At 44.0% G+C, this 72089-nt stretch overlaps 1 long non-coding RNA gene across 1 annotated transcript; it reads right to left on the bottom strand.

Annotated features, from left to right (window-relative positions):
• Positions 1-15119: 15119 nt before the first annotated feature.
• LOC136624656 (uncharacterized) lies at positions 15120-47368 on the bottom strand. The gene is made up of 3 exons (XR_010792371.1): positions 47271-47368; positions 24902-25031; positions 15120-15252 (listed from the first exon to the last, which is right to left on the bottom strand). It is a non-coding gene; the product is annotated as an uncharacterized lncRNA (long non-coding RNA).
• Between the last annotated feature and the right edge of the window lie 24721 nt (positions 47369-72089).

Raw genomic sequence — 72089 nt, 5'->3', positions numbered from 1 at the left:
CTCCACAGGCGTAAGGACGGACACAGGCTGGACAAATAGATTTGTTTTCAGTTTTTTCCCACCAACAGGCAGCACTGCGTATATTCAATGAACCTGAGAAGTTTAATAACTGTGCTGTGTCCCTGCTTATGTGTCACAGAACGTGAGGGTAGCAGAGTTATTATAACTCTTGGAGAGCAGGTATTTTTTTTCCCAATTAAGGAAAGCAAATGGCGAACCCAGCAGTAAAGCGTAGCTGGGTGCGTATGATTTAGCAATGTTTTTCACGCAGCTCACACGTCTCCACAGGCGTAAGGACGGACACAGGCTGGACAAATAGATTTGTTTTCAGTTTTTTCCCACCAACAGGCAGCACTGCGTATATTCAATGAACCTGAGAAGTTTAATAACTGTGCTGTGTCCCTGCTTATGTGTCACAGAACGTGAGGGTAGCAGAGTTATTATAACTCTTGGAGAGCAGGTATTTTTTTTCCCAATTAAGGAAAGCAAATGGCGAACCCAGCAGTAAAGCGTAGCTGGCTGCGTATGATTTAGCAATGTTTTTCACGCAGCTCACACGTCTCCACAGGCGTAAGGACGGACACAGGCTGGACAAATAGATTTCTTTTCAGTTTTTTCCCACCAACAGGCAGCACTGCGTATATTCAATGAACCTGAGAAGTTTAATAACTGTGCTGTGTCCCTGCTTATGTGTCACAGAACGTGAGGGTAGCAGAGTTATTAACTGTGGCAGAGCAGGTATTTTTTTTCCCAATTAAGGAAAGCAAATGGCGAACCCAGCAGTAAAGCGTAGCTGGCTGCGTATGATTTAGCAATGTTTTTCACGCAGCTCACACGTGTCCACCGCCCGTAAGGACGGACAGAGGCTGGACAAATAGATTTGTTTTCAGTTTTTTCCCACCAACAGGCAGCACTGCGTATATTCTATGAATAATAACTGTGTTGTGGCCCTGCCTATACAATTCTTTCCCTGCAGTATCAATGGAGGGTGGAATGCTCTGCAGAGGCGATTTTGAGAAGCCCAAAAAAAATGCAGCACAGCCAACAGCAGCCTGGACAGTACTGCACACGGATAAATATGGCCCTAGAAAGGACCGTTGAGGTTCTTGAAGGCTACACTCACTCCTAACACTCTCCCTGCCTATGCAGCACTTCTGTCCCTAATGCCAGGTGCAACGGTCTGCAGAGGCGATTTTGAGAAAAAAAAAATCCCACTGCTAACAGCAGCCAACACACAGCTATCAGTGGCCCTAATAAGGACCTTTGGGGGGTCTTGAAGCCTACACTAACTACCAATTCTTTCCCTACAGCAGCTCCGGTATAAACAGCACTGTCCCTCATCTAACTCACACCGCATCTGAGGCGAGCCGCGGGAGGGGCCGACTTTTATATTAGGCGAACACCTGATCTCGCCAGCCACTCACAGCAGGGGGGTGGTATAGGGCTTAAACGTTGCAGGGGGAAGTTGTAATGCCTTCCCTGTCTTTCAATTGGCCAGAAAAGCGCGCTAACGTCTCAGGGAAGGAAGTGAAAGTAACCAGAACACCGCATGGTGTTCGTCACGAATAACGAACATCCCGAACACCCTAATATTCGCACGAATATCAAGCTCGGACGAACGCGTTCGCTCATCTCTAGTCACAAACATTTAGAAAGTATCTATTAGTAGCTTTAAGCTTTTGGGTTCGTGACCAGAAAAACAATTTATTTGAAAAATTCCTACTACCCAATAAAACCTGTGATTTTTTTCCTTATTCTGGTTAGCATAATTCAAATTAAGTCACATTAACAAATACTATTGATGACCTATCCTCCTGGCCGATCAGCTGAGTGGACACATGCTGCCATGCTACACATAGGGGTTGGAGCCAAAGGTGTAACTTGTTGCTCCTGGGCTCCAATGCAAAACCTGTAACAGGGCCCCCAACTATAATGCTTTATTTACAGTACTGGGCTCCCTATATGGAGAAGAGAGGCATTATAGGCCCCCTAAGGCTCTTGGGCCCGGGTGCAACTGCATCCCCTGTAGTTACGCCAGTGGTCGGAGTGGAAGAAGCTGGTCCAATCCCTGTTGTGTAGTGGCCGGCGCTTGTAATTGCAAGCACAGCTCCCGTTGATTGAAATGAGAGCTGTGTCTGGGGTTACAAGTGCTTCCACTCCAACCCCTCTGTGGAGCGGCACTGACAGCATACGCCCGCCCAGCTGATCAGCCGGGTTCCTGAGCAGTGGAATCCAGCCATTCCACTATTGAAAATCTAACTTAAGGATAGGTTATCAGTAGTATTTGTCTCTAGAAAACCCCTTTAATGCTAGTTTTGTGTTGCCTAGGCTACATGGAAAGGCTCTTTTACACGCCACGATTATTGCTCAAAATTCGTTCAAATGTTTGAAAGTGAGAAATAATCATTACATGTAAATGCAGGCAGTTGTTTATTCAACTGTCATTTGGGCTGGTTTGTTTGCCTTGCATACATAATGCATACACTGTTTACTCATTATGTACTCTGCCAGGAGGAGACAATGAAATCCTGCTGGACAGATAACCATCACATAGACACACGCCCAGCTGAGCAAACAACTCGTGGTGAAAATGTAGATGATTAAGAGCCATTAACTGAACGTGTAATTTTATTGTTTAAGTGATAACCTTTGCATAAGTAAGGACCTTAACTGATAGTATGCTTTTATCGAATCCTAACTTTGGTGTTGTACCAAGTCAGCATGTATTTTAGTTGGCCCTAAATTGTAAAACCCAATTGTGGCACATTGTAAACAAACATATCCCTGTGCACAATATATGCATCGGTTTGTTTTGTATATACTTGCAGCCTCTGGAGGCCATCATTACAGACTTTACTGATCTGTTTACACCTTGCAGAATCACTACCCAACTATTCCTACCATAGGTAAAGGATTTACTTCTGGATATACATCTGTCTAAGTCCTGGTAAGATCTATCTTTGTTTGTGATCTCAAAAGGAGTGTGTCTTATTATGGTTTGTGTCTGATTTTAAGGCATTTTTTATGACTATTTATTAAAGGTTACATTTTATATTTCTATATATCCCTCTTTGGCTGTTTTCTCTGGATCCTGAGAGATTTAATTTTGGTGATCACTTTGTTTGCTGAATTTGTCTCTTGAGGCTGCAGGAAAACCAATGCAGATACTTTGTCTGATTGTCTCCTACAAACAACAGAAACTATACTCCAGATTTCCAGGCAGCTCCAGACTTGCCAAAGCAAACAGATACACGTGCCATGTGCAATGACATGTTTGTTTACCATCTACCATGATTGGGTGTAATGGGTACAGTGATATGCTGTATAATATATACGGCCAGCTAAAATACCTGCTTAGTTGGTACAAAACTAAAGTTATGACTCAATTAAAGAACATTACCAGTTACATGTGACCTTGGCAATACAATAAAAGCATTAAATTCCCAGAAAGAAAAACATTTTTCTTCTATTACCTAGTGTTATCAAAATACATTGTTTTATCGTTTATCCAAATTGATAAATATGAAATTTTATTGTTTATTTCCATATTTCAAAGATGTGTCACATTTTAACTTGACTCTTAATGCATTAAGTTATCTTTCTGTGCCACTTTATTTGCCTTTTTGCCTGCTTATCAATGGCTTTTAAGATGACAAATTGTTATATTTATGTACCGCCGGTGGCTTCCTGGCACCCACCCATGCTGTCGGTCCACAGGGACTTCACAATAGGGAGTTGTACCTGCCTGTGTCTATGAATTAAAAAGCCCGGTCAGGTTGGGGCATGCAGTGTGGGCCGAAGCCCACCTGCATTTAATCTGACGTTAGCTCTGCTGTCCAGGGCACTGCAATGGGATACATTTATGTACAGCCGGTGGGTTCCAGGGAGCCACCCATGCTGTGGGTGCACACGGAATTCCCATTGCGGAGTTGTACCTGCCTGTGACTATTTATAAAAAACCGCGGTCTGACTGGGGCATGCAGACACCTTGACAGAATGAATAGTGTGTGGCACATAGGTTCCCCATTGCTATGCCCACGTGTGCAGCTCCTGATGGAGGTGGCACAGGATTGGATTTCTCATTGCTTCTGTACAGCATTGTGGACTATCGCCCCGCCCCTTTTAAAGAGGGTCGCTGCCTAGCCGTGCCAACCCTCTGCAGTGTGTGCCTGCGGTTCCTCCTCATGGCAGACGCACTTATAAATAGACATGAGTGTGGCGTGGCATGAGGGCAGCTGAAGGCTGGGCAGGGACAGTTTGGTGTGCGCTGTGGACACTGGGTCGTGAGGGGGGGGTTGGGCAGCATGTTACCAAGGAGAAGTGGCAGCGGAGTGTCATGCAGGCAGTGATTGTGCTTTGTTGGAGGTAGTGTGGTGCTTAGCTAAGGTATGCATTGCTAATGAGGGCTTTTCAGAAGTAAAAGTTGTTGGGAGGGGGGGGGGGTCCACTCTTGCCGCTATTGTGGCTTAATAGTGGGACCTGGGAACTTGAGATGCAGCCCAACATGTAGCCCCTCGCCTGCCCTATCTGTTGCTGTGTCATTGCCATCACTTTCTTGAATTGCCCAGATTTTCACAAACGAAAACCTTAGCGAGCATCGGCGATATACAAAAATGCTTGGGTCGCCCATTGACTTCAATGGGGTTCATTACTCGAAACGAACCCTCGAGCATCGCAAAAAGTTCGTCTCGAGTAACGAGCACCCGAGCATTTTGGTGCTCGCTCATCTCTAATGACAATGGCTTTTCAAAACTTAAGATAACTTGATGCAGAAAGTTATCACAATCATATTAAACTTTGCCACATCTGTACAACATCCCATCCCCCAAATCTATCTCCATTTTCCTGAAATGAACTCAATGGACTGTCTGGTACACTAAATAAATATAGGCAGCACAAGGACAAAAACTGACTGTTAATCACCTTAGTGTCTATTAACACTACCATGTTTCGACTTTTGGCTAAAGTTTTTGTATTTTTGAGAGCGAGAACAGTGCAATATTGTTGTTAAAAATACCAAAACCCTGACAGATCCCTCTGATGTATGATAGAATCCATTATAACTGTGATGGCTCCTTTGTGAATAGAAGTCGTAAGAGAAGCGTGAATATATTTAGACAGTAGATTTGTTGGCTATTAGGGCTGTCGCACACAGGCACATTTGCGTGCCGAATGTGCAGCGCATAGAAGCCATTGATTTAAATGGGCTCCCTCACAACATGTTTTTATCTGTGTGCATTTTGAGCATGCAGAAAAAAATGTGTCATGCTCTATTTTGGTGCACACTTATGCACCAAAGGCCCTGTCTTCATGACCTCACGCGCTGAAATGCGTGACTTTGCACAGAAAATCGAAAACACCTGGGACTTAGCAGGCTGGCCTGCTTACCGATTTGGCTGGCCCGCCTACTCAAACATGCAGTCCTGGCAGTGCTATGATTGAGTAGGTGTGTCAGCTGAAACGGTAAGCAGGCCAGCCGACTCAAACATAGCACTCCCAGGACCACACCAATGTGAGCGGTGCCAGCAGTGCAAAAAAGTGAAGTGAAAAGTGCTGCTACAGGTGCAATTGCACACGGGCACATGCTTTGCATAGCACATATACATAACGGTATCTTGACATGATGAGACAAAAACCTAAAAATTTGTTTTTAGAACATTCATCTCATATATTTTCATAATGTGGGAAGTAAATTACACAATAAATTTTTTTATTATTTTAAGATTTCGATGTGAATTTGCCATCGATTTTGGCTCCTCATTTAAAGGAGTAAAATCCACAGTGAAAATCCATAGCATAAATTGATATGCTACATGTAAGATCCACATAGCAAGTCAACTTACACTGCAGATTGTTTCCTCACTGCCTGGATGAGATTTCGGCAGGAAATTCCGCTACAGAAAATCCTCAGCATTTACATGGGGATATGTAATGGGGCACTTCCCTATTACCATTGTTTGTTGGCTCAGTTGTTCCAGGGGTATCGAGGGCATTTTCCGTTATGCTTTGTTAAACTGCATTAATGGTCATTTTCCCTTTAAAGGCATGGTGGGAAGCGGAGACGTGATGACCAGTCAGCCTGGTAATCTCACAAGAGTAGATAGAAGGAGCCTTAATGGAGATATGTTTGTAGGCTAAGCTGATGATGTAGTAGAGCGTGACACAGTATGGTACAGTCTGGGATGCTTGCTACTTCATGCTGAGGAAGGAACTCTAAAGAGCCTGTAGGCAAAGGCTACATCATCAAGAGAGTGCAGTCTGAATATGTGCTAGTCAGCTTCACTGAGAAACACAATAGGAGCTGCTTAAAACGGTTGCCAGGTGCACACAACTCTACTGCCCTACCACAATAAAACATGTTTCTTGACATTGGTCCATTGATTAAAGTGGTCTTGTCCTGTACAGCCCATCACCTCCCTTTTGCATGTCGCGTACATTGAGTGGACCTGTAACAGAGAATTCGCCAGGGACCATCCCTGGAGGTACCCTTGCCACTTGGACTGCAGCCCCATTACATCCCCTTCCAGTTGGCCTATACCAAGCATCTACTTCAGATGTTCCCTAAATCATCCAAAATGGCATCCTGATGGACATAATTGCTTATCACTATCATTTCGTTTTGAAGATGTGTTGAGAAGAATATTAAGCAAGAAAGTTGATTAGTTCTAGAAAAACTGATTGATTTGCTCATTTGCACAGAAATCATTGTAATGGCACTTGTTTTGAAACCAATATCTGTAGTATGCTAACAACTGAACTACAAGCCCCCTTTCTACTCAGTTTAGAAGTGTGAATATCTATCATCTTACCAGGAATCCATATAATACAATTTCTTTTTTCTCTTAAGCGCCTCTTCATTATACAGTCTTTTAGTCTCCTAACATTACAAATTCTGTATGTGTCAGGAAGGGTATAGCTAAACCAACAATATCTATTATAATGTTTAATACAGGATTCTAATGAACCTTTATGGTATCAGTGATAGGGTGATATTTATACATTTGTACACTTATTTTTATATGCTTTTATATATGGATGTGTGTATATTAAATAGGTGTATATTGTTCTACATTAAACATTTACAGGGATTTATAACTGCCATGTAGCAAAATTATGTCTAAAAGAAAGTCGCCACCTTTGCTACAGATGGTTTACTTCTGTCTGTGAGGTGAGCAGACTTCAGGTGTGAACAAGGACTTGTTAAGTGTATGTCTGAAGGTGTGGACTATACTTGGTGTGAATTGTGTCTTGTTCTGTATGTGTTACGGCACTCTGCCCCCCGAGCGCCAGGTGGGGTGCCCTGAACTTCCCGCACCCCACTGTCCCTGCCTACTTGCCTCGGCCCTGGCTAACCCCAGGCGGACAACTGGGCGGCGGTCCCTGCACTGGCTAGGGACCTGGCGACTACCTAGGTGGAACTAACTAACGGGGGACAGAGTGCCGACAGAAAAGGCAGGTGGAACAGACCAACAAAACTTACAAGGCAGAGCAAGGCTGGAGATGGAGCTCACAGGCAAACTGGAAGGACACTGACTAGCAACTAGAACAGACTGAGTGTTACCATACAGTGCGGCATGGGGTCCCGCGGTCGGCGCGCGTCGCTCCGGCGTCGGCTCCAGCAGCCTGGAGCCCTGTGTCGAGGTCATCCCAGCAGCTTGGGTTGGCCAGTGGGCGGCGGCGTGGGCGTGCCCGCCCGTAGGGTGCCGCCCGCACTCCTCTGTGCTTCTTATACAGCAGTGGGTGGAGTTGCCTCCTCCCACTCTCCGCCCCTGGGCGGAACCTTGTGGTTAAAAGACTGGCAGTGAACTGAGCTCATTGCCAGTTATTGGTTCTGCATGCACCTAGCCAGTCCGTCTGCGGTTCACCTCAGCCAGTCCGTCTGCGGTTCACCTCAGCCAGTCCCTAGTTGTCGGTCAGCTCCCTCTGGTCCCCTATTACTCTGTCTGTTTGTGTTGGTTCTGTTTGTCTCTAATCTAGTCTGGCCCAGCCAGCACTAGTTGCTATCCAGCACCCTGCCAGTTTGCCTGTGAGTCCCATCTCCAGCCTTGCAAGTTTTGTTGGTCTGATTCATCTGCCTCCTCTGTCGGCACTCTGTTTCCCCCATTAGGTAGTTTCCTGCTTGTCAGTCGCCAGGTCCCTAGCCAGGGCAGGGACCGCCGTCCAGTTGTCCGCCTGGGGTTAGCCAGGGCCGAGGCAAGTAGGCAGGGACAGTGGGGGTGTGGGAGATCAGGGCACCCCAACTGGTGCTCGGGGGGCAGAGTGCCGTAACATAATAACTGGCCCTTAAAATACTGTTTTTCTTTTCATGGCGGCGATCAGCGCCCTTGCAAACCAGCTGCAAGACCTGGTGCCGGTGATCCAGGATTTGTCAGCTCGCATGGTGGCCCAGGAGCAGTGGGTGTTGTCGCAGGGGCAGAACGCCTCTACCTGTCCCGAACCCAAGTGCCCTCTTCCTGAGGTGTTCTCTGGGGAGAGGAACAAGTTTTTCATTTTTCAACAGGCGTGTCGCCTGTTTTTTCGGATGCGTCCCCGCTCTTCCGGCTCGGAGGTCCAGAGGGTCGGGCTCATAATGTCCCTGCTGCGGGGCTCTGCCCAGACTTGGGCCTTTTCCATTCCCGAGGGTTCCCCCTCCCTGCATTCGGTGGACTCCTTTTTTCAGGAACTCGGGGGCATCTTCGATGAACCGGATAGAGTGGGGTTGGCGGTTTCACGGTTGCTGGCGCTGCATCAGGGGTCGCTTTGTGTGGAGGATTATTGCTCCAGTTTCAGACGCTATGCGGGTGATACTGCATGGAACGATAGCGCCCTGAAAGACGTTTTTATGCAAGGTCTCTCGGACGCGGTCAAAGAACTGTTGATCTCCCATCCTGTCCCCGGGTCCTTAAAGGAGGCTATGGAGTTAGCAGTGAAGGCAGATAGGAGGCTCAGGGCTGGGAAGCAAGATAGACCGACCCATAGAGTCAGGGAGGTCATTTGTCCTGTTCCCTCCCCGTCCGTACCAGTCTCTGTTCCCGAACCTATGGAACTGGACCCGCTGGACCCCAAGGAGCGACGCCGGATTCGGTTATTACATAATCTCTGTCTCTACTGCGGGAAAGCTGGACATCGGGTGATAACTTGCCCCTGGAGGCCTCAGCGTCCACAGTCTGAATCGGCAGAAAGACTTCCAGTCCTAGGCGACTGCAGGAAGGGTCGCCTAGGACCTCAGGTACGTCCTAGACTTCTGATACCCTGCCAGGTTAGATTCCGGAACTTCTCCCGCCTAGGGCAGGCGTTTATTGATTCCGGAGCAGCTGCTAACCTGATAAGCATGCGTCTCGTTGAGCCCCTGAGGGCTGAATTTGTGGCGCTGAAGACGCCAATTCGTTTTGCTAGCATTGATGCTACTCCTCTTGCTTCGGGCTTGGTTCGATGGAGGACCCCAGTGTTACAACTCATGGTGGGGGGTCGCCATTCGGAAGGTCTATCATTCCTGGTGATGGAGAAAATGTCGGTAGACATGGTACTGGGGATGCCGTGGCTGGCGTTGCACAACCCCCAATTCGATTGGGCCACTGGGGAGCTAACCCAGTGGGGGCCGTCCTGCCATAGCCATCGTGCTCCCCCTCCCCCCTGCTCAGTCGAACAGAAGGGGTACCGGTCCTCTGGAAATCGCAAAAGGAGGGGTCGCACGGGGTGCCATAAGTCTTTGTCGAAACCTGTTGTCTCTTCGGTGATGCCCACCTCCGGTCCCCCGCCGCCCACCCTGGTCTGTGATGAAGTTGAACACAAGGCCCAGGAGGTCCTGGATTCTTGCCGGGGTCCAGGAACCGTACAATATTTGGGGGCCCGGAAGAGTTTTTTGGAGTATGATAGCTCAGATGACAGTGATTGTAAAGTTAGAGATGCCTCAGATTTTGAAGGCAGCGTCATTGGTAGCGAGGATGGGTCAAAAGACAGTGGCGAATGGTTGGACATTGACTCGGAAGACGACCTGAAACATGACGATATGTCAACGGTTGGCCCTGAAGGAAATGGGGCAGCCACAGACTACCGAAGTCATGGACCTGAGGATCAGTCCATGGTGTCCGCTCAGGAGGGTCACATTCTCGGGTTGGTACAGCGTTTTCACAGCCTTTGCCTGGATAAGCCTGGTCGAGTTTCCGGGGGCCCGGAGGTCCCCCGTCAGAGGGGGGGTAATGTTACCATACAGTGCGGCATGGGGTCCCGCGGTCGGCGCGCGTCGCTCCGGCGTCGGCTCCAGCAGCCTGGAGCCCTGTGTCGAGGTCATCCCAGCAGCTTGGGTTGGCCAGTGGGCGGTGGCGTGGGCGTGCCCGCCCGTAGGGTGCCGCCCGCACTCCTCTGTGCTTCTTATACAGCAGTGGGTGGAGTTGCCTCCTCCCACTCTCCGCCCCTGGGCGGAACCTTGTGGTTAAAAGACTGGCAGTGAACTGAGCTCATTGCCAGTTATTGGTTCTGCATGCACCTAGCCAGTCTGTCTGCGGTTCACCTCAGCCAGTCCCTAGTTGTCGGTCAGCTCCCTCTGGTCCCCTATTACTCTGTCTGTTTGTGTTGGTTCTGTTTGCCTCTAATCTAGTCTGGCCCAGCCAGCACTAGTTGCTATCCAGCACCCTGCCAGTTTGCCTGTGAGTCCCATCTCCAGCCTTGCAAGTTTTGTTGGTCTGATTCATCTGCCTCCTCTGTCGGCACTCTGTTTCCCCCATTAGGTAGTTTCCTGCTTGTCAGTCGCCAGGTCCCTAGCCAGGGCAGGGACCGCCGTCCAGTTGTCCGCCTGGGGTTAGCCAGGGCTGAGGCAAGTAGGCAGGGACAGTGGGGGTGTGGGAGATCAGGGCACCCCAACTGGTGCTCGGGGGGCAGAGTGTCGTAACACTGAGACAGACCTGACTAGAGGCTAACAAAACCAATAACTGGCAGTGAGCTCAGGTCACTGCCAGCCTTTTAACTTCAAGCCTCCGCCCAGGGGCGGAGAGTGGGAGGAGCCGACTCCCCCACTGTTGCATATGGAAGGTGGGGGAGAGCGGGCGGCACCCTACGGGTGGACACGCCCACACCGCCGCACGCTGGCTGCCCCACTCCGCCGGGAGAGCCCCGACTGCCGAGCTCCGAGACGCCGGAGCCGACATTGGAGCGGCGCGCGCCGGCTGTGGGACCCATCGCCACCCTGCATGGTAACAGTATGGTAATCCCTTTATGTTGCAGTCACTTGGTGTGAACAGGGTTGTGTTTTGTTTATGTCTGCAGGTGTTGACTACACTAGGTGTGAACTGTCCAGTTTCAGTGTATATGTTGTATTTCCCTTGTTTGTTGTTCCTGCCTGTTACCATCTAGGGTGAGCCAGGCCCCTAGGTTCCAGGGTGGGGCTGGCCTTACTATGACGATCACCTGACTTGTAGGCAGTGGTTTGAGCTGTCTTGTTAGAGTAGGGACTCACAAGACAATGAGGACCCTTGACGTGAGCTTGTGAGCTTATGTCTTCTGGCCAAAATACAAACCAATACCTTGTACGTACTTATTCATATTTCCATATGTTTGAGTTGCAGTACATTTGGTAAATATTTTGGTATCTGTTGTCCTTGTGGTTGTTTGTATGTACCTTGTGGTTCGGTTTATGTTTGATGTTGATGTCCGGTCATTTATGCCCATCACAACTGCCCTCTCTCCTCTTCAGCCTTTATTTGGGTTGCGTTCATGTAAGTTGTTGTTCAGACGGCCTATACGGACGTAACAATTTGTATTTCTGGTCCATAGATTGGCCAAAGATATGCCAAATTTATTAGGAAATATGTGTATGTTAATAAATCTGGCATATCTTATTCCACTATACTAAAGACTGATGTAAGATCAGCAGTTTTTAGTAAATTTTCCCAAGACTAATGTTTTTTTCAAAATGAGACCATATCTACCTTTGTTTTGGTTTCCTTGCTCTTGGTAACCGGCTTAGTAGATGTGAATGGCAGAGCTCTATATCAGAGAAACCTGGCAGTTCTACTGATATTTTCTTTAAAGGAAACCTGTCATGTTAAATAACCAGTCCAATTTGCAGGAATTACATTACAGATCAGGAGCTGAGCATATTGATTTGCAGTATTGCGAGAAACGATTCAGTGTATGACACCATCACGGAGTGCCAATGGTTGTTATGGCAGAGAGAGGACTAGTAAAGGCCTGCCATCATATTACACTATCTACACACTCCCTGTGGTCCAATGCAATCACCATGGCTTACATTTATGTGAGAACTACACAGTTCCCATGGCTAGAATGGTAACTTCTTTATTGCATGACTGTGGTGAAGAGAACTGTAAATGGTGCAGTAGTTTAGCATACACTGTCGCTCTACTCATTATCCATGGGATTGTTGGAAACGGCCAAGCATTGTAGTCAGCTGTCTCCATCAGTCCCAAACACTTGGTATGGAGAGCAAGTGCAACCATGCAGTGAGGAAGAATCAATAATTTCTTTATTCTTTTGATATTGGACAGACTTTCAATTAGTTTTCCAAGATGTTTCAAGTGGGGAAGCATTTTAAAGCGAGGGCTAAAACAGATAAACTAAGAGCGGTTTCAGGCAAATGTATTTGTGGAGCCATTTCTGTGCGTTAAAAAATCTCACCTGTGTAATGCGACAAAGCGAAGCCTTTGATTGCAAAAGATTCTTTCAGACGAACGTGTTTCTGCCGTGCAAAATCTTCATACAAAAAAAGATAGGAGCTGCTTTATTTTTGTCTGTGTTAGAAGTCTATGGCAGCTTAAAAAATGGACGGGGTGGGAGTTACCCTGCATAAAACGGAGGGAAAGGAAGACAGCTGGCCCTAATTTGGCATTTAATTGCCATTCTATTCCACAGGAAGGGTCTAACACGCAACCGTTTGAACTGGCATTTCAAACGCAAGATAACCAAACTATCTGCTCGCAGCCTGTTTCTTGCCATCTCCCAACCTCGTGCAGGTGCAAATATGTTCCATACCAGCGAACGTATTTGCGCATATGTTTGTCCGAAACCGCCCTAAAGGCTTATTAAGATAACCGTGGTTTTGTCCCCTTATGTGACAATAACAGGACAAAATGAAACCACTGATTTCAAGAGGATTTTATTTTCACTAGCAGAAAAATTCTCATTGGATTCCACTGTGTGATCATTCCCTAAGGGCTGCTGCAGACGGCCGTAGGCGCAACTACATTCGCTGCTACGCAGTGTACTTGCGTCTGAACAAGGTTTTTCTTCGGCCGCTCAAACTCCGTGCCATAGCACTGGAGTTTAATTAAAAAAACACAGGAAGATAGGGGCTGCCTGAACCACAGATAATATTCACTACATGCGAGGAATATAGGGCAGGTCCCATCTTTTCTCAGCCAATCAATTAACGGCCGAGAAAAGAGCTAGTGAAAACTAAACAACTGAAATTAATTGAAATCAGTGGTTTCGTTTCATCCTCTTATACGGCCGTGATTATCATGGCACATAATGGGAGAAAACCACGTTCGTCTGAAACCACGCTAAAGAGACGGGCGCATGCACAAATCGCTCACCGCTACAGAGCGTATTAGCGCATGAACCAGTCAAATGTATTTTATTTAATCGGTCAAATTCGGCACTATTTTGGCCTATTGCGTGTGGGTAAAAAAGAAAAGCAGGAATATAGGTCATGCCCTATCTTTTCTCACACCTAGTATTAATGCGCGAGAACGCCGCTAGTCAAAATGAAACTATTGAAATCAATGGTTTCCTTTCATCATGTTTTGCAACCGTAATTTTCACAACTACAAAACATGAAGAAATAACGTTTGCCTGTTTAAGCCCTCAGTGCGGCTTCAGATAAGCGTATGGTCACACATCCATAATACAGAGCAATAGTACGAATATGGTATGGATAACACAGCAACCGTGTGTAATCAGTCTTTGATCTATATTTGCTAAAATTACGCCAGTGAGGCTGGCTTCAGACAACCCTATGCGCAGTTGCGTGCTCTTTGGCACGATTGCGCACGCTTTATTACAACGTTTTTGTGCAGTGAACAAGGTTTGATGAGGTGGTGGTTTAAAAGGCTATTTAGTTTAATGAGGTCCAGATGTGTTCTTTTGCACAGTGTTGGGGGGGGTAACATCTTTCCTTATGGAGAGCACCAAAAAGGTGAGTGAGGAGACTTATAAAGTCATGCATGTTCCGCTGGGAAGTATGCAAATAAGGGAGATGGAACAATACCTCTGCAGTGCCATCTTTTGGATGGCAGCATTCCTGCAAACCAATGCTTGACCCTTTATACAGCAATGATTGGGAATTAAAAACGAAGCCAGAATCCATACACAGACAGCTGTTGCATCTTCCTTATGTGCACAGTGTTTCACGCATCCCCTTGTGTATTTGTGCCACTCCCATAGACTTCAAATGCGCACAAAAATGGAAAAACACGGCCGCATAACGTGGGCAAAACCATTGAATTCAATGGTTTTGTTTCCACCATCAGGTTACTACTTGCCCTATCATTCTCGTACATAGTCTTCCTGTGTTCAAGAAAGTTAGGGCAAGACCTATCGCCCCACTTTTTTTTCAAGGAGTTTGAATAGTTAAAAAAAAAACGGTTCATGCGCTAATACACTCTGTAGAAGCGAGAGTATTAGCGCATACGCCCATCTGTTTAAGCCCTAACAATGAAACAACACATAAGGCTTTATTGCATACACATGACCCGTTGTTTATTGCGCTACTTGTGTAAAGTCTCAACGGTCGCTGACACATTGAGAACTTAGAATGCCTATTGTCCGATTCCTGTATGGAAGGCCTATTTCAGTTCTTTCCAAAAATTGTAGGACAAGTTCAAGACGTCCCACAGAGCGGAGAGCACCATCTGCGCAAATATTAAAAACCGCTCTCTGTGCAATTTAGGATAAGAATTGTCAAACTGTTTCTTGAGGATAAAAATGCGTAAAATAAATAAATAAATAAAAGCGGTATGAGACATCTCCAACAGGTCTAATGTGAGTGCAGCAATAGCTATTTAAATTGTTTTAAATTATGCACATGGTAATTCGAAGCTAATCACCCAGAGCCCATTTCAGCATTTATTCTTTATTATGTCTCCACTTTGGGAATGCAAAGAGCTGCAGATCAGTTGCTGTGTCCATAGAAACTAGTACACTGATTTTAACTCCAAGGACTAAGTCAGCATCTGCCTGCTGTTGTCTGCAAGAACAGGGGGTGCGAGCCTCTGCAGGGTGTGGATGGAGCTGCCTGTTTGTCATGCCTAGGAGTTCCTAATACAGAACACACACAAGAAAAAAAGAATTAACTCGTTGCTACATTCGGGTTCTAGAACAGATCAAGACATTGCAAATGTAATTAATAACAGTGGCGTCCATATGATGATGTTTTTCACAAGTGGTCTTTAGACTCGCAAGGATACCGCACAATTTTCTTTGTAGAAGAAGATCAAATAACATTATGAGATTAGAGTAACAGCATGAAATGGTCACACAGCTGGCTCGCCAAGCTGGTAGGAAGACATTACCATCCGGGTACAAAGTAGCCTGCTGAATTGTATCCATTTTTCAATGCTATATCAGAACTGCTATGACTGAAGGGGAAAAATAAGACTTGACCGATAGCTACCTGTGAATTAACCTACAGGATACCGACCTAGGAGCACCGGCTCTACCTTATGACCTGAAATAGGTATGTTGCTACAAATAGCTCCTGGATGCTATAATGATGAGAACAATCAAAGATGACATCAGATGATACACAGCTCTAGTCTGCCGCTGACAGATGTGATCACGCATGGAAGTCAAATAGATGTGTTCACAAAAGAAACAGATGCTGGGCCTTGTCGGACACTCAACCACCGAAGTAGCAACAGAGATCTATTAGTCCTCTCCCTATGAGAACAATGCATATAATTGTAATACAAAGTTTCCCGGGCGCTGCCATCTTGCTCGTAACGTTTGATTGAGAACAGATGATTTTTTTCATCTACCATCCATTGTTCATCTCCGAAAAACTTAATAAAGTAGAGACGGTAGTATGTTGCATCCGTAGGCGTGGGAAGATGAAGCAGGCTTGTTATTGACTAAAGTGTATTTAATCAAGTCACCTTGATGAAATCTGTGAAGATGCAGACATTTTTTGTAGTAACATGCTCAACATCATGCAGTTGTAAGACAGGTCAGCTCCTCCGCAAACAAGCAACGCCCCATCGGGAGTTATGCGAAGCACAGCAGTTCGAGTACTAAGCAGTAAGCTCTACTCGTATGATGCGGGTGGTGATGTGAATAGCGCATGACCAGATCAAGGGAAATGATAGTGGGTAGCATAGACCACCATTCACAAGCACTTCCATTGATTGCTATTAGAATACGTGCACAACGTCGGCCAGTGGTCCGGCTGCATGGTCCACACTGACTTTGTCAGTACACCACTAATGCTGTCTCTCCGAGAAGAGCCAAGCAGAACCGAAGTGGTACGGCCCTCATCTTTCTTCCCCCTTTCATTTCAATGAATGGTGATGGTCACGGGACATAGACCCCCACCAATCAAAACTGGCCCCGGTGGCCTGATGAAGTTATGTAAGACATCGAAAAAGATTGTTTATTGATTTATGCTTAAAAATGTTAATTATGATAGTGGCATGTGTTAGTATGGGTGAATCAAAAGAAGTGATGTAGTCAGAGAAGAAGTACACCTGAAACCGCCTGAGTTTGCAGATTGACTTACCACCAACCGGTGGATGGGGGCCAGCTATAATGGAAAGGACCATTACAGCAACTGGGACAGTCTCATCTCTCGGTATGACATAGAGCAGACCTGGGCAAAGCACGGCCCGCGGGCCACATCCGGCCCGCTGAATAGCTCGGACCGGCCCGCAAAGAGTGTCCTGGTGACTCACCAATGAGTCCGGTGTCAGCAACGGGAAGCAGCGAAACTATGCACTCCGAAGCCTTGTCCATTTTGTTCACTTCTGTGCTGTGCTAATAGTTATTCAGGCCTTACTTATTCAAGCACCTCTACCAATGACGTAGGCTTGAATAACTTTATTAAACAGCACATAAGTTAACAAAATGGACAAGGCTTCTGGCCGCAAATCGGGCGGCTGGAATACGGCCCCATTAAGGCAATGTGCATGGAGCCTTCGTATGTTGGTCTGGCCCTCTAAAACCATTCCAATTTCTCATGTGGCCCCATGGGAAAATTAATTGCCCACCCCTGACATAGAGGAACCTGTTGGCACTAACCATACAAGTTTTCAGCTCCCGATTCATATGTGTTAGACATGGAGAGACAGAGTGCAAATAGGTTTTGTGCATTCGTGTGAGAAGGCATACCTCAATGTGGAGCCACTGCATCCAGAGAGAGATGGGACTGAAAAGGCTTCCAGTAGTGGTGCTAAACAACCGACATTAGAAACCAGACCTGTATTGAACCGCTAAAGACGGAGACTGGTGACTGACTGCTTGAGCAGCGAAACTTTAGAGAAGGGAACGTAATAACACTTTCTCTCCCTAAAGGTTAGTTTACATTGGACGACTCTTAGGCGCACGAGCGCCCGACAGCCATTCCAGCAACTATCGCTTCTGTGCTTTCACACAGTTGCAACAGTCATTCAGAGAATGGAGATGGAGCAGGCCGGAAATCTCTTCCGGCGACCCGCCTCCATTCACTGCAAACAGGGAGTCGCGCAGAGATTAAGCCATTCCTGTTTACAATGAGCGAGTAGTCGTTCCATTTGGGCTCACTCATTTGGGCTGTGTGTACACGGGCCGACAATCACCCATAATCGCTTGTTTGAATGATTATTCAAACAACTATCAGGCCATATAAAGGGGCCTTAATTTGGAGCTTATTGGCAAGCTGTTATCTTACAAATAGTATATTGATTGCTAAGTAAAGATGTCTTCAAAAAGCTTACAATATGTGATCAGTTCCAGTTTTTTCTTGCCTAGTGATTGATTCCTCAGGATCCGTGCAGTAAGTGGTTCTATAAAAGATATGAGGCTTTGTGGAGTGAAGTGATCCATATAAATTGGGATATGAATACCTGTCCGGGGAGTGCCAACAGTGCCTCTACATCAGCCATACCAAGAGGTAAGACTGTCCCAGTAGCTGCAACGGTCTCTTCTATTACTGCTGGCCCCCGTCCACCAATTGGTGGTAAGTCAATCCCCAGCAGAGCTCATTCCCTGCCAAACGGGTACCTCTTTCAGTTGTCTATTATGGATCAACACAGGTCTATAATATAGGTCTGTTACAGAGAAACCTAGAGATTTGTGTACATGTGTGTTATCATGACACCGATTTCCACACAAGTACAATATTATGCAAAGTTATAAAATTCCTGTGAGAGAATAATGTAAGCAATTATTCTAAATACATTCAAATTAATTAAATTAGAGAAATGATTTTCTTGCTGCCTTCACTGAGCTGTATTTATTACAACATCTCTAAGCTTGACTAACCGCTCTACTATAGAGCAAAGATCTGCATGCCTCCAAGAAAGGAAAAGCAGCCCCCAGATAGTGTTCCTCATCTTGATCGACTGGGTGATGAAATCATCCCAATTTTAGCTAAATCAAATCAGATAAATCTGAACCAATTTTTGGTGAAAATTGCAGGAAAATCAAATTTCCCATAATGCCTGCTGTAGTAGTCAGTGTGCATCCAATCAGCAGCCAGGGCGTATTGTTGATGTGCCCAAATGTGTCTTCTATCTTGCATAAGGGCAACAGTTTCATTGGACACTTGTATCACAGGACCTAATGTTGTATAAAATAGATACAATAATAACCATTTTTGCAGTTGAGCACAAGACAAAGAAGCTGCATCATGTTTATATGGTCAGATATTCTACAGAGGATATATTGCAGCTTTGTGTGAAAGCTTGTATACTAGCAGAGAACTTAAATGGGGTTCTATTGGAGCAGAGAAAGAAGCTGCATCACATTTATATGCTGAAATGAAACGCGGTGTATACATTGAGAGAAGGTATATTTCTGCTGCTGTCAACGTATATAGCAGCAAAGCAGACAGACAAAATATGCTTTAGCATGGGGAATATTGCAGTTCTCTGTGGTCTCAGATGTCATTCAAAGTTGCCAGCCCGGCCACTACAAATTATTTTCAGATCATACACAGCTAGCAGTGGGGTTTGGGGAATTGAATTATACCGCATCAAACAGGGAAAGTTCACAAAGCTACAAGCTATACTCTGTTGCCTTCTATTTTCACAAATCGTGTTGCCCAGTGATTACAGCTTATTTACTCGGTGGTGGTTTTCTTATTAATTTAAAAGAAAACCAAACAGGGAAACAGCAAATAAACACAGTGCGTGTCAGCGGCCTCTGACGTCATTCAGTCATGAATCGATGAAAGCTGCAAGAAATTTAAGCCCACTAAAGACAGGGAATATGCAGGATGAGCTGGGACTGAGGGAGTATCTCTCCAGGGACCATGATATAGGAAATGCAAGAATCGGATGATGCGGTTGGATGTTTCATGTTTAGCAAAGTGATATGAGTTATATGATGTTTACCTAATGGGAGAATAGGATGTTTACATGAAATAGGATATTTTTCGATATGATGTGAAGTGTAAAACAGTGTAATTGGGGACAGGGTACTTTGAGTATAGCAGCGCTGTACACATATGAAAGAAAGTAATGCTTTAATGTGAGATTAAAGGGTGCATTAAATGATGTTTGCACCTTAGATGTGTGTGCATGCCAGCAGTAACACAGTGCTTTTAAATTTAGTGACGTGCTGTGGCATCTATGGTGCATTAGGTCATAAGGTTGACATGCGGACCTTTGGTAATACGGAGTACAATGATGAGCATGAAGTACCACGAGGACAGTGGTTAGTGATAATAGATATAAGCCTTACTAGTTTAAACCCAGTCAAAGTTTACCTTGTTTACAAACTTACAAATTAAATAGTGTATACTCCATTCTGGAAAGTTTGATGGTGCTTAACAGATTAGCATTAATTGTGAAAACATGTCTCTAAAAATCACCAAAGAAGTATTTTAATCAGCTAAAACAGGTTAATTGTGGATACAATAATAAATAGGTTTTATTGCAGAAGATAATTTGGGGGGGAAACAAGCAATAATACTATCTTAAAGTAAGATTCAATAGAAACATACAACGTATAAAGAAAATGCAAGACACACCTTAATCCTTAATGTCCAGAAGACTAATTAAAATGTAAGAGCAATGAAATGCAAATAATAATAATGCTTGCCACAATTGATATGTGTTATTAATGGCTGCCTTGGGCCTGATGAGCGGACGCCAATTTCGCAATATCTGGTTCTTTTTTCGTCAACCTTACACATATCAGAAGTTTGTTTCTCGCTTTTGTCAGGAGCTGCTGAGCTGCACTGAAGCCCCTCTCCACTAAGTACATAGATGGAAAAGCTAACACAAGCAACTTAATTTCCTGCCACAGGATAGGATAGGAATTCTTCACCTTCACCCAAAAACATTCATAGCCACATTGTTGAAAAAGTGCTTGGGCCTCGCTATCATGTTTCAAGTCAATCAACTAGTCTTGTAATCTGGGATGAAATTCTCCTGCGTCTGCTGAAAATGGATTGAGTACCCCCGTTGGTGTTTCCACGGTAATAGCTCATGAAATCTACTTTGCATGTCTTCTTTGGCTTGTTTGAGGTGTGAGCAAAAAACGTCTAAGTCTGCATCTTGAAGTTTGTCTCCGTCTTCACGTGCAATTTTTTAAAGACTCGGAAACTGACAGAGCTCGTGCCGACTCAGGTTATTGGTATGAAGGTCAAGTTTGGCAATAAAGGAAGAGATTATACCTTTAGCCTTAATGAAATTATTTTGTCTCCTTGTAGCTTTGTGCTGACCTCATTGAGTTTGTCAAATATGTCTGCTAGATAGGCAACGTCAAGACGTCGTAGTTCGATTGCATCACAAAGGCTTGGGTCAATCGTCCGAAGAAACTTGACTATTGTGTCAAAAAGTTCGCAGGAGCATTGTAAGCACTTTCCTCTTGACAGCCACCTCACTTCGGCGTGTAAGATAAGACATTCAAATTCTTCATCATGGTCTTGACAGTACTTCAAAGAATGCGCTTTTATCTTGTTAATAGCAATAATTACATAGCGCAGAGAATCATGCAATCTCTTACAGAAATGTTTAGCAACAAGGTGCTGCCGATGGATCACACAATGCACTGCCATTATGCCAGGTATAGCAGATTTTAAATGGATTATAAATCTGTGACATCGACCAATCATGAATGCAGCTCCATTGGTTTCACGTGAGTGATTCATATGGAAATAATTGCCTCGGTTTATGTTGGTTTCGGATTTCACCAATTTGTTTTCGGACGATTAACGACGAAAGCCGAGGTGTTACTACAAATTTTTAGAAAAATGTAGTTACTAGCCGAAAAAAAATTCAACCAAAGCAAACACACACCCCCTACGGCCCCTTTTATGTTCCAATGCCCCATGCTACCCCTTTTGTTCCACCACCCCCTTGAGAAGTAAAAGGGCAATAGCGCCCACGTTGAGAACCACTGATCTAGAAGACCCTATTGGAGTCTTCTTTGGTTTTCAGTGACATCCCAGTGCTACAATTAATCCCTCCACCACTGTACGCTATTTTGGGAGGAGCATAGTGTTCCTCAGATGTTCCATAGTGTTCCATGCAGTTTGGGTGGGCTTTGGTTCCATTGAGGACCTCCTGAAGGACAAATTAGTGACTTCGATCTTTACTCCCATTGACTTTAATGGGAGTCAAAATTGGCCATTCCGATTCACAATGATTTTCATTAAATCATCCTGATACTGACAAAAAAATTATTATTCCACTAATCGCTCGTCACTACCCCGAAACACTTGTACCTTACTTCAAAAGGCTATCATCAAAATCTTACACTTGCTTCTTTACCTTTATCCTGCTCTGAATCTCATGACCCTGAATTTCTCCAGTACCTTCCATATTTCCCATACTCCTTTGCAGGATACATTTTGCTGGAAAAGGCTTCTGTGGCTTTATTGCAAGCCATTTGGCTATGCAGTTTAGAAAAACATTTTGTACCATTCAATCATAGCTCTCCTGTATACAGATCAAATATCTTTATCCTAAGGTAAACCTGTTCACAAGCAGCTATTAGTGGAAGATAGGGGGGCAATTATATACAATTACAGAAAATTTCCCAGCCACTCATCAAGCTGCTAACATGTACTGCTATTATATTACTGCTCTTCTATTATCACATAGTGAAAGAAAGCTATTATGCTTCATAAGGACACAATGTCGGTAAAATGTATGTATATGTGTGTAGATAAATATATTAGCATAAAAAAGTGAGTGAACCCTTTGAAATTACCTGGATTTCTGCATTGATTACTAATAATATGTGGCCTGATTGCTAACTAAATCACAAGTATGGACAAACACAGTTGAATAACAAAGAGTTGTGCCACTGATGCCATTTTTTGAGCCACAGGGTAAAAATCCAGAGTGCAGGGAAAAAAAGTAAGACAACCTCTGCTTAAGGCTTCTTTCACATGAGCGCATATTGGCTAGCCATTTCACAGACAGCCGATATGCGCTGTGATCTGATGCATTGAATTCCAATGCATCAGATCACATGGGCGTATTTCTGAGACATAAAAATGCCCGGCCAAGCCAATATAGCGCCGGGCGTTTTTACGTCGATCCCAAAAGATATCTTTTGGGCTGGAATACGTTGGTGGCTACATGGGCTCCTATGGGAGCCCATGGCAGCGGCCATTGGTGAGAGGGAGTTTAGCAGCTTGGCTGCTAAACTCCCTCCCTCTGTTCTCCTCCCCCCCATGCAGGCTCACCTCTCTTCTTCCCCACTCATTCTGTGCCATAGGCAGGGGAGGGACAGGGGCGTAGCCAAGCGCTGGTCTGCTCCACCTCTTCCCATTCATGCTATGACAAGGGGCGTGGTGGGGTGGAGCTAAGAACCCACCCTCTCCCTGCCCCTTGTCATTAGCCATCAATGGGAGGAGGTGGAGCGGATCGGGCACTTAGCCCCACACCCATCCCGCCCCCTCCCATTGCACAGAAGGAGCGTTGAGCCTGCGATGGGAAGGGAGGGGAAATGGGAGATGGCCTGGTGAGGTTGGCGCATTTGCACCGGCCGCACCAAGCCATATGAAAGAGGGCACAAACGTTTAACTTGTGCGCCCGTTCACCAGTTTTTTCTACCCAAACGTACCCAAATGTGAAGGAAGCCTAAGGCTTAGGTGATAATCACGGCCGTATAAGGGGACAAATCGACAACCGCTATCTTCCACCTCTTTTTTTTCAACTCCTGCGCTCTGGCACGAAATTTGAACTGCCGGCGAGGGGGAAGAAATCTCCATTGTTCAGGTTCAGCTACGCTCCGTACTGCCTAATATAGTTGTGTCTACGGCAAGGTCTTTTCAGCTGTAGGCTAACTTCACACGAGCGAGTGCAAGATGGGGCTGTGATTCACAGTCCGATATCGCGCTCGCCAACATGCGATTACGACACAGATGTAAGGTGTTTTTGTAACAAAACTTCCTTGGATCATTTCGGTGAAGTAGCGATCCTGACAACCACGGCAGAGAATCATGGAGTTTCTCCTATTGTTTTCAAAGAGGGTAACCTCACATCGCATTGCACTGCATGTGCCTAGCATTCAAAACAATGGGAGATGCGATGCAAGAGCACGCACTAGATTTTGACATGCCGGGTTTTTGCTTCTCAAGTCGCATCGAGGTGCTATGTGCGGAAAACAATTGCGTATGTGTATGACCTTATTCTAAAGAATGGGGTTCATATTCGTGCAAGATTTGTGTGTCTCGCAACGCACAAATCTCGCACAATTTTCTCGTCTGTGTGAAGGCAGCCTTAAAGAAACAATATCAGAAATTTTCTTTTGATTATTCATTTAAATTAGATAATGAAAAATGCTACATTTTACTAATCTGTTGTGATTTTCTGATTGTAGAATTTTTTATTCCATTGTCTATACATGACTATGGAGGCTGCCATCTTGCCTGAGCTGCATTTAACAGCATGTAGAGTATTTAGAAAATGCTTTACAGCAGCTTTATGGGCCATTCGCACAATGACAGGAGGGTACCCATTGACTTGTACGGGAGACTCTTCTGGACTTGCTCTGTGATCTGTGCAGAGGTCATTTTACGGGTAAAGAGAGTAGATTGTCACAGCTTATATCTATTGTGAGTGGTGGATACTGTGTTACCTAAATATAGGTGTTATCCACTGGCGTAACGATAGGGGATGCAGGGGATGTGGTTGCACCCGGGCCCAGGAGCCTTAGGGGGCCATAAGGCCTCTCTTTTTCATATAGGGAGCCCAGTACTATGGATAAAGCATTATAGTTGGGGGCCCTGTTACAGGTTTTGCATTGGGGTCCAGGAGTTTCAAATTATGTCTCTGTGTTAAGGGGTTAAGAGAAGTTGAGGGGCCCCAAGATAAACTTTTACACCCAGGCCCATGAGCCATTAGCTACACCCCTGGTGTTAGCCCTCAGTGTAATCCTGCCTGTGATGTTAGTGAGACGATTGCTGCAAAGATTTCTCTACAGATCAGGAAGTATCAGCCTATTAGGCTCTGTGTTCAGTGCAGAAAATGCAAGGTTTTAGGATTTAAGAAAATACAGATTGTGACAGCAAACTTTAAAAAATCACCCAAAAAGTTCTTACAAAATATGCTTAACACAAAAATATAATTTATATAATAGGTAGTTTTCTGATGACACCTTTCCTTTAATGATTTCTCCAACAGCTAATTGACATAAGTTGTTTCAATTAAATAGATAAGAATGGTTCACAAGTGCTTTGCCCAATAAATATCTGCACACAAAGCCTGGTTACTGACAAATCTGTTCTTCTCATGAAAGATAGTGTGAAGCATACCTCAATGCAAACAACTTTCTGAAGAGGCGAGCCTATAATCCCATGTGCTGTGGCTGTTGCACAGCAACAGTCCAGAAGTTCAGTGGGTGACAATCTGCTGTTGAATCCTCTCTAGGATGTTTCCCGTTTCCTGCAGATGATATTTGCAAGTCAGTCTTTGCATTTCCTTGCACTAGATGTTATATGCCTCTTCTGTGCCTTTTCCTACCTTAGACCTGCACTTATACATCTCCAGCATACTGCTCATGATTTGGAATGATCAATATACAGTAAGTATAGCTTCCTATAGGAAAGTATGGGCATATCGCATCTATGTCATGTCTGGACATCATGGGACATGTAGTTACCATTTTTACAAGCTATGAGTATATTTAACAAAGCTGCCAAAAAAGTGAGCTGCTGCTAATTAACTGTAAATTGAGAAACTATTGTGAAATTCACCAGCTATTCGACAGCTAGGCAGTATTTAATTACTTTACAAAGTCAGCCTTAACATTCACATATTTCTTCATGTACTGCAGCTGTTATCTGGAATGAGAAGGCATCAGATTTATGTCCTATTCATGGTTTTTGGATACCAACATCACGGGCATTTTAAAGGGGACCTGCCATGTTCAACATAGGGTCCAAACTGCAGGCAGCATGTTATAGAGCAGGAACAACTGAGCAGATTGATATATAGTTTTGTGCAAAAAAAACAACAAAACTGTATACTTTGTAACTTATAGAATTAAATATCTGCCCATTCTGGGTTTAGCCGTCCAGTGTGTGGCGCTATTAGTGATTAGCACCTGTGTATCATACAAGGAAGACTGTCAATCACTAATAGTACTGCCCACTGGACTCCGAAACCCAGAATAGGTAAATAATTCCATAAATTACAATTTATACTAAATCTTTTTGCACAAAACTATATATCAGTCAGTTTGGGCCGCTCCTGCTCTATAAACCGCTGCCCTGTGATTCCAATGCATGAACAACATGACAGGTTCCCTTTAATGGTGCCTAGTAGTGGTTGTCACTCTTGGAAATCTATCAATTCTAATGGCCCATTTACACTGCCCAATCATTGGACACAAACCTCTCTCCTAACATTTGATCGCCCAACAGTTGGGCTGTGTAAATGAGCCCACAATCAGCCAAGGAATGAGCAAACACTTTTTCATAGTCTGATCATTGACTTTCAGTGAGTGGAAAAATGTCTGCTGATTGTCTGTACATCTCCATGTTTGAACAGGAAGATGTACAGCTGGCCTATTGGAACAAAAAAGTGTACCAACGATTGTTCATGGAACAATTCTTGGCCCATGTAAACAAAAGCAAACAAGCAAAGATATGAAACTGACAATAAGTGGACCTAATGTTACATTTAGACGGAAGGATTATCGTTCAGAAAATCTTTCAAGTGAGCAAAACTGAATGATCATTCAGTTTAAACTCAGCCAATGACTGAATGACAAACGAGACTCGTGCACTCCCATTCGTCGCTCAGTTTCAGTCAGCATAATAATCAGCACCTCTTCATGCACTTATCGTGTTGTTTAAACTCTGAACGATTAGTGCAGGAGAACTGCATGATTCTCAATGAGACTCATTCAGTCTAAACACGCTACCCAAGCGAGGATGAACCTGTGATGACATCACCAGCTCGTTCGATCGGGCAAACAAGAATCATTTCTTCTCTTCTTTTCATAATGTATCCCTGAAACTGACCCTTCCATCAGACACCACTGTCCTTGAAGATCCCTAATGGAAACCCTGTCTCAAATACTGACCCTGATAAATTATAGGGGGCACTAAGACCCAAATATAAGAAAAAAAAGTAGAGAACTATGAAGCAAGACAAGACAGATACAGACAGAAAAAGAGCAAAGAAAACCAACTGCACAAGGCTAAGAAGCAAGAACTTGACTTGAAATAGCCACTGGAAAAATACTACCCTGACAAGAAACAAACTATGGTTAACATCACATACATATGACAAGGCATATATTGTGTATATATATGTATGCCTCTTCAGATCTATTTCATTATGCCTGAGGAAGAACCCTGAGTAGGTCTGAAAGCTTGCTGTAACATTGTCTATTTTTGTTAGCCATTAAAAGGTATCATATCTACAATATTACTTGGTTTCTCTTACTGGAAACAATCACATTTTATTGTATAGACTTTGTGGAAAAAGTAAGCTTTTGGGAAGGGAATGAATACATTGAACACATCTCATACCAAAGGCATTCATAATTATTCATAATTGAAAGTGGCTCAACCAACCTTTCTTGTAGACATTAGGATTAAAGAAGACCTTTTCTTGTGCATTTACATTACTGAAACCAGGGCAGACTGGATAAACGGTCTCATCTCCCAGTAGTTTTGCTACTAATACTCTTGTTCTACACACTGCTGTGCCTATTAACATATTTGTAATTTCGGTATCTCTAATTAACCTCGACTATCTGAATATATCTCGCTTTAGCTCATGTTTGTGGTTTTGCAATGCAAGATTTCCTCTCTCTCCTTTATGTTGCTTTGATTTGCCCAAAACTACTACTATTAATATGATAATAACCATCTTCAGCAATTATCGTGTTGTGCTGATCAAAGTTCTAAATACAAATAAACTAGAAGAAAGATGGTAAGGAAGAATAGATATACGGTACAATAGAGAACAAAGTACACACAGAGGAAACAATCCTGCTTCAAAGGCTTTACAATCTGTACCACTGACCCAGCAAGCAGTGATTGCCTTGTAAACAACCATTAAGTATAAAGAAAGCAGATGCACCAGAGATATGTCTTGAAGTTGTGAAGTGTATAGCGAGACAAGGGTATCCCGGTTTTGAAGGACAGATGAGTTAAGTGGTGCACAAACAGACTCACAAGGACAAGACAGCTAAATTGCAGTTCATTAAGTCAACCACTCCATTAGTTGGAGCAGACTGGCTCCCGAGTCTCAGTCATTAGCAATTACAAAGATGGAGAAAAGTGTAATATTATTGTGTGTGTGGATACGGAACAAATATCAGTCCGACCTATGTTGAGTATTTTTATAGATTGTCACTTTATTAAATGCACGGCTCCAGAGAGAGTTAAATACCCCCAGTTGAACATCTGGGAAAGCCCTTTTTTTCAGAGGGATTGCACCAGATTACAAAAAAGCCAGTTGGCGTCAGCTGGATTTCTGTGATAAATACTGTCCTCAATTTACTCCAGTTTTGACTAAATCTTAAGGAGGTAAAATGTTGTGTACTGCATCTACTCACAATGATTTATTTTGGGTTTTTTTTCACTCCCTTTTACAAGTAATGTACAGTTGCAGAAAAAAAAGTGAGCGAACCCTTTGGAGTTACCTGGTTTTCTGCATTGATGACTGATTGTTCTTAATGTCACAATTATAGACAAACACAATCTACCTTAACTATCGTGTTTCTCCAAAATTAAGACCTATCCTGAAAATAAGCCCTACCCCGGCTTTTTGAGATTTTCGGGGAGGCTTGAAATACAAGTTTAAAAAAAGCAATACATTACCTAGCAGGCTTGGTCCCAGTCCTCCCGCTGCTCTCCGGAGCTTCAGCGATCTTTGGCTCAGTTGCTGCAGTCCTCAGCCAGCCACAGAAGATCGCTTCCTGGTTATGGGATTCATAAATCCAACGTCCAGGAAGCGATGGCTCTAATTGTTCTCAAGTGCTGCATTAATTGACTGAGCAGTGCTCAGGAACCAATCACAGCCATTCGCGTTGCGGAGCCAGGATTTATGAATTGGCTGAGCTGCAGCATGGATTGTCCAATTCATAAATGCCACCTCCACAATGGCTGTGATTAGTTCTTGAACACTGCTTAGCCAATCAAGGCAGCGCTGGATGAAGCAATCACAACTATCACACTGGTTCATCAAGCGCTGCATTGATTGGCTGAGCAGCGTCCAAGAACCAATCAGAGCTATTGCTTCCTGGAGGAAAGATTTATGAATCCCGTAACCATAAAGTAATCTTCTGTGGCTGGCCGAGGACTGCAGAATGCCTGCTGGAGCTCCAGATAGCAGCAGAAGTGATGCGGACCGAGTTTGCTAAGTAAGTATAATAATACATCCCCCAGAAATAAGACCTAGTCCCTATTTTGGGGCAAAAATTAATATAAGACAGGGTCTTATTTTTGAGGAGACACGGTAATAATACAAAAACAGTTGTACCCTTTAGGTTTTGAGGAAATTATGTTAGCATCCACAGTGCAGTAAGAAAAGTAAGTGAACCTATGTGTTGATGACTTCTCTAATTTTGCAAAAGATGTTTTGATTAAGGAGATAAGATTTGCCAATTAAATAAAGGCACACAAAGTCTGGTTACTGACATATCTGTTCTTCTCAAGAAAGATTGGTTAATGTGAACAATGCCTCTATAATGGGGGTCCCGTTGTTCCTGTCCTGTTTCTTGCTTTATACTGTGTTGTCTAGCCATTATAATGTTCTATAGATAGATATATAGGTATGTGGGTCAATGTTGACCTCCTGTGGTAATTGTAGCAATTGTTCCTTTGTTCTAGTGTAATACTCTTGTTTAAATGTTGATTGGCCGGTGTTGGTCACGTGGAGGTGCACGCTGGCGAGGTCGCACAGGTCCTTTACATAAAAAGCATCATGATTAGAGATGAGCGAGCGTACTCGGAAAAGCACTACTCGCTCGAGTAATTTGCTTTATCTGAGTATCGCTGTGCTCGTCCCTGAAGATTCGGGTGCCGGCACGGAGCGGGGAGCTGCAGGGGAGAGCGGGGAGGAACGGAGGTAAGATCTTTCTCTCCCTCTCTCCCGCCCGCTCTCCCCTGCTCCCCGCTGCGACTCACCTGTCAGCCGCAGTGGCACCCGAATCTTCAGGGACGAGCACAGCGATACTCGGATAAAGCAAATTACTCGAGAGAGTAGTGCTTTTCCGAGTACGCTCGTTCATCTCTAATCATGATGCCTAAGGTGTCAAAGCGTCAGCACAAAAGGCCTACAAAAGAGTCTACAAACTGCAAAACCCTTTACTACCAGAAAAACACTGAACAACAATAGTGTTCATGGAAGGACACCACAAAGAAAGCTGCTGTCATAAAAAAAAATCATTTTGGCCCATCTCAAGTTTGCACAAGACCAGAAGGATGTTCCACAATGCTTCTGGGAAAATGTTCTATGGTCAGATGAAACAAACGTAGAAGTTTTAGGCACAAATGTCCCTCTCTCATCCTCATGAGGGGTGAAGTGATCCCGCAGTGAGAATGAAAGGGGGACATAAGAATAGGTGCTGGTCTAAGAGGTGAGACCACCACTGATCAGACTTTTATCATTTATCCTATGGTCAGGTGATAAAAGTGGTACGACCAAACTAGAGAAGTGGTGGCTGAAGGCAGCCAAAATATTATTATTATTTAAATATGTAATCTACGACTACAAATTTAATGGCACGTCCTTAGAATAGACCATCAATATCAATTTGGTGGAGAAATTACTGTAGGCGCCCCCATGATCAGCTGATTATTTTGGCTCAGCTCCGCACCTATAGTAGTGGTTACACTTGGTATTACAGCTCAGAATAGTCCCATTGAAATGAATGAGACCAATCTAATATTGATGGCTTTTTCTATTCTCTTTAAGGGTGCGGGCAGACGAGCGTAGGCGTATTTACGTTCGCACGAGCGCAACGTATAATCGCCCGAGCGATCGTTTTTCACCGATCACGACCAGAGCTAGAAAGCGTATTTTCGTTTGTTCCTACTTTGCAAACGGTCTTTTCGGCGATCGAATATGCGTTGGCGCGTATTTTGGTCGCATATGTTCCGTTTTTTTTCGAATTGCCGTTTTTACGCGCCGTAAAATCGCCCATGTGAACGAATACATTCGAAACCATTGCCTCAGATGGTCACGTATATACGTTTGGTCGCAAAAACGCGCCGTTTATGCGCTCGTCTGCCCGCACCCTAAATTTGTAGAACCAGAAAATCCCTATTACTCTATAGCTGTGCTTTGTGAATTAAAGATGGCTTTTTGGAGGTCTGCATAAGAAAAAATATAGCTCCAAACTTACTATATTTTCCTACCGCATTACCTTCTATATTAATTACTGTCAAATTGTCTTGCTGAATCCCTTGCTCTTGTGCAATGAGAATTAGACCACAGAAACTAATAGTAAATCATGCCCTGCATTTAACGTTGAATGATGCGGCCATTTGAAGTGACAGTATTATGGACGCATTGTCACTATACCTCAGACATCACACCGGAGTGCAGAAGACTGATTGTAAGAGAGGAGCTTAGAAAGTAAGAACATTCCAAACTTTTTCTTATTTTGTCCAGATAGTTGGGGGTTTTGTGCTACAAAGTAACAACCAGAAAATAAAGTAATGTAAAAAGTAACAAAAGAAATAGTATCATGGAAGGTAAGGGCCCATGACATTTAATGTCCAGGGGCCAAGACAATTCTCAGCACGCCTCTGCAGTACATAAATGTTTGGAATGGCAGCGTCTGCCTGAATCTTGTAAAGTCCCAGCGTACAGATGAATATTATACAGAATATATATATAGTCTCATGGGTTTCTACGGCCCAAAACAGCAACCATGTTATCATTTAGTCTTTCTGTTGTTGTTGATTTAGATGCTGAATTTTATTTAGCCTTTGTAAATATTGCTTCCTGGAAAATTGCAAAATATATTGTGCGACAGTCGAGAGAGTAATTGCAAACTATAGCAAAAAGTCAGAAAATCCTGAGATTTCTTATTACAACTGTCTTGACAAACAGCTCTCTGCTGACAAGAGAAGTAACCCCAATTTGGAATAGGCTTTCAGGCCACCCTCTTGCAGAAATTGCATTTAACTTGTTATTATGGAAAATACTTTGGCACATCTCAGCACAGCAAATCTATTAGGCCCTGCTATACAGGTGAAAATACAGGGAGGATGTGTGCCAAGCGATCACTTCACATTGCTGTGCTTAAAATATGTTGACAAAAGTAGGTAAAATGACTCTTCAGTTTAAAAGGAATTACGATAGAAAAAAAAGTTCAAGTACTGTCTAGAAAACTGCAAGGTAGGTCAAACAGATACTTAAAGGCATGCTATTATGTTCTTATTATTATGTGATTGTGCAAACCTAAGTATTCCTTTCTCTGCACTTCACATTCCGCACATATTCAGGCATCAAATCAATGTCGAAACAGCAAAGTATCTTCCATCTATTGTCAAGTAGACTAACATAGTATGAACTGTCTATTGTCGTTAACAAGACTGACTAAGTAGTCACAATGGCTTGCATATAAGTACCTAAACCAATACTGTAGCTTAGCATTGTACCATTATATTATGTTCATTCTTGGTTTAAAAGTCTTAGGTTGAGATGAGTGAACCAAACCTGTAGAACCCATATTCGGGTCAAAGTTTAAAAGTTTTGTTCGGCAAGGACTCAAACCATAAGTGGTTCATTTCAGCCGAACTGATGGTGGTTCAATGGATGTAGCGCAGTGGTTAGCCTTGTCAACTTGCAGTGCTGGGGGCCCAGGTTCGAATTTGACCACATACAACATCTGTATGGAATTGGAAAACACTATGCAGATGTTGTCTTTGGCCAAGTTTGAACCTAGGACTCCAGCGCTGTGCCATCGTGTCTATTCTCTGGAGGAAAAGGACAAGAAACACAAAGGAAACCTACAAACCCCATGCAGATGTGACCCTAGGACTCCAGCACTGCAAGGCAAGAGTGCTAACCATTAAACCACCATGCTCCTTTTTCCTTCTCCAGGGGAGGAGAAGAAACATAAAGAGTAAATACAAACGCCATACAGATGTTGTCCAGTTTCTTTTCAAAATTATTTGGACCAAACTGAACTTTTTGCCGAAATTCGGTGAATTGGCCAAACAGAACTTTTGAGAAGTTTGTTCATCTGAATTCATAGGACTTAATGCGAGTGCTAAAACATATCAATTAGCTGGCACACAAGTAGATGCATACTTCTGATTTAGGGAAACATGAAGACTGCACAAATGTTTAATCTTAAAAAAGTATCTGCATGGCTATATAGAATGACATCAAATTTAGCAGTAATAACACATTAAATTAAATCTCCACTTTTTCTTATCATGTCATTTTAATTAAAAATTTCTGTACTGATTAATGTTTTGACAAATTTTTATAGTAGTCTAAGCTACCTTTTCTGATTCAAAACTGCAAATCCCTTGTGTTGATATAAGAGAAGTAATGCATCAAACTTATTAAAAGGGGGTTTTCTGTGACTAAACTATTAATGAGCTATCCTCAAGAGTAGTGTTGAGCAAACCAAACCAGCAGAACCCTGTATCAGGTCGAACTTTGCTAAAAGTTTAGTTTGGCATGAACCCTAACGTAACTTTTAGCAAAGTTCTACTCAAAACAGGGTTCTACTGGTTCGGTTGACTCTACACTGGTCCTGAACACTGGTGTATAAAACTGGTTCAGTCCGATATAGTTCAAAACCAACTGAAATTTCATCAAAACGCATAAAACTAGTGTATAATACTGTCTCTACTCTTAAGCTGTGTTATACACTAGTTTTAAGGGTTTTGATTAAATTTCAGTTCGTTTTGAACTATATCGGACTGAACCAAACGTTTGCAGAGGGCCAGCAAACCGGCCAATCTAAACTTTTCAAAAGTTAGCTCATCACTACTCAGGAGCACAGCATAAAAGACTGCTCTGTGTATGAGTTGAGTTTTTACTGCAGACAGGATACAGAGCAGGGAGGGCCCGGTAGGAGAGGGGAAATCAGGATATGTCTCTTGCATAAAATGACCTAAAAAATTGAGACTATTTCATCAAAACTAGAGATGAGTGAGCATACTCGTTAAGGACTAATACTCGAGCGAGTATCGTCCTTTTCGAGTATCTGCCTGCCCGTCAGCAAAGATTCGGGTGCCGTCGGAGGGCGGCTGGGGAGAGCGGTGCGGAACGGGGGGGGGGGGGGGGTACTCTGTCTCTCTCCCCCCCACTCCTCCCTCCTCACTCCTGCAACCCACTGCTCACTCGCCCACAGTAAGATGCATTTACTGTACTTTAAATATCTCGTGTTGAAGAACATTTAGATTTTTTTATTTCTGAATTGTTTGGGAGGAAGACTTGCTTCATGAGATGCGGCAAAAAATAAAACCATGTTCACATGGGGTTAACTTACTGAGGATGAAACTAAAGTAAGTTTGCATCGAAATCCATAAGGCAATCATACGCATGGGTTTCTTCTAAGTACTCTAGTTCCTTCCCAAACTCCAAAAACACACTGATGAGTTAACTGGCGTCTTATGAAATTGGCCTGTGGGTGTTTGAGATTACAAATTAGATTGCAAGCTCCACTGGGGAAAGGGAATGATGTGAGTTCTGAAAATCTCTGTACAGTGCTGTGGAATACAGTAATGTGCAAAAATATTAGGCAGGTGTGGAAAAAATGCTGCAATTGTAAGAATGCTTTCAAAAATAGAAGTGTTGATAGTTAATTTTTCTCAACTAAGAAAATGCAAAGTGAATGAACAAAAGAGAAATCTAAATCAAAACAACATCAATTCTTCTAGGTACACTTGCACAATTCAGGATCTGTGTAGGGGTATAGTTAGGGGTATGATTAACCAATTGTACCAAATAGGTGATAATGATCATCATTTTCATATGTAGGTTGAAATACAGTCATTAACTGAAACACAAAAAATTGTTAAAAAAAGGGTGGGTGAAGCACAGCCAAACTCTGCTATAAAGGTGAGGTTATGGAAGACAGTTTCATGTCTTCAGTCATACACCATGGCAATACTGAGCACAGCAACAAGGCATCAGGTAATTATACTGCATCAACAAGGTCTCCCCCGGGCAAAGATTTCAAAGCAGACTGGGGTTTCAAGATGTGTTGTTTAAGCTCTTTTGAAGAAGCACAAAGAAGCAGGCAATGTTGAGGACCGTAGATGCAATGGTTGGCCCAGGAAACTTAGTGCAGCAGATGAAAGACACATCATACTTACTTCCCTTAAAATCAGAAGATGTCCAGCAGTGCCATCAGCTCAGAACTGGCATAAACCAGTGGGACCAGGTACACCCATCTACTGCTCAGAGAAGTCTGACCAGAAGTGGTCCTCATTAGAGATGAGCGAGCATACTCGTCCGAGCTTGATGCTCATTCGAGTATTAGGGTGTTCGAGACGAGCACCACGCGATGTTCGAGTTACTTTCACTTTCATCTCTGAGACGTTAGCGCGCTTTTCTGGCCAATAGAAAGACATGGAAGGCATTACAACTTCCTCCTGTGATGTTCCAGCCCTATACCACCCCCCTGCAGTGAGTGGCTGGGGAGATCAGGTGACACCCGAGTATTAAAATCTGCCCCGCCCGCGGCTCGCCACAGATGCATTCTGACAGAGATCAGGGACAGTGCTGCTGATGCTGCTGCTGCTATAGGGAGAGCGTTAGAAGTTATATTAGGCTTCAAGAACCCCAACGATCCTTCTTAGGGCCACATCTGACCGTGTGCAGTACTGTTGAGGCTGCTGTGAGCAGTGTTGCACTTTTTTTTATTTTTTATATCGGGCGTGCAGAGCACTGCGTCCTCAGTCTGCAGTCGATGTACAGAGTATAAGGCCAGTACTGGTGACGCAGGGACAGTGGTACAGGGAAAGAGATATACAGGCTATATAGGCAGTGGGCTTTTTCAAAAAAATTGGGGAAAAATTGTATATTTGGGCTGCCTGTGACCGTCTTCAGTGTACTGCTGGGGGTAGTAGTCCTAATTAATACGCAGCTAAGCGTTACAGCAGGCTTGACTGCTTCTGCGCTGTGAATTCCACTAGCTGAGTCATACGCACCTACGTCACAGTGCAGGCGTGCGCAAAATTGTTTGCTGGCTCTGCTGTCTCCGTTACATCACCGCCGTCATCCCGCCAGAGGGAAACAGTATACATAATATACGCTGCCTACAGTATCTGTCTGCTGTGCCAGCTCTGCATTTAGAAAAATAGAAGCAAAATACTTAGGGCCTACTAGTGGCCTTTGGCCACTTCACTGCTTCTGCGCTGTGAATTCCACTAGCTGAGTCATACGCACCTACGTCACAGTGCAGGCGTGCGCAAAATTGTAAGCTGGCTCTGCTGTCTCCGTTACATCACCGCTGTCATCCCGCCAGAGGGAAACAGTATACCTAATATACGCTGCCTACAGTATCTGTCTGCTGTACCAGCTCTGCATTTAAAAAAATAGAAGCAAAATACTTAGGGCCTACTAGTGGCCTTTGGCCACTTGACTGCTTCTGCACTGTGAATTCCACTAGCTGAGACATACGCACCTACGTCACAGTGCAGGCGTGCGCAAAATTGTTTGCTGGCTCTGCTGTGCGTTCCGTAAGTGAAGTCAGCCTCCAACCACAGGCCAATAAGTGGCACATTTAATTACAGCATTCTGCTTCTGCTCTACTCGTAATACACCATGCTGAGGGGTAGGGGTAGGCATAGAGGACGTGGACGCGGGCGAGGACGCGGAGGCCCAAGTCAGGGTGTGGGCACAGGCCGAGCTCCTGATCCAGGTGTATCGCAGCCGACTGCTGCGGGATTAGGAGAGAGGCAAATTTCAAGGGTCCCCAGATTCATCTCACAATTAATGGGTCCACGCGGTAGACCTTTATTAGAAAATGAGCAGTGTGAGCAGGTCCTGTCATGGATGGCAGAAAGTGCATCCAGCAATCTATCGACCACACAGACTTCTATGCCGTCCACTGCTGCAACTCTGAATCCTCTGGCTGCTGCTCCTCCTTCCTCCCAGCCTCCTCACTCCATTACAATGACACATTCTGAGGAGCAGGCAGACTCCCAGGACCTGTTCTCGGGCCCCTGCCCAGATTGGGCAGCAATGGTTCCTCTCCCACCACAGAAGTTTGTCGTGACCGATGCCCAACCTTTGGAAAGTTCCCGGGGTCTGGGGGATGAGGCTGAGGACTTCCGGCAACTGTCTCAAGAGCTTTCAGTGGGTGAGGAGGACGATGACGATGAGACACAGTTGTCTATCACTCAAGTAGTAGTAATTGCAGTAAGTCCGAGGGAGGAGCGCACAGAGGATTCGGAGGAAGAGCAGCTGGACAATGAGGTGACTGACCCCACCTGGTTTGCTAAGCCTACTGAGGACAGGTCTTCAGAGGGGGAGGCAAGTGCAGCAGCAGGGCAGGTTGGAAGAGGCAGTGCGGTGGCCAGGGGTAGAGGCAGGGCCAGACAGAATAATCCACCAACTGTTTCCCAAAGCGCCCCTTCGCGCCATGCCACCCTGCAGAGGACACAGGCACTACCGTCTCCCAGCCTGCACCCACACCCTCACCTCCGCTGTCCTCGGCCCCATCCAGCAATGTCTCTCAGCACAGCGTCCAGCCATCGCTAGTGCAACTGTTTGAGCGCAAGCGCAAGTACGCCGCCACGCACCCGCACGCTCAAGCGTTAAACGTGCACATAGCCAAATTGATCAGCCTGGAGATGCTGCCGTATATGCTTGTGGAAACGGAGGCTTTCAAAAACATGATGGCAGCGGCGGCCCCGCGCTACTCGGTTCCCAGTCGCCACTACTTTTCCCGATGTGCTGTCCCAGCCCTGCACGACCACGTCTCCCGCAACATTGTACGCGCCCTCACCAACGCAGTTACTGCCAAGGTCCACTTAATAACAGACACGTGGACAAGCACAGGTGGGCAGGGCCACTATATCTCCCTGACGGCACATTGGGTGAATTTAGTGGAGGCTGGGACCGAGTCAGAGCCTGGGACCGCTCACGTCCTACCCACCCCCAGAATTGCGGGCCCCAGCTCGGTGCTGGTATCTGCGGCGGTGTATGCTTCCTCCACTAAACCACCTTCCTCATCCTCCTTCTCCTACGCAACCTCTGTCTCGCAATCAAGATGTGTCAGCAGCAGCACGTCGCCACCAGTCAGTGTCGCGCGGGGTGGCAGCACAGCGGTGGGCAAGCGCCAGCAGGCCGTGCTGAAACTACTCAGCTTAGGAGAGAAGGGGCACACGGCCCACGAACTGCTGCAGGGTCTGACAGAGCAGACCGACCGCTGGCTTTCGCCGCTGAGCCTACAACCGGGCATGGTCGTGTGTGACAACGGCCGTAACCTGGTGGCGGCTCTGCAGCTCGGCAGCCTCACGCACGTGCCATGCCTGGTCCACGTCTTTAATTTGGTGGTTCAGCGCTTTCTGAAAAGCTACCCACGCTTGTCAGACCTGCTCGGAAAGGTGCGCCGGCTCAGCACACATTTCCACACGTCCAAGACGGACGCTGCCACCCTGCGGACCCTGCAACATCGGTTTAATCTGCCAGTGCACCGACTGCTGTGTGACGTGCCCACTCGATGGAACTCTACGCTCCACATGTTGGCCAGGCTCTATGAGCAGCGTAGAGCTATAGTGGAATACCAACTCCAACATGGGCGGCGTAGTGGGAGTCAGCCTCCTCAATTCTTTACAGAAAAGTGGGCCTGGTTGGCAGACATCTGCCAGGTCCTTGGAAACTTGGAGGAGTCTACGCAGATGGTGAGCGGCGATGCTGCAATCATTAGCGTCACCATTCCTCTGCTATGCCTCTTGAGAAGTTCCCTGCAAAGCATAAAGGCAGACACTTTGCGCTCGGAAACGGAGGCGGGGGAAGACAGTATGTCACTGGATAGTCAGAACACCCTCATGTCTATATCTCAGCACGTTGAGGAGGAGGAGGAGGAGGGGGGAGGGGCATGAGGAGGAGGGGGAAGTGACAGCTTGGCCCACTGCTGAGGGTACCCATGCTGCTTGCCTGTCATCCTTTCAGCGTGTATGGCCTCAGGAGGAGGAGGAGGAGGAGGAGGAGGATCCTGAAAGTGATCTTCCTAGTGAGGACAGCCATGTGTTGTGTACAGGTACCCTGGCACACATGGCGGACTTCATGTTAGGATGCCTTTCTCGTGACCCTCGCGTTACACGCATTCTGGCCACTACGGATTACTGGGTGTACACACTGCTTGACCCACGGTATAAGGAGAACCTTTCCACTCTCATACCTGAAGAGGAAAGGGGTTCGAGAGTGATGCTATACCACAGGACCCTGGCGGACAAACTGATGGTAAAATTCCCATCCGACAGCGCTAGTGGCAGAAGGCGCAGTTCCGAGGGCCAGGTAGCAGGGGAGGTGCGGAGATCAGGCAGCATGTACAGCGCAGGCAGGGGAACACTCTCCAAGGCCTCTGCCAGCTTTATGGCTCCCCAGCAAGACTGTGTCACCGCTCCCCAGTCAAGGCTGAGTCGGCGGGAGCACTGTAAAAGGATGGTGAGGGAGTACGTAGCCGATCGCACGACCGTCCTCCGTGACGCCTCTGCCCCCTACAACTACTGGGTGTCGAAGCTGGATACGTGGCCTGAACTCGCGCTGTATGCCCTGGAGGTGCTTGCTTGTCCTGCGGCTAGCGTCTTGTCAGAGAGGGTGTTTAGTGCGGCTGGGGGAATCATCACGGATAAGCGTACCCGCCTGTCAACCGACAGTGCCGACAGGCTTACACTCATAAAGATGAACAAAGCCTGGATTTCCCCAGACTTCTTTTCTCCACCAGCGGACAGCAGCGGTACCTAAAAAATACATAGGCTGCACCCGCGGATGGAAGCATCGTTCTCTATCACCATCAAAAACAGGGACCTTTTAGCTTAATCAATCTGTGTATTATATTCATCCTCCTCCTCCTGCTCCTCCTCCTGAAACCTCACGTAATCACGCCGAACGGGCAATTTTACTTAGGCCCACAAGGCTCAGTCATATGACTTTAGTGAACAATGTTTATACGTTTCAATTCTCATTAAAGCGTTGAAACTTGCACCTGAACCAATTTTTATTTTAACTGGGCTGCCTCCAGGCCTAGGTACAAATTAAGCCACATTAACCAAAGCGATTAATGGGTTTCACCTGCCCTCTTGGTTGGGCATGGGCAATTTTTCTGAGGTACATTAGTACTGTTGGTACACCAATTTTTTTGGGCCCTCGCCTACAGTGTAATCCTAGTAATTTTTATGGGCTTCGCCTGCACTCATGGTACAGCAAGGTGTGTGGGGTTGGCCTACACTTTTGCTACATAAATGTAACTGGGGCCTTGTCTATACTGCAACTACTGAAATGTGAAAGAGACTGTTATCTCCCTAAACTGCTGCAACGGGAATGTTACTGTGGCCTGTCTTGACTGCTACTACTACTGAAATGGAACTAATACTGTGCTCCCCCTATACTGCTGCTTCGGAATTGTTACTGGGGCCTGTCTTGACTACTACTACTACTGAAATGGAACTAATACTGTGCTCCCCCTATACTGCTGCTAGTGATATGTTACTGGGGCCTGTCTAGACTGCTACTACTACTGAAATGGAACTAATACTGTGCTCCCCCTATACTGCTGCTTCGGAATTGTTACTGGGGCCTGTCTGGACTGCTACTACTACTGAAATGGAACTAATACTGTGCTCCCCCTATATTGCTGCTAGTTATATGTTACTGGGGCCTGTCCCTAATGCTACTGCTGAAATGTTACTAATTCTGGGCTCTACCTATACCGCTGCTAATGCTATGTCACTGGGGTGTGGAAACGGAGGCTTCCCAAAGACATGATGGTGGCGAGGCCATTTCCCACCAACGCGGTTACTGTTAAGGTGCATATAACCACGGAAACGTGGAGAGGACACATAGTGCCTCAAAAACATCCCCCTCCTCCTCCAACAATGAAAACATTCTTGGCAAAAACCTTTGTATAGGTCCGTCTGGTGGCAGTCCAAGAATTTCACCTTTACCGACACAACAAGAGAGCCCCCCCCCACCATCCCCCCGCCACGGCCCACTTAATCCTGGCCGCATTCCGAAAACCAACTAAATAAAACCGCGTTACTAGGTCCGCAGTCGCCACCACATTCCCACCAACGCGGTTACTTTTAAGGTACATATTACCACTCTGACTGGGGCATGCACTGTGGGCCGAAGCACACTTGTATTGTATGTGACGTTAGCTCTGCTGAGCAGGGCACTGCAATGGGATACATTAATGTACCGCCGAAGCCCACCTGCATTTAATCTGACGTTAGCTCTGCTGTCCAGGGCACTGCAATGGGATATATTTATGTACCGCCGGTGGCTTCCTGGGACCCACCCATGCTGTCGGTCCACACGGAGTTGTGACTGCCTGTGTCTACTTATAAAGAACCCCAGTCTGACTGGGGCATGCAGTGTGGGCCGAAGCCCACCTGCATTAAACCTGACGTTACCTCAGCTGTGATGGGCAATGCAATGGGATATATTTATGTACCGCCGGTGGGTTCCAGGGAGCCACCCATGCCGTGGGTCCACAGGGACTTCACATTAGGGAGTTGTACCTGCCAGTGTCTATGTATTAAAAACCCCGGTCAGACTGGGGCATGCAGTGTGGGCCGAAGACCACCTGCATTTAATCGGACGTTACCTCAGCTGTGATGGGCAATGCAATGGGATATATTTATGTACCGCCGGTGGGTTCCAGGGAGCCACCCATGCTGTGGGTGGACACGGAATTCTCATTGCGGAGTTGTACCTGCCTGTGACTATTTATAAAAAACCCCGGTCTGACTGGGGCATGCAGACACCTTGACAGAATGAATAGTGTGTGGCACATGGGTTCCCCATTGCTATGCCCACGTGTGCAGCTCCTGATGGAGGTGGGACAGGATTGGATTTCTCATTGCTTCTGTACAGCATTGTGGGCTATCGTCCCGCCCCTTTTAAAGAGGGTCGCTGCCTGGCCGTGCCAACCCTCTGCAGTGTGTGCCTGCGGTTCCTCCTCATGGCAGACGCACTTATAAATAGACATGAGGGTGGTGTGGCTATGAGGCCAGCGTGTGGCATGAGTGCAGCTGAAGGCTGCGCAGGGACACTTTGGTGTGCACTGTGGACACTGGGTCGTGCGGGGGGGTTGGGCAGCATGTTACCCAGGAGAAGTGGCAGCGGAGTGTCATGCAGGCAGTGATTGTGCTTTGTTGGAGGTAGTGTGGTGCTTAGCTAAGGTATGCATTGCTAATGAGAATTTTTCAGAAGTAAAAATTGTTGGGAGGGGGGGCCCACTCTTGCCGCTATTGTGGCTTAATAGTGGGACCTGGGAACTTGAGATGCAGCCCAACATGTAGCCCCTCGCCTGCCCTATCCATTGCTGTGTCGTTCCCATCACTTTCTTGAATTGCCCAGATTTTCACAAATGAAAACCTTAGCGAGCATCGGCGATCTACAAAAATGCTCGGGTCGCCCATTGACTTCAATGGAGTTCGTTACTCAAAACGAACCCTCGAGCATCGCGAAAAGTTCATCCCGAGTAACAAGCACCCGAGAATTTTGGTGCTCGCTCATCTCTAGTCCTCATGGAAGCAATGTGGCCAAAAAGTCATACCTTTAATGCAGAAATAAGGTCTAGCAACTGAACTGTACACGGAAACATAAAGGGCTCATGCCCCCAACTGTGTTTTCACCGCGTTTCACATCATATGTGGTGCATTGCACCGATGTATTGTACGCAGCGAATGGAGTCAATAGACTTTCATTGATCCATGCACACCAGCAGGTGCACACTGCATGTCATTGCACACGAGAAATAAATTGCAGCATGCTCGATTTGTCTGCGTTTGTAAGCAGCATGAGCTCTGTACACTTGTATGGGCAGCGTATGATACGCTGTCCATGCGCAATACATTGTGTATGGGTAGCGTTTCCATATGCATTCCCACTCTGAACACACCGCGCATGTTTGTGTGATTCATGGGCCATATGCAGCCATACGCAGTCTCTGATGGCTCACTGCAGCAGCGCTTTATACATACGTCCGTGGGCAAGAGCCCACACTACCATACAGAGAAATGGCAGTAAGTGCTCTGGACTGAGGTCAAAATTGAAAATATTTAGATGAAACAGAAGGCAGTTTGTTCATTGAAGCACTGGAGAGCGGAACAATAATGAGTATCTGCAGGCAACAGTGAAGCATGATGGAGGTTCCCTGCAAGTTTGGGGGTGCATTTCAGCAACTGGAATTGGGGATTTGGTCAGGATTAATGGTGTCGCCAATGCTGAGAAATACAGGCAGATACTTATTCATCATGCAACACCATCAGGGAAGCGTCTGATTGGCTCCACGTTTATTCTGCAGCAGAACAACAACCCCAAATATCCAGCCAATGTCATTAACAACTATCTTCAGCATAAAGAAGAACAAGGAGTCTTGGAAGTGATGATATGGCCCCACAGACCCCTGATCTCCACATCATCTGAAGAGACAGAATGATTTGAGCAAGTCTACATCCACAGAAGATCTGTGGTTAGTTCTCCAAGATGCTTGGAACAACCACCCTGCTGAGTTCCTTCTAAAATTACATACAAGCGTACCTCGAAGAACTGAAGGTAAAGCGCGGTCACACCAAATACGCATGTGATTTAGATTTCTCTTTTGTTCATTCACTTTGCATTTTGTTAATTGACAAAATAAACTATCTATTTTTTAAGCATTCTTACTTTGCAGCATTTTTTCACACCTGCCTAAGACTTCTGCACAGTACTGTATGTTGGTGCAATACAAGCAACAGGGGATAAATGAGCTAAGCAACTGTATCCACAGCAAAGGCTGGAATCAATATTAACACTGTAGTTATTAAGCTCATATCAACTAGGCCACACAGTGGCGCCCACCCTGCAAATTGCTCTTATACCATGCCCACACAGCAGCTTCCATAAAGTAGTCCACTGATAAGTTCCCCTAGGCTTCTGAGTCTATGACTGTGATTTATTTTGATTCCGATTCCAAGGCTGAATTGTGTTCTCAGTTAACATTCATCCTAAAATGTACATATATAATTCATGCGCTGCCTATGCAGCTGCACGGGGGCCCTGTAGGCAAAGGGGTCCGTTGCTACTTTAAAAAGCAAATTGCAGGGCTTCCTACTGTGTCCCTGATAGCATGTAAAGGGCTGTTAAAGACGGCTCATAATTACTGGTCGATTGCAATCCATCAGAGAAATTGGCACAGTATTGAAAGACTTGCTCCAAAGCTATAACGAGCACCTCACTTAGCAAACTAGCTGCAATGTGACAAGGTGCCAAGTACTTTCCTTGCACTGTCTATGTCCGACCTTGTAGAAAATAATACAGATTTGAGCTGTTTTATGTTGCAGTAGCTACCGTATGTCGCTCTAGTTACAGTATCAATGCCCCTTTAATGTGTAACAGATTGTTGCAACTTCTCCGCTGAAAACTTGTAGACTCCAGTGTCAACCTGAGATCACCAATGACCATTAGGATGGTGCAATATCCTAAAGGATAGAAGCTCCAAACCTTGCTTGCTTATTAGAAGTTAACCCTTTCCAATCCACTGTCTGACGTCTAAAGACATTCTGATTGAAGGCTGTAGAGCTCCGATGTCGGAAGATGTCCGGCAGGGTATTCTTACTGTATATTACTGGCCGCTCTGTTGCCTCTCCAGCATGTCTTATATCGCAGTACTAGTTCTAGCCAGCATTGTATAATGGCAGAAGGAGAAAGCCCCCTAATAAACCCTGAATCCAAAATTGGATTGCAAAGGGTTAACATGGGCCCTAAGCAAATGCTAAATTCATCATTCAGCACTGGAATTAGATTCTTGCATTTTGCATACAAATTTGAGCGAAAACATGTAATGATGTCCAGTATGCAGTCTATATACATAATGGCATGTCATTAGACTCTGGGTCATTAGCAAAAAAAAGCTCAGTGGCTATGGAAGGGTTAAATGACATCAAAGTATTATGCACAAAAGCTTATATCAAACTTTTCCTTCAACTAAAGAGTCCACAAAACCTGCCATTATGGTAGGGAATATGCACTCCCCCGCCATGCAGATCTGTGTGGATTAACCTCAGAAGAGTAGTCCAGGATTCTAAAATTCTCAGTTTGTAGATTCAACTTTAGCGATTAGGAGTCAAGAGGATACATTAGCATTAAACTTAGCAAATCCTCTCAAAGCAACTGACAGCAGCGGCTTTCCTGTTTCCTCATTGCAAAGTCAATCTTGGGCAGAAAAAAAGCGCAGTTATACAAGATGTATCTGTGGCATGGCAGCTGGTTTAAAAGATAAACTTTATGGGGTGCATTAGAAGACTGTGCTTCAATCTGACATTAAAACGTGCAAGCGGCATTCACACGCTCCACACTGTGTTTCCAATGTGCACTTAAAGAGTAAGTCGCAACCAATATGTTATCTCATTCGGCTTCGGTTAAAAGTGAAAACAAGTTGCAGCAAAAATTGGTAAAATGCTTGATTCATTATTATCATGATATCATTGCGCTGAATCAAACTGCAGCAGCTAAAAAGTACTTGGCTGTAGTAGAGAAGGGCAGGACAAGCCACTTACTGAAAGAATGGTCTGCTCGTGGTGGAAAATGTTCTACAGTTTATTAGTGCCTGCTGTAATAACATTTTTGAGTAATTTTTTACACCCTATACGACTAAAGGTGGACAAACACATGATTAAAGTTGGTCAGACTGACGGTCTCGGTAGGACTGGCACACAATGTTCTGTGTATGGTGACCTTCCTGTCTCCTCTGATGGCAGATGTTGATGCATAGACATGGTGCATAGACATAGGGCATGGTGGATTTGTTTCCACAGGATATAAGCCACTGTCAGAGGTATCTGGCAGTGGTGTTACGTCCGACGGGTGCACCGAGCCCCAGCACGGATGCGTTGGATCCGTCACCCACAGATCTCACGCAAATGCGCACACGGAACACCAAAGGGACATTGAACTGCATACTGGACTCAGGGAGAGACATAATATAAGGACTGACAAACAGCCAAAGCACTCACCTTGCATACCCGCATGAATGACCAGATGAAAGAGCTATCATAACTACGAGGTATTAGTTAGTGGATTGGCCAAGTCACTTCAAGGGTCCTCATTGTCTTGCGGGCCCCTACTCTCTAACGAGACAACTACCCCCAGGAAACCTGCCTGCAAGCAGGGCGGTCTTCCCGATAAGGACGGCCCTGTGCTGGAACCTAAGGACCTAACTCACCCAGAGATGGTAAACAATCCACAGCAGGACAGGACACAGTTCACACCAACACTCTATGAATAGCATGCAACACAGAAAAGGATAGTTCATACACCTTGTCTGGCACATGCACAGATCCACAGAACACTACACTGTTCACACACATGTCTGGCAACCTGCACAGACAAGCACCACACTCATAAATGCATAACATTAGGGTAACAGGGAAATCCCACACAGAAACCCCACTCAGAGCTTACATGCAAACAGATAAACGTTTGCTAACACAAGTGTCCTCACACCAAGGGGAAAGAGTCAGACACCGTACTGACATACAGGGAACAGTGTCGGGCATCACCCATCTGCAGCACACATAAGACATCAGAAGTCTGGAGGCCATACCTGTAAAAGGGAAGGGGAGAAGGGGTCTGCATATGATACAGATGGGGATTACAGGTGTCCAGACTGTCCTCAGGGAAGGTGAGAGACACTACAGACTAGACATGCATAAAACCAAGCTCAGAGTGGGATTAACACAGAATGCATAAACATAATAAAACGACCCGCATTCTCTAGCAAGAGAAGCTGACATTTATGTGCAGCAGACCAGGGAGATTGACTGGAGAATACCACACCCAGCCAGCTCAATTGATCCTCACCTGTGAAGGTGTGCTCATGGAAACCTGTAGAACCACAGGTCCCAGTCACACAACCTAACAAGTGGCTTGATCATTCTCCTCATTGAAATAAGCATGCATGCTGGATAAAGCCAAGATCTATAGCTGTTGGCTGATAGTTATTACAAGTGTATGGCTAGCACAAATGGCGTCTTCCGAGATTAGAAAAAATGGATGCTTTGTTCTAGAAACCACTTTAAAAAGAACCTATCATCAGTTCGGCGACTACAAAATTAGTGTCAAAAATAATCCACAAAACGGGTGCATATAAAATACATCCAAAGCCTGATGAGTGGTTTTGGGTGGAAATATGGAAACCCTATTTCTCTATAGTATAGCAATGATACTGACACATCCTACATCTGTATTCAAAGGACAAAGCACAACAGAAGATGTAACCAAAAGCAACAATGTTGTAGCTATCTCTCTTCACTAAACTGTACTTCAAGGCCCATTACAGTCTAAAAGTTGCTATTGATTTGCTGAACACTGATTTTCTAAAATGGCCCCTTGTGTTTCTCTTCCTCTCTTGATGAGCTCCCACATTGCCAGTTAATGAAGCAAATGCTGCACTTGAAAACTAATTATTACAAACTTCTAGACTGGAGACATTTAACAAACGTACATCTGCAATATTTTTAAGACTCTTACCATGTGTCAAATGGGGCTGTAACAGGTTGGGATCCTCTAGTTTTGCACAGATGATGCATCAAGATAGCTTTAAGAAGTTACACAATTCCACATTAAAAAGTGTTATTGGCATTGGAATACCGACAGCTGAGGACATACGGCACACCCATGACCACCATGGAGGACAATTCACTCTCATTCACATATGTTTAGTAAAATGCCACCTTGTGGTAGAAGTATTTAGTACTGTCATTTGCCTAAATCATATTTTGTTACTAGGAAGGGCAAAACTCTTTTCTAAATACCCTATTTAGCAATTTTTGAATTAAAGGGGTTTTCCAAGTTATTACTTATATATAGTATTGAGCTCCCTGTGCCCAAAAATATATAATAATAATCTTTTTTTGTATGGCGCCAACATATTCCGCAGTGCTTAGAAAAACAAGGGGAATACAGAAGGACAAAAGTAAAAAAATTACAGAACCATGGTTACATGTAGTAATCGATTTAAGGAAACAGTAGGGGTCCTGCTTCAACGAGGTTACATACTACAAATAATGGGGTGATACAGAAGGTAAACGGGCTGGAGATGTGCCTGGTATGGCGAGGTGGAGACAATGGTCAGACATTAAACCATGTGATGGCAGAAACGGTGTGACTGCAGGAGCGGTTTATGATGGCTAGCAGGGATTGCAGTCAGTAGGTCAGGGAGCATGTTATCATGCAGTATCCAGAGGGGTTTGGTTTAGGAGATATGGTATGGCTCCCTGAGGAGGTACGTTTTGAGAGCATGCCTGAAGTTTTGTGAGTCATTGATTGCCCGGATAGCCTTTGGTTGTGCATTCCAGAGGCCTGGTGCTGCTCTGGAGAAGTCTTGGAGGCGGGCATGAGAGGTTCATATTAAAGGGGCACTCAGTCTGATTTCATTAACAGAGCGGAGGGCGTGGGCTGGGTGATAGATTGAAATGAGGGAGGCAAAGTAGGGTGGTGTGGTGCTGTGGAGAGCTTTATGGATGAAGGTAGTGAGTTTAAATTGAATTCTGTATTGTGGCTGGCACAGGGCAGTGGCGTCCGAGTAGTGGCTGGACAGGAAGATGAGCATTCAGGATGGATTGGAGGGGGTAGAGTCTGGTGCAGGGGAGCCCGATCAGCAACGAGTTGCAATAACCAAGGCGAGAGTGGATGAGGGCAACAGTAAGCGTTTTTAGCGAGTCCATGGTGAGAAAAGGGTGGATTCTTGCGATGTTCTTGAGGTGCATCTGACATGTTCGGGCCAGAGATTGGATGTAAGGGGTAAAGGAGAGATTAGCGTCGAATATGACCCCAAGGCAGCCGGCATGCTGTCTGGCAGTTATGGTGGCACCACACACTGAGATGGAGATGTCAGGATGAGGTCAGTTAGTAAAGAGCGGAAACACCAGGAGGTCAGTTTTTGAGAGGTTCAGTTTTAGGTAGAGAGAGGACATAGTGTTAGAGACAGCAGACAGACAGTCAGTGATGTTTCGGAGGAAAGGTGCAGAGATGTCACAGGAAGAGGTGTATAGCTGGGTGTCGTCAGCATAGAGGTGGTATTGAAGACCAAATCTCCTGATGGTTTGTCCAATAGGGGCTGTGTAGATGGAGAAGAGGAGGGGGCCGAGGACCAAGCCCTGAGGGACCCTAATAGCAAGGGGAAGAGGAGGGGAGGTAGAGCCAGCAAAGGAGATGCTGAAGGAACGGTCAGATAGGTAGGAGGAGAACCAGGAGAGAGCAGTGTCCTTTGGGCCAATGGAGCGAAGCATACTGAGGAGTTTGTGGTCAACAGTGTTGAATGCTGCAGAGAGATCGAGGAGGATCAGTAGGGAGTAATTACCCCTCGATTTGGCTGGCAGGAGGTCGTTTGACACCCTTGTAAGGGCAGTTTCTGTTGAGCGAAGGGGTCAGAAGCCGGACTGTAGGGGGTCGAGAAGAGAGTTTTTTAATATATATATATATACTTATCATGGCATCGGACTACCACTTTGGCAGTCCGGCGCCACAACGTCTGACAGGCCAGAAGGGCTCTTAATGTAGAAACTCCAATGCAGGTTTATGGAATGTCACTGATCCCAGTCCAGCCTCCTATTGGCTGTATATGTATTTTTTTGACTTGGGTTCATCCCCCGCACTGGCACCATTGGAAAAACTCCTTTAATAGAGGAGAGCAGCTAAAAAGACTGTCTCTTGCTCTGGAATACCAGGCATGTTTGTAGAATACATAGGCAGCCCATTCATTTCGATCAGAACTGTATAAATGTTTCATTTCCCCTCTGGGAGCGCTGAAGGGGAATTAAACATTTGATGCCATGCTTCTCCAATTCCCACTGACGTTGAATGCAATGCAACCTACTAATCAGCCCCGAGAAACCTAAAAGTACACGACAAGTCCCTCACTGACTACCACCCACTCTTTGAACTGTGGACACACTGCTGACCAGCCAAGAGGGCTCAATGAGAAGTTGCGTAGGCCATTTACTTATAGCTTAGTGCTTTAGGCTTCCTGCAGACGGGCGATTTTTCACGTGGCTTTGCGCACAGGAACTGCACCCAATAAAACGTATAGATTTCAATTGGTTCTCACATCGCCCGATTTTCTATGCACATTTCCACTGTCGGCAAAAATATGCGACATGCTCTATTTATGTCTGTATTTGCGCACCCGAAGCACCATAAGAGTCTATTGGGTGCACAAATGCGCACTGATTGCAGACAAAATGGCGCAATTCACAGTGCAATTACACTGTGGTAATCGATAAAATCAGTTACTTCTTAGGCTGGCCCACGTAATCATCAGACTGCCCCGCCTGTTCAAACATGGCGCGGGTGTGTCTCATGCCGATGTGAACAGGGCCGGTAGTGGGGAAAAATACACTAAGGCTGTATTCACACGGGGTGGAATTGCCGCAGAATTTCCGTGTGGAAAGTCCACATGGACATTCCGCCCACGGTTCCTAATCCCGAGATTAGTCACCAAAGTGCACGAGATTTAGCAAAAATCTTGTCTGCACGCTGCGATCAAGCCGCACAAAAACTGATGAAAAATTCAATTCCACAGCATGTCAATTCTTTTGTGATTTCCGCAGTGGCCTCTCTCCTCTCAATGGGGAGAGAAAGCCGCAGCGGAATGCTGACGGTGAAACCGCTCCAAAACCTGCAGCTAAAGGTCACGGGTTTTGAAGCTCCACTTATCCTGCGGAAATCTTGCGGTTTTTCAGTGCGGTCATTCTGCAAGATTTCTGTAGTATTTCTGTCCCGTGTGATGCCAGGCTAAGGAGCATGGATCTGCTTGCCAGAAGACATGATAGTGGTCCATTCGGAGCACATTCACACATTTGCTCTCGTTAGTGTGATTATGCATGTACTGTGTGCAGGAGGCCTTAGAGCAGGGGTCCCCAACTCCAGTCCTCAGGGACCACCAACAGGTCATGTTTTCAGGATATCCTATGGTAAGAACACCTGTGGCAATGTCTGAGGACTGACAATAATTACATCACCTGTGCAACACTGAGGAAATCCTGAAAACATGACCTGTTGGTGGTCCCTGAGGACTGGAGTTGAGGAACACTGCCTTAGAGTATGTCCACAGTTACCTTAAAACGCTGTAGATTTTCTGCAGAGGAATCGGCTGTGGAAAATCTGCAGTGTTTTATAGTACCAGCAGTATGGATGGGATTTCAATAAATCTCATCCACACACTGCAAAAAAAATCTTCAGTGTAAATTGACTTTTGGTGCAGATTTTAAATGAGAAGCTTGTCAATTTCACAGCATTTTTGCATTAAAATTCAAAGCAAAAACCACGCCATGAGGGCTTATTCAGACGACCGTAATTACGCAGGCATTTCATCGTGTAAAAAAATAGGAAAAGACCTATCTGCTTGATTTTTTTTTTCAAACTCGCAGACACTGGTGCAGTTTGAATAGTCTGGAAAAAAAACGGTTCATGCGCTAATATGCTGCGTAGCGGCAGTATTACCCCATGCGCCCATCTTTTTTTGCCCTTTGGGTGTGGTTTTTGCTGCTGTGGATTTTCCGCAGATTTGCTGTGGAAAATCCACAGCCAATCCCCATATGTGACCATGTGGTATGTTCATACGTACTGTAAATGTTGCAGATTGCCTGCAGAAAATCCCTGGCATTTTAACAAATCTTATCCACATTGGGCAAAAACAAAAAAAAAGGTGTGGAATTTGTATCATAATTGATATTCCCTACAGGTATAAAAGCATATCTGAGTTTTCAAGAAGTTTTCTAAAATACACCCGGTTCTGCTTACCCGCTCGTTTGCTGCTGTTTGCATCCTGTTTCATGTCTATAAGTTCTGATTTTCAGGTGGTCTTCTCCATCTTTCTGATGTTTGCTATCCACTTTCAGAGAGGGGGCTTGTGGCCAGTAGTTCACTGTCCTGCACTTCTTTGCCCTGAATTCCCATGCTGCATTGTACTGTCTCTGGTGCAATCAGCAGGTAGGCAGTATCTGAATGCCCGCCCCCCTCTCTGCTTTCCCAGTACGATTCAGCAGTTAGAGACATTCTTGTCAAATGGTTAGTAAACTCACTATGATGTGTATGCAATGTGTGCACACACAGATACACCCACACGCTGTAACAGCAGGAGAGGCAGAGATCCTTACCACAGTTCTTGCAGATCTGTCAGCCTGCAGCCTGTAAGTGCAGGGTAGCCATCTCTGGAGCCTCTCCTCCTGTTACTATGGAAATGTCCCTGTGTCCTTGTTACTACAGAAGCTCTGTACCTAATGACAGAGAGTGGATTGTAGACAAGCTTGAAGGCAGACCCCGAGTGGCAGCCACTTCAAACTTGATTTACATGGTTAAAACACAAAAATTTTAATGTAAGCATATTAGAGAAATGATGAAACTAACACAAGCTAGTGGATAAACATAACTTGTTTGAAAAATTAGTGCCCCTTTAAATCTGCAGCATGTCAATTGTTTACTGTAGATTCAGAAATCAATCCATTCAATGAGCGGAGTGAATTCATTGAAAATTATTGACAAAATTTATGACAAATCTGCATGTGACACATAAATGCAGCAAAATCTGCAGCAGGTTTTCCACTTCTGCAACATGTGGTTGTAGCCTTATGCCTAATAATTGTGCTTGTGGTTGTGGGGGCTGTTTAGTAGGTCCTAATCAACGTCGCACCGCCTTTTTTGGTCTACTTCATCAGATTGAGCAGCAAGGACATATTTCAGCACTCATACACATTTGCATCTTTTATGTGGCTAGTATAAACCGTTGTGCAATGTTATGCAGGTATTAGATGTGTATGAGTGCTGACCATGTGTTTGCTACTGCCGTGTTTCCCCAAAAATAAGACAGTGTCTTATATTAATTTTTGTTCAAAAAGGTTTAACTTTTTTACATGTATAGCTGCCTGGACACTATTTAAATTGACTTTTTAAATTAACTGTTAGCAGGGCTTAATTTTGGAGTAGGGCTTATATTTCAAGCATCCTCAAAAAGCCTGAAAAATCATTTTGCATCCTCAAAAATTCTGGAAAATTAGGCTATGTCTTATTTTCAGGGTATGTCTTATTTTCAGGGAAACAGGGTATATTTGTTGTAGCCATAGCTTATGTACACCATCACATTTAATTTATTTGTTGGGTGTGCAGACTTTTGTTTTGTTGCATGTTCTTCAGCAGTTTTACTGCAGTCCTTGAAAGTAGTTCAAACCTAAAGGGTATTACCATTTGACATATTACTATTTTTTCCTATCCAGTGGATGATAAAAACTTGAAAAAACATTCAGTTTCCAGAATAGCCCTTTGATGGTATATCAAAGTCTATTCCATAAATTTCTTATATAAATTGCTGATTCCGCTACAACCTATTAGGAAAATGGGGGTTCATTTCTCCCCTATTCCGCAGCACCAGAGAAGAGGTGACTATGCATGTATTTCTTTCCAATTCAGAGTATGGGACTTTCAGAAGCAGCCTTTTATTTCACAACTCTCATACACTACAATGGATAGAGCGGCATACATATGTAAGGGGGTAACTCAGTGTCTCTTAGTTTCAATTTAATAAATAGTAGACTCTGGCTTGTTTTTGTTTGTAGGGTTAGCCTGATCTCAAATGCCCAGGAGTTGCCACTACTATGTTAATTATTATCTAAGTTAGGTTTTATTATCTGTTCTAGGATAGGTTGTAAAGGGACTTGCAGATGCTGGACCTTATGTACACTGTAATTAAGGAGCTGGATGAATGTGAGAGATGTTCTTTTGCCACCAGAAGCCTATGCAGCAGAAAGGACACTGTACCATGTCCTCCATTCACCATGCCCATTACAGCCTGGTACCCCAATTGCAAATGAGCTATGCAATGGTTCTCATTGATTACCAGTGATGAGGATAACAGCACCTAAGGTTCAAATCTGATGTGCACCTGAAGTGTAAGAAGGTCCTGCAGTCTGCCTCTCTCCTTCTACCCATGTCTTTGATCTGGAGGAACCACTGTTATCCCTCTACCATGAGATGTTGACCCCAATAGAGATTATTTTGAGTGATGACTGAGACCTCCTGGCACTAAACAAGAAAGTGTATAATGCAGAAATTAAACAGGAAGGGACTAAAATCCCAATTAAGGTGTACTATGATACTGTTAACTAAAACCAGACTTGAAGCATCGAATATGTGAACACTGACGTAACAGCCATCCCACCAGAGGCTTTTATCTACTATGTGCCACCCGTGTTGCCAGGCCCACTTTTCCCAGTACAGTCTAGAGACCTGCCATGGTGCATCCCAGCTGCCTGCAAGCCCCTAATCAAAATATGTACATGTGGCCCCTCTGCACAACGCATATAGAAAGTCAACTTTCCACTTTTTCTACTCCTTTCTAGAGTGCCAAACAAGGGTCAAAGAACCTCAATTCTCAATATGGCCACACATTGGCCCATTAGTACTTGAACATCCCTGACCTAGTGTTTTGTGCTATTCTGCTTCTCTCTCTAAAACCAAATACCGATAAGCATGTCTCTATCTAGATGGTTAAGGTCTTCACAGAATGGCATCGTGGGCCGCATATGGCGTCCGGGCCACAGAATGTGCCCTCCTGCTTTAACCCTTTCCAATCCAATTTGTATCCTGATTTTCCCAGGGGGCTTACTCTTTTTCTGTCATTATACAACAGCGCTATATGCTGGCTAAAGCCACTACTTCATGGAGGTGAAACATTGGATAGGCTCCGACAGCAGAGAGGCTGGCGATATACAGTAAGAGAACCCAGACGGACGTCTTCCAACATCGGAGCTGTACAGCCTTAAGTCATAATGTCATCAGACAGTGGATTGGAAAGGGTTAAACGCACCAACTTGTATCATGAAGACATCTTATCCATCCTCAAGTAAAGAGGTCTTCCCAGTTACATCCAGTATACATTTTATATGTATAGAACAATGCAACTGTGAATTGTTAAATATTTATGTCCATCCTTGTCTTTCGCACGCAGGCAACCGAGTATACTCTAGCGGTTACCGAACAGTATTTCCCATGATTCTCAGCCAACCGCCGGTGTCAGTAAAATCAAGAAGCATGGGGAATGAGACAGCGGACGTCTAGCACCCTGGTAATCACCTCACTTGCACTTATGATAGTTAAACCCTTGTATTGAACAACAATCCAATTTCAGATAAACTGTCCACTTCAAAACTTAAGTTTACCTGCTTTCCCACTGTTTATCTCCAATTATTTCTAATAGCCCAGGCTGGAAAGAAAAGCTAGAGTCCTGAAAACCCCAATTACCAGACACATAGTAAACCCAGGAGAAAACGTTGATCATAATTAGCCTTTCATTTTCGAAAACCAAAGAATGTCTACCTTTCAAAATAGAACATAGTACAATATCTGTTTATTAAAGTGTCCGAACACAAATTGTATTTACTCAGCTCTTGTATTACTTATCTCTACAAATCTCTGTAGCATTAAGGACAAGACGCCTTTTTAAAAACAATCTATACACGTAAGTGAGACAGAGCAGCTCCTTTGCAGAGACATAATTTTAGGCGCTGAGCAAAGTGGAGCACGCTAATAAAATATGATAATAATGAACAGGAAAGCAGTGCTGGGCTTTTGTGGTTAGCTGGAGAAGAGAGCGTAAGGAGCCTGTAGCCAAAATCACGTAACCTCATTCTCTGTCTGCGAAGGAGGAAAAAAAGATTTCACTTCATTTGTTCGTACAATTAGGAAGACACAGCTGAGCTTTGCATTACCTTTTTATATATATTTTAATATTATAACAGGAGGAGAAGCCAATTTATTTCCTATAGGTCACATGAGGCATTGAAGAAGACGCTGCATAGTGCATCTTTCTGCCCCGTGTCGCATGTTAAAGACATATAAAGTTAAATATTTTAGTCCATGGTAATTTTATAGATATTTTATGCCGTCCTGTGGAAAACTAGAGAATAAAGACAGTAGTAGCTGCCAACACTTTAACTATTAAGACTGCTAATGGCCAATAGAGAGGGTGGGGTCCAGATTGAAACCATAGGCAGTGTGAAACCTCAGCTCCCCATAATCGCAAGCAATATGTTATAAGTCAAGGTAGTCAACCCAAGGATCATTCTACTTAGTGATATCAATGGCAAACAAGCATCCGGTCATTACGTCTTAGGATGGAGCTGATGCAGTGGCATGAACCACCACCAGAAGAGTTCACTGTCCTCTATGCATATTGCCTCAATGTGAGGGTCTTTCAATATGCTGGGCACAGAAGACATTGGGTTGGAGGAAGCGGTAACCCTCAGGCTTATGTGGAACTTGTAACCTTAAATGGGTTGTCCATTTACCAGACAACATTTCTTCTAAAGTTCCAACTACTTTAAAGTCAGATGACTTTCGCTGACGTTAGTTTCTACAAGAATCACCAGGAGGATGGCGGGGCAGCATTACTGCATCCCCATGGCAGAGGGCAGGTAAGTATTGTTCTGTTTCTTATTTAAAGACAATTGGAGCTATTGGAGAAATATTGTTCGTTAACCAGACAATCCTTTTAAGTGGCATGCTGCCAATAAAAGTCCCAGGAGCAGGGATTTTTGATGACAGGCTGGTAAAAGGGAGTTCTCAGGGGTCTCAGGTCTCGACCTCATATTAACATGTACGCTGAGATGATGACGTGGAAGAACTTTTTAAATGAATAACGGTACAGCCTTTGTCTCTGCAGGCACTTATACAAGATCCGGAACCGGGTCAAATATAAGAAAAACAGACTTTCAGCAGGGTCACCCAATCAGCAAAACAAGCCTCTGCGAGAGAAGAGTGGAGCTCCGAGCTGTATCTTCCTCCTTTCTGCGGAGCTCAAGAGAAGCTTCGTTATTCTAGCAGGCCGGTTTACTTATGCTTTGGTAGCTGCTTTAACGGCCCAACAAGTAACTATTTGCTTGATGATCTTCCACACTTCATCAACTTTTTCTGCCTTAAAACCACTTCCTGTTTCCACACTCACTTTTTTATATCCGCACTACCGGTGCCACATCTCGCAAGAGTATCAATGAGCCTCTTTTTCTTCTCATCTACCAGGCAGCTAGAACCCTAAATAGTAAAACATAATTATGGTTAGAACATCACAACTACAGTGTGTGTACATTAGTGGTAACAGGGGTGACCTGTGTTACATCAATGCTAGAACTATAGCAAGATACTTACACTGAGGTGCATACAATAAATCATACTTTAAGGCATCGTCAACTGTGTTATGTATTGTGTAACATATTGCATACATGATGAATAGAAGTCAATTGGGGTGAAAAAAATTGCAACAGGTCACAAACAGCCAAGCTGATACATGACAACCACATGGTGGATCATGAAAAAACTACATCGATGGCACCAGTGGGAACAGAACCTAAATCCACTGTTCTTATTCTGCATGTCTTGAATGTATGTTCTTGATTCTATGTATCTGTCCCACGCAAAGTACTTGGTACAGCATGTGATGACTGAAAATATAGCCCGAGATTTCACCTTATTTGTTTCTTTCTTGAAGAGGTTGTCTGCACATTTTTCATTGATGACCTATCCTCTAGACTATAATCATGGCCATCAGGTTTGCCGCTTGGTATTTTACCAAATAAATTAGCACAACATGCCAGCGTCTCACATAGCTTTGAATAGAGGTTGTGATGAATTGATAAGGGTCTTTTCACATTGCGTTTTGGCTTTCCTGTCCCTTCACAGTCTTGGAAAACAGTCTTCTATGCAGAAAACTGCATAGGTACAGAAACCTGTACGGAACCAGGATGGAACCATAGGGTTTAACCCTTTGCAATCCAATTTTGGATACAAGGTTTCCTTGGGGGTTTTCTCTTTCTGCCATTTTACAATGGCGCAATCTGCTGGCTAGAGCCATTACTGCGGTATGGGACATGCTGGAGAGGCTTCTGACAACAGAGCGGCCAGTAATATACAGTAAGAATATCTGCCTGACGTCTTCTGACATCGGAGCTGTACAGCCTACAATCAGAATGTCGTCAGACAGTGGATTGGAAAGGGTTAATGTGTGTGATGAAGACCACATTGACCTTCGTTTTACTAGGTTTCCATTCTGTCAGTCTTCTTAGCTGTATAGAAATGTGCCAATGAACACTTTTTATTATACAGCTAAATAAATCTATCTCACACATAAATTCTATGGTTCTGTCCAGCAGTTTCATGCATAGAAGATGGAAATCCAAGACCAAGGTGGGGGACCTGAGCCAAAAGTATGATGTGAAAGAGCCCCACAGTGGCATCCATCACCCAATGACTAATATTGTTATTGTTGTTAGCCATTTAGTCGTTCACGACCCTCGGTGACCCTAAAGGCGAGCTCCCTCCATGTTTTTCGGTTGGGCACTGCTTCTTTCAGTTGTGTGATATCCATGGCAGTATAAGCTTTGACAGTATCAAGCCAGCTTGTCCTTTGGCTGCCGGGTCTTCTTTTGCCACTAATCTGTCCAAGCATTATAGATTTTTCTAGCAACTCTGCTCGCATGGTTAATATGGGATCCATTTAAGTGATACATCGTGAGCTTTTGCATTACTGATTCATTGTTGGGCATCCTTTTAGTGGATCCATCAACCATAGGTTATAATGGTATCCATTTAAGGGATCTGTAATGAAAAGTTATGGAATAGCTTGAAATGGATGCCGATAGCAGATGCTATATAGTGTAATTCACTCACAGGCTAATATTGTATCCATTTAATGGACATTTTTTTACAGGACTTCACAGAATGGAATAAAATAGTCTACTATACTATAATTTTTTTTTTAAATTGTGCAGTATACAGATGTATATTGATGAAATGGAGACAAAAGAACACTCTTCTTCGTCCTCGCCTGACTAATGGAGCCCTATAGACATGTTTAGGATCGTTCTCAGTGTACTCACTAAAGTAAGCAAAAAACAAGATGTGAACAGCCTCTAAGACATAAACAAGGCTGACTTGATTTGGTTGAACTTGATGAACACATGTCTTACTATCTAGCTATGATTACTGAGCGGCAGTAGCAGGTACGGCCAAACTGCTGTACCTTAAGCACGTATTAAAGCGGCTGCAAAACCTCAGCCTCTACCACAACCCCTCATTAATTATGATGATCAGTAAGATTCTGAAGAGTTGGACACCAACAAATCAAAAATTGATGGTCCATCCTAAATACCGGCCATCAATGTTTTAGTTCACCTTTAATAAAAAGGTCTAAATTAAAAAATGCAAGTAGGTCGGGTAATTGATTCCAAATGACATTAACCAAAGATTTGAGCATTTTCTTGTCTAGCTTCATTAGTGCAAAATATTCACGTCTATAAATATGAAGGTCAAAGTCATAGAATTCCTACAACATTTTCTCAGTTTAACAGCCTGGGATAAAATATACATCTATAATAAAGTCTGTCTGTTTGTGTATTTGTGCAGATGAGATTATATGCCATCTTTTCATAGAAATAAATAGGCAGATAATTCTCCATACTATGAAATCCTGTTATTTTGCAGTTTATTTTGCAATATGAAAACTAGATATATTGCCGCTATTAGATCATTTTAAAGACATAAACTTGAGTTCTTATGAGGAAAATGTAGCAGCGGGCTTGATTAATATTCCTAATTACTCCACTAGTTCATAACTATGTTATCGGTAGCATGTAAGAGAGAAGTACGCATGCCTGAAATAGCGAAAAAAAAACATGTCAGGAAGCTTTACAATTATAGTGCATCTTACCCTATGGTCGGAAATGGGTTAATTAATTCCTCTTCAAAATGGTCAAACGTTTGCATGCATTAGATTTAGTAAATCTGTCAGACTGCCATTATACAAACCATCTGATTTCCTGTGGTCCAGCTATCTTGCTGCTACAACTGCTGCAGTATGCACTTTTGTTACAAGCTATTATCTATAGTTTCAAAATATAGTCTATCATTTATATATGGTTACATTAAACCAGTGCATCAAAGATATGGAAGATATTAGCTCTATACAGCAATTTGCAGGGGTGTAACTAGAGGGGTGCAGAGATTGTGGTTGCACCCAAGCCTTGAAGCCAGAAGGGGCCTAAAAGGTTTCTTTCTACAGTATGAGAAGACCAGTATTAAAAATGTTAATTGAGGGACCCTGTTATAGATATTGCATTGTTACTTGAGTTCATCCCACCACTCCCAAAATTGAGAGCTAAACCTGTGTGTTGTGTCCTTTAATAAAGTTTCTTTGTGGTCTCCAAGGTATGGATGGGTGTGTGGGTGTCCGAGACCCATCCACCATTACCTTTATGAGCACCCCCATCCAAACCTGTTCGATATGTATGCAGTACTGACAGGCAGCTTGCTACACCTTCCAGGGAGACAGCAAGACAATGAGTGACACTTCTTAGTAAGTAAACAGTTGTTTAGCTGTAAGCTAATGGAGTAGCCCACCGGAGGAGATGGCCATCAGTTCCACTCCATCATCACATACTCTTCCCCCCATGTATGAGAATGTCCATGCTGTCATCTAGCTCCTCTTTACCATTGGCACAATATCTTGCCGGAAACCAGTGGTGGCATTGTTACCCATGCCAGCCAATGGAAGGGGCTGCCATATGACCCAGCAGAGAATAAGACATAATCAGTGACATAGCTAGCATATCATGTACTGATTGGCAATAGGTAAAAGAAGCCTAGTTATTAGTGCAATAGGGCACTTTGGAAGAGAGTGCAGCACATGCCTCATGTAGTGTACTCACTTCCCCTGAGGATGACAACCAGGTCACAAACTGGGCATACCATGCTAGATGGATGCCCACAAGGACTGGTGAGGTTAAGCTCCAGCTAGATGAGAGACTGTGATAGTCCACTGAAACAGGTAGAGTGTGCCTGTGGCATCCAAATAGGCAGGAAGACCGACTAAGATGTGAAGTGTGGCCTGCTGTGACTCAGAGGAAGACATGAACTTCAGCAACCTGCGCAGTGGGGCACATTCTGGGGGCTCAGTAATGGAAAGTATTTTGAGAGGTTATCACCAGTCATAGCTGTTGAGCCAGAGAATATCGCTCCTGTATCATGGAGATCCTCCTTTGCATAATTAAGTACTACTGCATGTAGCCTGCATAACAAGTGCCTCTCCATCCAGAGAAGAATGTGTATACATGTTAACCCTTGTGGCTGTAAGGTCTGCTACTGTTTCAAATGCAATGTCAAAAGTGTACAGTGTCCTTCTATGCAGCAAAAATGGAAGTTACTTTAGGTGTGTTTTTATTTCTGTTAACAGGGAGGAAGTAAAGGTCTGCAGTAATTTAACTCTCCTCCTACTCTGTCCCATATTGAAATGAACAGAGTGTGTAGTCTGCAAGTCATAGAATGGTAGAGTTGGAAGGGACCTCCAGGGTCATCTGGTCCAACCCCCTGCTAAGTGAATGAAGCTAATTAAAAAAGTACTTATTTGTTTAATCCTAGTTTATAATCTTGCATTTAAATACTATGGTCAGTTGTGATCGGGGAGATCACCCAATCAAATCTTTAAAAGACCAATCCATGTGGCTAAATACAATCAACCCGCAAGCCAATATAATCAATATGGTAACAATACAGTTAATTGTTTTTTGAATACTCATGATTGCATGAGACTTTAGTGTGACAAACTCTGCATAGAAGCAAGGTGATCGCCCTGAAAAGGGCAGCCCCATGCCAGGAACCTAGAGGAAAGGGAAGATGTTTAATGCAAAAGGAAAGAGCAATGTATATAACACAGTATAAGTAGCCACAAATACTTAACTGACAAGAGTCTGCTACCTCAGACAGGACAACAACTGACATCCATGTGGCCAGCACAAACACTGACACCATAATGGGGGGTTCATTTTGATCTTTGCTTCGGAGCCCTTGTCTTCTATATATGCCATTGGCCTTGATTCAGAAATTCATTCTCCATTTCTCCCAGTAATGGTGATTCCAAGTTCATGAAAGTAATTTTTTTTAAATGAAGATTTTTTTCTAGAAGAATCTTTGGTATTAAAAAAAAACACTTGTCAAAGAGACGCAACACGGGTCCTTGCTGTGGAGACAGTTGGCTTTGTGATTAGAAAACACGACAGGGTTATGCACTTGTCTAAGACGCTAGATCGTGTGTATGAATGTATTATTTCTGCTTATGTGGTGTTTACCTATTACACTTTCTGATATCCTATTAGTTAGACAGACGAATTTCCTCCCAACGTCAAATTCGGAAATTCAACCTGATCAGCAGTAAGACCCTTCAGTGGGTTTTATTTTTGGGATGTTTAAAGTGTTTTTTTACAGATTCAGTATGCTCTATTGTTCCTAAGATATCACAACAAATTCCAGCATTATCCGTGTTATCCCAGAACACAACAGCAGTTTCATAAGATTCAATGGTTGTGTTGGTGCAAAATATCACAATACATCCTGGTATACTACACCGAAGGGAAAAATTAAGCTTTCTGCATCTGCAAATAAAAATGAATAGGCTTCTCCACTTCATAATCTATAAATTTTCCCTTCAGCGCTTTTGCTACAGAGCTAAAAACTGCGTCCCATTGCTTCCTCCCCCCATTGTCATTTTCCATAGGATGATACCTCATTATTTTTCTCCTATCTGTAATCAGGGCACGTAATGACAAAGCGCAAAACTCTAGCCATTTTCTTAATACTTTTTATGATCCTCTAAATACACCAATATTTTAGGATTTTGGACAGAACCAGCTGGGTTCCCAATACTGGCGTTATATATTTTCTTAACAACTTAGTAAAATTTAATGATAAAAAGTTTATATTAAGTTTTAATAAAACATATCCTGGAACAAGCAAATATGTGAATTGGGAAAGTGAATAGAGTTTTTCTATGTTAGTATAATATAAGATAATAACAATGATGATGATAAAGAAGAAAAAGGTTGGGTATAGCAAAATATACATTTGAGCAAGGTAGGATGTAGCAAGTAACCATAGCAAACTTGGAGTGGGGTCTCCTTCTGGTATCTTAGCAATGACATGCCACAGTGGATCAATTGACCCAGCAGTAGAACAGTAGGAAAGTTAGACAAATTTTCCACAATGACCATTCGGGATACATTGTATTGACTAGGTTCAATATCTGAAGACCGACAAAGATGCCCCTGATGACTCATGCCATTGCCAACAATGCCGCAAATGGACTCAGATGTCAATGGACCTCAGACACATGGCAGAAGGTTATCTGGAGTGAGAAGTCCCATTTCCTGTTGAACTATATGTATGGTGGAGTCTGCATCTGGTGTAAACAGCATGAAACCATATCCCATGGGTGCACCGTTGGGATTCAACAGTCCGGTGGTGGTGTCATGGTTTGGGGAGCATTTTCCTGCCTTAACCTAGGACTATTACTCATCAAACTATAGGAACCTGTTAGCTGACCATCATATCTTCAGAAAGTCTTCCCTGAACACAGTGCCATCTTTCAACAGAACAACACTCCATGTCATCAAACTCGGAGGATTAGGAAGTGGTTGGAGGAATAGAACAATGAATTCTCCACACTGCCTTGGCTCACAGACTCACCGCACTGTAACCCTATTGAACATGCTTGGGATATGCTGGAAAGAGCTGTGAGATCTGCTCCCACTTTTCTACAATATGCACACAAACTGATGGAGCAGTTGCAGCGGGCATGGGTCAAGTTGAGTATGAAGGATGTTCACCTCCTTGCGGAATCTGTTCCCCGATGTCTAAAAGCTATGATCACCTAAAAAGCTGAACAAACCTGTCACTGAATAAGTGTTCCTAATACAGTGATCACTCACTGTAGTCCCACTATTTGCTATGTCTTTTTTTTTCTTTCCTTGGACTCATAGGAATAACGTACTGCCTTAGAATGAGCCATAGGAAAAACTATCTGCACCCATCATATTCTTCTAATCCATTGAAGACGATGTGCCCAGTCATTGTACAAGTGCCCAATTATAATATACTTATCATACATGCAGTAGGTGCTGTCCTGTGAATTTTATGATAAATCTGAACTCATCACCCAGAACATAATAATGACTGGAATTCCCCACCAATGGTAAAAATCCATTACACAATGTAGGCTGTATCTCAGCTTATCTTTCATTTACCTCCTAAACCCAGTATAATGTTAAAAGGGATTGCCCAAGAGTTCCAAAAAATTAGCAAATGTCCTACAATTAAAAAAAGCTGCAGCACACATTATTGTCTGGAGGAACAGAACCCCAAAATGAATCAACACCTAGGCACAGATTGGCTGAACATTCACGTGTCTGGAGACTTAAGATGCAACGAGACACCTCTGGAATCAGCTTATCTCTTGGGGAAAAAAAGGATCAGGTGCTGAAATGTATTGTCCTTGATCCTTATTGTCCATGTTTGGACAACTAAACTCTAATGTATATGGGGACCTTTAGTAGCGTATTTAATATTTTCCTACTGACTTCTAACCAACATCTTACAGTCAAAAAAAGTCATTAAAATGTGGCATTTAAAAAAAATTTGCTATATTTAAAACTATGGCTGCATTTTTCCATAGGCTTCATTATAAGGTAGGAAAGATACCAAAAAAAACATGTAAATGCATGAACAGAAAAAATCGACACCAATAGAATAAAAAGTCTACCAAAAAGTGTGTGTGAAGGGAGCCTTATACAGAATAATTCCAACCACATTCCCTAACCAGATCATTGAGGTTTTCCAATAAAGGCATTACATTTAGCATAATCCAATTTATATAAACTGTGCTGAGGTTGGTTGAAGGACAGTTCCACCTTTGGAGAATGCATTATAAAGAGGTATGTGGTTGGGTTGAAGCCAAAACTGGGACTGGATCCAAAAAGAAGGAAATAAACATGTTCCTCTACATCTCTTTTATTTCCGATTTGCCTTAAGAATTCTAATTTTTGGCTTAAAGACGATGAATACATTTGTAACCAATTTGTATTGCTCCAATGCATATAAAGCAGATGAATACCTGAAAGCAAGTTATTGGTAACGTATCCTCAGGCTAGGTCACCAATAGCAGATTGGTATTGGTGGTCTATCCTGAGAATAAATCACCAATAGTTTTCTTCTGGGAAATCCCTTTAAAGCTCCTCGGTTCCAATGCAAAATCTTCTTATGCCACACACAAAGGGGGGTTTGGTCATGCTAAAAGGACCCAGGCTAATCGGTGACTGCTATCTCTGCACTCCATATAACTACACTAGTGTATAGAAGGAAATAGGACAGCAGAATTAGAACACAAAGGGTTTGTTAGTAGTTTGTAACTATGGTAACACATGGAAAGATAGGCAAAGGAGATGTGTTCATAAAACAGAAGAATTGTAATCAAGCCTATCTGTAAAATTGTGTGCATTTTTTGATACATGTGAGTCAGGAAGCGTGTCGTTTCTAATTAGGGAGAGCACCTAAAAGGCCATCCATGCCCCTGGGAAATATGCAAATGGCAAGATGGAACTCTATAGCGCCACCTATTGGAAGGAAGCATTCCTGCATGTCAGACTTTTTAACAAGCCTTCTAAAAATATCTGGGAATCGGGTGCCAAAGCCAGAATCTTTTCCAGAATGAGAAGACCATGCACAGACAGCTGTTTTGGGGGGGATTGCTCCACATCAGTGTGCAGCAGGTTTCTGGCTTGGCTAGTGAGAGGCCTGTAGATGTGGGTTCGAGAATTGTATCATTTCTCCTTAGAGAGAGCACCTGGAAGGTGTGAGGAGACTTATAAGGCCATGCATGCTCCTGTGGAAATCTGAAAATGGGAAGATGGAGCCACACCTCTACAGCGCCATGATGCATGTGAGTAATCAAAAAATTGGATGCAAAGTTGTAAATAGGCTTTAATAAAATGTGTAGCCAGCTACAACAAACTATGTGGAGTCTAAATGTACTATATGAACTTCCCGTGCAGCAGAGGCGTAACTTGAAGCTCCCGGGCCCCAATGCAAAACCTGTAACAGGGCCCCCAACTATAATGCTTTATTCATAGTACTGGCCTCCCTATATGGAGAAGAGAGGCCTTATGGGCCCCCTAAGACTCCTGGGCCCGGGTGCAACCGCATCCCCTGCATCCTCTATAGTTATGCCCCTGCCGTACAGCCTCTATATTGACCTATTGCTTAGAATATGTGTAGGTAGGATTTCCAGGACTTTTCTAAAATGTAATGGACTTGACAAATGCCAGTCCCCATCACTCCAGTCCTAGAACCTCCTGCAGCAGCCACATGCCATTCATGCACACAACTGCTGAAGCCAGTGATAGGCTGCAGTGATCATGTGAATATTGAAAGGCATGATGCGACCACTGAAAAGGTGTCCCGGACCAGAGCGGCAGGACTTTAAAGAAGCAAGTACTGCACAATTTATTATTTTAGTCCATTTTCTCACCTAGGCAAGATTTGGAAAGTTTCAGAAAACCCCTTTAACACATGATCTACCCTTCATAGAAAATGAAGATAGGAATATTATCACGCCAGATAATTTTGCAGATAGTGGAGACTCTTCTGACCAGGAATGATCAAAACAGCCATCATATCATTACATCTAAAGAGGATTCACCATCAATTTAGATCATTATAGCAAACCATTCCAGCCCTGATTGTATAGGATAGTAAGTAAAATTACTGTTTTGCTGCCATTACCAAAAGACAGCTGCAGCTCCAAATCCACCCTCTGGCAACGAAGCAGCTCTATCGTACAGCCTACGGTGCAATCCCGCTATAGACAAGAGATGTTAACCCTTTCTCTAAAGTAAAAAGGCTGTAGATCAGCTAGGGTGCATGCTGGAATGAATCACCTGCAAATACCTTTATACATTGACTCCGTAGCACGGAAGGAGCCATATAACAAGGTAGCATAATACTACACAATACTCTAACACCACTTCTCACACAGTGGGATGAAGGAATGAAAGTCTTTTCTTCTTGGCAAGGATGCATTGAAAGGTCATCCACAAGAGTTCGGCTTTTACCATATGCTGAATATTAAATCGGATACGTCACATTCAATATTACATGATTTAACAGCATTCGCAATGTTAAGACATGTTTCCCTAATATTCTCTTACTAGTAGAGTCTGTTGGAGCAACCCTAAATGAGTGTAGGCCAGGAAGAACATGTTCTTCGAACCCAGCCACAAATTGGAAAATGTCACAGACCGTAGCCTGCTGAGAGGTAGCAGTGAATCTGCAAGGAATTATATTTCCATGTTGCTATGCCAGGAGCAAATATTACCAGCATACAGTAATTATATGTTATCTATATACTGTTAATGAACATATCACACTCTACAAAAAACGCAGATAACATTATCTGATTGTAGTCACTCACTTTTTCTGTCTTGTCCATCTGGCTCAGACTACCATGATGATTTCTTCCAACCACTGTTAAGTTGCAGAGTATACAATAGTGCGCTTTTTTGGCTTCTCACCTTTCCAGCAATCTGTCTTTTCCCACCCTAAATAAATGCCCCACCCTACTGCAGCTCCCAATCCTCTGCCTGTTACCATCCCATAAGCCTCCATCACTGCACCTGCCCTGTGGCACGGTATCCTCAAATGCTGTCAATGAGAAATGATAGTGTCATATTTAGCATCTCCTCTATAATAGTGCCACACAGACAGCACACATTAAAACAATGCTGCCAAATACTGCCCTAAAATAAGAGCGCCAAACAAACAGTGCCCCACATTGTGCCCCAGCTATTAACAGTGAACATGGTAAAAGTGCTATTTTTTTGTACCCCACAGAGTAATATTGATCTTTTCAATGAGTTCCCCCTAAAATTAATAGTGCTCTTTCTAGTGCCCCATATGGTAACAGTGCCCCTTTGTACTCCCACACAGCAATCATGCCGTTTTTGTGCCCATACATAGTAATATCGATCTTTGAGCCCCTTACAAACTAATAATACCCTCTAGACAGTAGCAATGAATCCTAGAAAGTAATAATGCACCTTAAGTGCTTCCTAGAAAGTGATCATTCTCCAGGTATGCCCTAGAAACTGATAATGCTCTTTTTTGGCCCCTGACAGTAACAATTTCCCTTGAAAGCATTAATGCCCCCTATGTACTCCTTTGAAAATAATAATGCCCCCCCTTTAAAAGTAATAATGTGCGTTGACTGGAGATGTATTACTATGGAGCTTTGATGGACTGGCCAGCACAATCAATATATTGAGCTTTTGCAGGATAAATTTTACCATAAGGTCAGGTAAAATATGACAAACAATCCACTAACATTTCTGGGAAGAGCTCCAAAAGTTGATATTTCTAATGTAATAATTTCTGCTTAAGCTTTGTCACATACTGTTTTTCCTCTAAGTTTGGTGTATGCATCTGGAAAACTACTGAGGTATGCACCAAACATATCGAAAGGGTTCCAGTGACCCAATGTATGCCAAAGGAGCGTTAAGTTGGCACACACCAGGGCATACTTTTCTTTAGTTGTATAGAATAGTGTGCTCAAGGCATTCTATCAAGAAACATACACTGAATGGCCACTTTATTTGAGACACTGGCCCTTGATTGGCACTTCCCTGTATGGGCATTAGACACATGACCTCATAGTGCAGCATAAAATCAAGTGAGCAAGTTTTCAGTGAATCAATTGTATTGTGAATCCACATAGAATGGGAAAATTAATTGATCCGAGCGACTTCCATCGAGGCATGATCATAAGTGCTAGACTAACTAGAGCTTGAAGATCAAAAACTGCCAATCTGGTGGGGTTTGCTCATGCAGTGGTGTTAAGAGTATGCCCAAAAGGGTGTGATCAGGGAGAATGATCCAGCAAACGGGATGCTTGTGGGCATAAATGACTCATTGATGAAATGGGTCAGAAAAGGATGTAAAAAATCCTTCTGACAAATAGGTGGCACACAGTCAATTAAACTGCAGGGGAAAGCAATGCTGATGCTCCAACAAATGTGTCTGTCCACACAACTCTTCATTCCCTAGCATAGATGGAATACAGTGGATGTGGTGGAGAGGTCCATTTGCATCTTATATCCTGTACCTACAAATACCAAGGGGCTGTGGGTGGCTTTCCAGACAATATGACTCAACATCCCTCCAGATGTCTTCCATCCACTTGTGGAATCAATGTCACATCCAGTTGCTGTACTTCACTTGGCTGGAGGGGGTTCCACATGATATTAGTTCCCGTCTTATGATTTTTGTCATGGCACTGTATTTACAAGAATGCTAAATATCTTGGGTAGACTTTATAATATTAATATAACCACATTTCAGACTCTACCATACAGCTGCAGTCTTAACATACCTTTTAGATTGGCACTACCATGCTACTAATAAGCAATGGGTACTCCTGGAACAAGTAGATTGTCCGATTCCCATAACACTCCTCCCATGGATAAGACCCAGCAATAGGGCCAATGCCCTCCTCAAACTATCTTCTGAAAGGGACGATTAGATTTTGGGACTCAACATTACGTAAAAAAATCCTATTTGGAGAGGGTAGTCCCCTAACTCCGCTTTTTAGCAACCCGCGTTACCAGGTAATACCCAAGATCGTTTCCTGGGATGGGAGAGATGGGAAGACCCCTGGTTCATCACATTCTTAGTGGTCCCTCTGTTCCGTCCTTTCAGGAGCTCAGGAATAGATCTGTTGACCTCAATCTCTCCTGGTTAGACTGCGATCTCTTCTCTCTACCCGCGGAGATGGCTGCTCTTTTGGTGCTACACTAACACCCTTTGAGAAGTTGTTTTCACTACAGTCCCCTCCAGCAGATACAGTGTCCCTGATCTATGGCTTGCTGACCCAGGAGACTTACAACACGGGTCCTAGCTTTAAACAGGCATGGGAACAAGATTTGAGAGTCACAATTGCCCAGAGCGACTAGCAGAAGGCGTTTATATTTACACACAAACTGTCTATAGCCTGCGCTGCTTAGGAAAAAAGCTACAAGATACTATTAAGGTGGTACAGGTATCCTACTCGTCTCCACACTATATTCCCTTCAGTCTCGGAGCTTGTTGGCGCTGTGGAACCGATAGAGGTACTATGATCCACGTCTGGTGGAGTTTAACATGATAAAACCTTTTTGGGACAAAATATTTTGTGCATACAATTTAATACACCATAAGAGAATAGATAACACCCCACAAGTTGCCCTCCTTTCTATACTAGGCTCAATTAAATCTAAAAAGAGAGGTTTAGTACGATTTTGCCTGGCAGCTGGTAGGGTGGTCATGCCGTGCCATTGGTGGACCACTCATGTTTCTTTCATGTATGAATGGCAATAAGAGATGTCACACCTGTGTCATATGGAGGAATTGTGTGCTGATGTGCTTCAAGTAATAGCGCTATTAGGGTGAGTCAAGCATTGCTGAGAGACGTTCATATCAAGTGCTTACCAGTTTGACTGTTGCCAAGTCCCCAAAACTTGGAAGACCAAGCCATGGACAGCGAACAGTTTAAGCTGAATCCTCTGCTCGACAGTTCTTAAAACATTTACAACCATTTTCTCGAACATTTTGTGTTCACATAGCGAACATCAGGTCAATCCAGTAATGTAAAAAAGGTTATGCAGAAGTTTTGAGTTTTCTGACCAGGTATTTTAGACTCCATCGGTTTTATCTCGAAATTTGAAAGCCCACAATCTCCAGTGGCATGCTGAGGGTTAAATACATCATTTTTGGCTATTCAATGTACAGCCATAGGAAGTTCCTTAACTGGCTTTTATTACTTATAAAACACTGAAGTGAGATTACACTCTTTGGTAGGAACCTGATTATGTCATCACCTCACCACTCATTTCAGCCAATCAATTAACACAACAGATGGCACAATTGTAACATTATTACAGGTGTTGTCACAGATGTTAATTATGTAGAAATACACTTTCACCTTGTATTTTTTTTCCCGCACACCTAATATATATCAATAACGAACTAAATAATGTGACTAATGTGTAATATATCTAATTCCATGAGACAAAATTATCCTAGCACTGCCTGAAATAAGTCAAGTCTAGTATTACTTTTAAAGACCTAGAGCAATGTTTTCAAGCCTAAGCCAAGTATCCACTAAGCAAATCAATTACTGCAGAGTAGCCCCAACACCAAATTCTAGTGCTGTATTTACTTTTCCATTAACCTATGGATGTGAGAGCTTGACCATAAGGAAAGTTGAGCGAAGGAAAATAGACGCTTTTGAACTGTGGTCTTGGAGGAAAATTCTGAGAGTGCCTTGGACCACAAGAAGATCAAACCAGTTCATACTCCAGGAAATAAAACCAGACTGCTCACTGGAGGGAAGGATATTAAAAGCAAAACTGAAGTACTTTGGCCACATAATGAGAAGGCAGGATACCTTGGAGAAGATGCTCATGTTGAGGAAAGTGGAAGGCAAAAAGAAGAGGGGCCAACCAAGGGCAAGATGGATGATATGCTTCAGGTGACGGGATGGACCTTGGCAGAGTTGGGGGTGGCAACAGCCGACAGGAAGCTCTGGTGTGGGCTGGTCCACGAGGTCACGAAGAGTCGGAAGCGTCTGAACAAATAAACAACAACATTTATTTTTCTTCTAGCCCTCTTCCTCCTTCACCCAAAAACACTCTTGTTAGTTTATGAGCCTCATACTAGTCAATTACCACTGGGTGGTGCGGATTGCCCATATGATAATTGACTATTATCAAGCTCCAAATTAATGGGAGTAACAGTAAGATTTGGGCAAATGGGGGACTAGAAAGAAATAACAGGGTAGAACAGCTAAGATGTGCGCTAGAAGAGAAGGAGGTTGTGGCATATATCTACTCCAGGACTATATAAAGAAAGCAGTGCTCCAGTGACAACCCTTGCACATGGGCCCAGAGAGCCTGCCGGCCAGAGTTCTGTTTTCTATACACGAGGGGGTACCCAAAAGAATCAAGAAGGTGATTATGGTGAGCGGGGAGTAACTATTACAGGTTTCTGCTGCTAGGTGAGTGCCTGCGGGACGCTTCTGAGGCAGCACGCCAACCAACGTTGTTGAGGATGGTTGCGTTCGGCTCCGGTGATTTTCTTTTTCAACAAGTTGTTCAGTTTTTCTCCTATTTTGGAATGGCCGATTCATATGAACAACATGCTGCTGTGAAATCTTGTTTCCTTCTCAACTGTTCAAAGCACAGTACAAGATCAGCTAAATACGGAGAGTAAAGGAAGGGCGTCATGCCAGTTTTTCGCCAAAAATTGCTTAACTCTTAGTGCTGTGTGGGCAGGTGCGATGTCATGATGAAGGAACCAGTCACCCGTTTGCCCACACAGCGCTGAGTCTTAAGCAATTTTTGACAAAAAACTAGAATAACACCCTTCCCCCACCCTCCGCATTCACCCGAACTC

The sequence above is a fragment of the Eleutherodactylus coqui genome, chromosome 4, assembly GCF_035609145.1.
Source record: "Eleutherodactylus coqui strain aEleCoq1 chromosome 4, aEleCoq1.hap1, whole genome shotgun sequence".
NCBI lineage: Eukaryota > Metazoa > Chordata > Amphibia > Anura > Eleutherodactylidae > Eleutherodactylus > Eleutherodactylus coqui.
This window is presented reverse-complemented; position numbering and strand designations above follow the sequence as displayed.